The following is a 72,089-nucleotide window of genomic DNA, read 5'->3' as shown; positions in this document are numbered from 1 at the left end:
ATAACGTCGGGTGGCCGCCGACCACCCCCTTTGTGATACCCCGAGAAAATCCAATCCTTAAATAAAATTAATTATGAAATTAATTCTAAGCCTTTTCATGAATTCCCCTTCCAATTCTTCAATTAAAAGTCGAAGGACTTGAATTGACCAACCCCTTGGTCAATTGGTTTAGTCAATAAAAAGGACTTTGAGCTTTATGAGTTGTACATGGACTTTTTTGTCTTCTTAGCCTTTTAGTAAGGGTATGCTTGTCTTTTCACACTTGCTTGGCATTCAAGCCTTTCCCTAGCAAGATCACTTTTCATTCTTTCATTTGACAAAATACTCTAAACTCTCCACCCTCTCACTAGAATAGTAGTTTTCTTCCCAAGCCAAGGAAACACCACCTTCTTCCTTGCAAGGGATCTCTCCAAGATTTCACCTTTCCACCACTAAGGCACTAAGAAGTGTAAGATATTAGTTTAGTTGTTGTTTTTGAGTAGTTTTGCATGGTCTTTATCTAAGTTATGGTTCTTCTTGTGTGGTTTTGGTTTTGTTGAGAAGACTTGGTTGAGGAAGATCTTCAAGAAGAGGTCTAGGGGCTAGAAAGGAAGTGTATCTTGGTCTACAAAGGTAACACATGCTATACAAAACCTATTTTCTACTTGATATGATGATTCTTGACTTCTATGTGATGTTCTTGGTGTTATTGTGAGATTTGATGCATATTCTTGTGTTTATGCATGTTAGAGCTTGTATCTAGGGTTCATAAATGCTATTCTTTGAGTTATTCATGTGTTCTAAGTCATTTCCTTGTTGAAAGTGAGGTTTTGGGTGTTTTAGACTTGAACTTGGCATTGTTGATGTTTTTCCCCGAAAGGGAAATGTTGTTGCTTTAGGGGAGGCAGCGAGTGGGATGGCGGGTGGGGCCTCCACCCGTGGTTCCACCCGCTGCCATGGTGAGTCGTGCCCAGTGGCCAGGGCCACGGGTGGTTGTCCACCCGTGGTTCCACCCGCTGGAACCGGCGGGTAGGTGGTGGCGGGTAGTTGTCCACCTGTGGTTCCACCCGCTGGAACGTGTTGTTTTGGCCTCCGTTTCGTGAGATCGTTGTGTATTTGTGTGTCTCCTTTGATGTTTCGTACGTCTAGAGTGGTGTCCTAAGTATCCATGATAGGATTTGATGTCTTGAATCGTGCTTATGGTCCGACATTGCGATTCGTCGGATTAATGTGAAGTCATTGAGGTTCGGATGAACCGTTATGTTTCCCCGTTTGATATACATGCTAGTATTAATGTTGTTGATGCTAGTATGTGTTGTTTGTTTGTCCCTAAAGAGGATTGGCAACTTGTGTAGCCAATCAGGGTAGTCTTTGGATTAAAGTCTATCGTTGATTAATCGTTGTTTGATGGTCTATTTTTGTCTTTCATTGAAATCTATTGTTGTATCCTTTGATATGATCATGTACTATCCGTTTATTGATACTTGGTTGGGCTATTGGTGAGCCTCAATACTTCTTGATGATGACTATGTGTTACTATATGTTTGGTGGTATTGTTACTTGAGCGTTGCTCATGACTTCGGTGGTTGTTACTATGATATTTAACGGTACCCTCGTGTACTGAGCTGGGTGGCATTATGTTTGGTGGTATTATTTGGTGGGGGACGACGGTCCCAGGCGGAAAAAGGTTGGACTTGGTGTACAAGGTGGCATTAGGAGGTAAAGGTTGGAACTGAAATAAGGTTGGCCTGGAGAGAGAGGTTGGAACAGGGCATAAGGTTGGAACTAGTCATTTGTTATGTGATCTTTGAATGTGATTCTTGTCTCTCACGGTTCGTGAGGACGTGACTTATGTTGTCTCTTGATTGATTATCGTTTGATATACCTTGTTGTTGAGCATGTTGTCCTTGTTATCCTTATTGATTATTGAGTAATCATTTTATGTTGGTCTTTATTCGAGAGTGACTTGGCGTTGAGTCTTATGTTGTTCCCCTCTTGATTTTTAAAAGGATATATACTGTAATTCTCTGTCTCAAATGGTTTTGACTATATCTATATATTATGTTATTTAACGCGTATTGGTAGGTTACCAGCATCTTTCGTTGACGTGTGTTATCCCTAATGTTTTACAGGTTTTGAGTAGCTTTTGGAGAGCGCGCTAGCGGATCGTTAGATAGTGTAGCTCCTCATGACTTCTTTAATTAGACTTGTGGCCTGTGTGCTTTGAATATTAAGACTCTGTTAATGATATGTTGATTAGACGTAGCCTGTGCACTTATGTTTGATATAGGTGTGGCATAGCACCTCCGTACTTAGACTTTGCTTCCGCTGACTTAATGAATGTTTAGCTTGTTTTTCCCTTTAATTAAGCTTTTAAATTTTGGTAAAATCAGGGGTGTTACACCATTCCCCCTAGCTCCTCCTTCGTCTCCGGTTGGAGACGAAGAAAGATCTCTTCATCTCTGGTTGGAGACAAAGAGATCTGTCTTCGTCTCCAACCGGAGATGAATACAAGTCTTTTGTCTCCGATGGAGACGAAGGAGGTGGGGGAAGAGATGGTCGGTGGCCACCCCGTCAATTTTTTTTTTTTTGTATTTTTATTTTTAAAATTTATTATTAAAATTATTTAAAATGTCAACTCACCATCCACGTAAAGTAGAAAACCTGATTCAATGGATGGTAACCTGCTATCTGGTGAAATTACATACATTTAAAGTGTATAGTGGTCTAATTAAACTTATTTTTATTTATTGGTCTAATTGCATTTTCAGGTTACATTCGGTGGCCAATTTGAATCTTATTCCTAATTATATTTTTTAAATAGTTTAAATTGTATAAGATAGAAATTATCTCGAGCTCAATAGTGCCTAGAAAAGCTTGCCTCCGGGAGACTGAATATATATAGTATGAATAATAAATATGCATAAATGAATTTTCCTCTTAAATTACCTGAAAGCATGTTATTGCTGGTTGTAAAGTTCTGCAGTTTCCCGCTACGGCAGAGATTTTCTGGCAAGTGGCCGAAGAGGTGATTATGATCAATTTCCAGAACAACCAACCTCTCTAATTTCCCTAGCTCCTCGGGTATAGAACCCTCCAGACTGTTCAGCCGGAGAAACAGAACCTCCAATTTACTCAGATTCCCGATCGTCGCTGGAATTGGACCGCCAAGCCAATTCATGCTCAATTCCAGATCGTAAAGGCCCCTGAGATTCCCCACCTCTTGGGGAATGGAACCGGAGAGTCGATTCCCATAGAGATGTAGCAGCGTTAGTCCGGTTAAATTTCCGATCGACGGAGGAATGGAGCCGGAGAGATTGTTCGAGTGGAGGCTAAGCCTCTGGAGCGGTTTAATTTTCCCGATTTCCCGCGGGATGGCGCCACTTAACTGATTTTTGAAAAGGTACAGTACCCTGAGGTTAGTCAGGTTCCCAAAAGTCGCCGGAATTTCGCCGGAAAATCGGTTTGTATCCGCGTAAAGCTCCACGAGGTTAAGAAGATTCCCAAATTCTTGAGGGATAGAACCAGAGAGCCGATTCTCGTAAAGGAAGAGAGAAGTCAAGTTGGTCAAATTGGCTAAAGAAATGGGAATAGGGCCTTCAAGATTGTTGGAATATAAAGCAAGTTCAGTGAGTGAGACCAACTGGCCTATTTCCCCAGGGATTGAGCCATTCAACTTGTTATAAAAAATATGGAGTGTTTGAAGATTTGTCAAAAATCTCATATCCCTCGGAATTGGACCCGAGAATTGATTGATCGACAAATCAAGATAAACAAGTCGAGTGAGCTCACTTATCTTGTTCGGTATCGTTCCAGATAAATTATTCATACTAAGATCAAGAAACTCGAGATTCGAAAGAGAAGAAAAAGGGAAGTCATGGAGCGTGGCGCTGATACCTGAATTTGTAAGATTCAGACGGTTGATGCTACCTCGGCGACATGATATACCATACCAGAAGCAGGGGATAGAAGCACTGGAGTTGACATTAGGTTGAAAGGACCATGAAGCTAGAAGGACATTATTTTGGGTTATAAAAGTGCGCTTCCATTGCAGAAGGGCTGAAGCTTCTTCATTCGACACAAATGAACAAAGAGATCGACGTAAAAATGGCAGAATTAGGCAGTTGAAAACAACCACCTGAAATCTCATTTTAAATGCAGACTCCAGTGAAAGACGACTTGATATTTCTGTCATTTTGGCGCAAGATTACACTCAGTTATATATACATTTAGGATATGGACTTGGGACATCTCATTAGAAATTTTTTGTGTGATTTTTGAGGAAGGAAGACTGAATGGGAGGAGAGAGAGAAGAGAGAGAAGTTTGGCAAATTATTGTATGGACTATGGTTCACATAGTGCTATGTGAACTATAACAAAAAAATACATCTTCTTTTATATAATAAAGCTATATGGTTTGGAAAATATTTAATGTTACCATTAATGCAACAACATCCTTTATTAAAAAAAAAAAGCACAACATTTAAAAAATAAAATAGCTATATATTATATAATCATATAAAAAATATACTTTTGAAAAATAAAATAGTTATATATTATGTAATCATATAAAAAATGTGTTCAATTAGAGTTTAAATTTACACCTACAAAATTTGAAATTTATTTTCCAAATGTAATTATCTTAGTTATTATTCGTATTGTGAAAATTATAATATAGATGAAATACAATTAAGAATAAATCAATGTAATTATGTAAATTCTCTCTATAAATTTATTTGAATATGCACATAATTAGAGATTATATTATCCATAGAAAATTATAATTATAATTTTAATTGTAATTTTGTATTCCATAAAAATAATAAATACTTGACCAATGGAAGCTCAAAAATATTATTATATTAAATAGTTTAAAATATTTTAGTTTTTCTATTTTTTATTTATATTTATAATAACATAATTTTTTTCCTGTGCATCGCGCGGGGTGAATTACTAGTTTTTAACATATATACTAAATGTATATATTATTTTTGTACTGAATATACATTATTCAATATAATATATACTCATTACAAAAATAATGTACATCCTCTGAATACAATGTACATTATTTTTGTACTAAATGTATATTATTTTTGTACTGAATGTATATTATTTTACGATATACAGAATATGGTCCACACAATAATAATTGGAGAAGTTTTTGGGTCTTTGCCAAAGGAGATGTTTTTTTGGACTAAGCATATGTGGCCCCACGTGGAGAAATGATAGTGTTTGGACTAAGCATATGTGGCCCACGTGGAGAAATGATAGTGTTTGTTCATGCGTTCAGCACGGCAATTTATATTCTACACCACGGCGCGCGTTGCACTATGCGCCCAGATGCAAAACGACGTCGTTTTATTTATTTATTTTTTTTTTTGAAATTTTCCGCCCCAGTGAATGGCAGTAATTTTTTCTTTAAAAAAAAACCCCCGCTGTTCAAGAATGTACATAATGTTATACTAGAATACACATAATTGTATACATGAATGTACATAATTATATAACAAAATATACATACTCTTTTTAAAAGATAATACACATAATCTAACATAATACATAATAAACATAAACTTTTAACATAATACACATCAACTATTAACATAATACACACAAATTTTCTTATTCGGATGTACATAATTGTATAAAAAGAATGTACATAATTGTATAAAAAATGTACATAACTGTATGAACCAATACACATAACTGTATGAACAAATACACATAACTGTGTGAACAAATACACATAATCCCAGCAACTTCCTACCGCGCCTCCCAAAACGACGTCGATTTGGGAGGTGCGCGGCGCACAGTGCTATGTGCGCCGTGGTGTAGGGTATAACGATTGGTTCAGCACACTTTGCGCGCGCCCTAGACGCATAAAAGCTTCTATTTTATTTTATTTTATTTTGTCAGGCCTTTTTTCTTTTTCTTTTTCTCTTCCCTCCCATCTTCAGTTTTCTAGTCACACTTGTAAAAATTACAACTATTGAAGATTATACATGTACTCCCAAATCTTACCCCCTTAATTTTACTCCATGATGTGGCGTGCTCTTTTAAGCTATTTCTTTCATGCGGGTCCTAATACAAGTGTGGAATTTTGTATATGAGAATAAAATTTTAAGAATATAAAATGAGACTGCACGGTATTTTCTCAATTATTGGGATGCTCTTATTGACTTATGAAGTGTCTCTTTTGCAGAAAACTCCCTTCTCTTTGCAATTTCATTCTTTTACCCAAGATTAGGTTGCGAATTGCAAAAGTACCTACTTGTACTCCTTTTGGCAAATGAAATCTATCTATCTATCTATCTTTTTTAAAAACCAAACAAACCAATTTCATTAAATCAAATTCGAAATATAAGGAGGAGGGACAGTGTCCCAAACACCAAGAACAGACGAAGAACCAGTTACCCGTGCTAACACATTAGTTACATGATTCGCTGACCTTAAGATATGACAGACTTTGTCGTCCCGCGCTAGCCAGATCGTCCAAAAGATTGCAGCCATGGATACCGCAGCTTTATCATCGAGCTGTTCATATATAGATTCCACAAAACCAAGAAAAGATTTGTTCTCCAGTACATCATTACAATCTCATACCCCTTTCGCTATAGTGAACTCACACAACAGGTGAGACACCGTCTCTGTATCCGCCGGACAAAGAGGGCAACCCCCACCGACGAAGACCCTCCAACTTCTCAGATTATCTATCTATTGTATTAAAATACGGTTTTGTAAATCTATTTTGATGAATGGTTGAAATATTTTTTAATTATTTAAAATTTTAAAATTAATACTTTTCTCCATTATTCTTTTTTAACTTAGTAAGAGTTAATTCCATTTTTTATCCTAGATTTATATGTGATAATTTATTTTTAGTCTTTTTTTATCAGAACATCTTCATTTGGTCATAGTATTATTATAGTATGACCATTTCTAGTCCTCTGTCAACAAATTAAAATTGTTAAAATGTCGTTAAATACAAACACATTTCGCTCTTTTTTATACAAAGTAAATTGACACGTTATATTTTTTATATTTATTTTATTAAAAAATATTTAATTAAAGACCAAAATGCCCTTGTATTTAATGATATTTAAATTGATTTGTCGATAAAAGACCAAAAATAGTCATGCCACAATAATACTAACACCAAAAGTAGATGTTCTGATAAAAAAAGACTTAAAAGTAAACTGCTACTACCTATAAATCTAAGACCAAAAAATGAAATTAACTCTTAACAGGGCGTTTGGTTGGAGGGGGGAATTATGTGAGAAAGGAAATGTAATTCCATGGGAGTTGAATTACTGAGAATAAAGTGGGAATTTAAATTCTAGTGTTTGGTTGACAGGAATAGAATTACTGGGAATTTCAATTCCAATGTTTGGTATACATGAGAATTGAAAGGGAATAAGTAATATAAAATAAAAAATGTCCATTATTGTTGTTAGACAGTAATTTTAGGTTAAAAAGGAAGGGGTAATTTTGACTCATCACTATCTTTTTTTCTCAGGAATTTAAATCCCAGGGAGGGGACATGAGATTTTAATTCCATAAAAATGGGGGAATTGCAATTCCCTCCAACCAAACTACGGAATTTAATGGCCTTTGGAATTAGGTGGGAATCAACCAAACGCCCTGTAAATTTATTTCTCTCTTTCTCTTTTTGTACAAATAAATTTAACATATAAAAATATATCATTCAAAAATTCTAAATGATGAACCCCATGTTTTTTTTTTTTTTTTTTTTTTTTGTAATTAAAATCTCCAACTATTGATGAACATTGATGTGAGGTTATAATGAGTCATTATTTTTTTACCAGAGAACCGTGTTCTCATCCAAACCCCATCGTATATACATATATACCAATTAATTGAAGCGCGTTGCACAATTAAATCAATGTCTAATGATAAAATAAATTATAAAATTACATTATTAAAATAAATATAAAACTATTATAATTTGATTAGATTTTTTTTTTAATTTTATATTTATTGATCATATATGTTTATTTTAACAAAATATTTGTATAATATATTAAGTAATTGAAACAAGATAGATGAGTCGAGTAAAATCACTTATTTTGTTGAGTATTATCGTTTCGGATAAATTATTCATGCTAAGATCAAGAAACTCAAAATTTGAAAGAGAGCGAGAAAAAAAGAAAGCCATAGAGCATGCTGTTGATACCTAAATTTGTAAGATTCAGTCGATTGATGCTACCTCGGCGACATGATATACCATACCAGAAGCAGGGGATAGAAACATTGGTGTTGAGTGAATTAGGTTGAAAGGACCATGAAGCTAGAAGGACATTGGCAGGGGTCGTTCAAATAAAACTGGGGGTCCTGTGCAATATATTAATTGGGGCCCCTTTTTTCAAATAATTTCTATATATAAATATAAATAATAGTTGTTCAAAAAGTAGTGTCGGAAATTCAAAATATAAATAATGTATAAAAAAATACATCTAAAATTTCATTTAAAAGTGACATGCGCTGTGCACATTTAGACACAAAATCATCCACCAAATTTCTAGAAAATACTTGGTGTACTCCCATTTTAAACTCCCAACTTGTACTCCATCTCATATGTTTTTGATGTAGACACTTTTCAGTGGACTCACATGATGAAAATAACCAATCCTGGTTTGCCACCTCAGGGAGAATAAATGAGGGAGTAGAATTTTGGGAGTCTATGTAGTAGAACTCTTTTTATATCAACTTTTTCAAAGTCTCATTTTCAATAGAGATTAAAGCTAATTTAGTTTATCATTGTGACCAACATCATCTAAACAACTATCAACATTTTTATTCAACATTTTTATTATTTTCATTGTGCACACTATCATTTAAATTTTTCTCAATCTCACAATCATCTTGATCTTCTATATGAAGATTAGCATCTAACAATTTTTCTTTGGCATCATCTTTTTGCACATTTATTTGAGTTTTTTTGTAATGAATTTTTCAAGAGCTCCCTTTTGAGATTGAGTTAGTTCCTCAATTCTTCTTTTTCTTTTTAGGCTTCTCAAACCCATATGAATATTTTTTAGAAGACATAATTATAAAATCTTTTTAAAAAAAAACTCTATGAATAAATAATTAATTAAGAAACAAATTTTTGAATATATTATTCTTAAATCATAATTATTAAGTCAGGTAAATAAAACAATACAATAAATAAAAATCGTAAAATATTTAGTAATTTTAAATACATGTCGATTTCTAGCTGTTGTTTTTTGAGTTTGTGTGTGAATTATGAGATTTGCAGTTTGCGTAGGATTACTCAAGCTACCTATTAACCTATACTATTATATTTATATTAATAGAATAATATGGTTGCCGCGGGAGCGTTATGCTGTGCAACCGTGTGCACCATGCATGATGCACACGGTTGCAAAAACGACGTCGTTTTGACCTCCGACTTTAAAAAAAAATCAAAATTTTATAACTACACATCCATAACTTCATAACTATACATACAGAATTGCATAACTACGAATCCATAACTTCATAACTACAACCAGAATTGCATAACTACACATCCATTACTTCATTACTATACATCCAGAATTGCATAACTACACATCCATAACTTCATAACTATAAATTCAGAATTGCATAACTACACATCCATAACTTCATAACTATAAATTCAGAATTGCATAACTACACATCCATAACTTCATAACTATAAATTCAGAATTGCATAACTACACATCCATAACTTCATAACTATACATTCAAAATTGCATAACTACACATCCATAACTTCATAACTATAAATTCAGAATTGCATAACTACACATCCATAACTTCATAACTATACATTCAGAATGTGAAATTATAACTTCATAACTATACATTCAGAATTGCATGCATAATTACACATCCATAACTTCATAACTATAAATCCAGAATTGCATAACTACACATCCTTACTTTCATAACTATAAATCCAGAATGTGAAATTATAAAATTATGAACATATGTTTACGTAACTAACGGCAATCGAAAATAATTTTTTTAATTTAAGTAAAACGACGTCGTTTTTGCATCCGTGTGCACCAATGTACCATGCATAGTGCACACGGATGCACAACATAATTTGTCGTTGCCGCGTTGCACACTTGCGCCATCCGCCGAATGAAAATTAAAGCTTAAATCTTAATGGCTATTCTGCTTATGCCCATATTATATATAATTTTTATTTTTTTTTAAATGTGGGCCCCCAAAATTTGGGGGTCCTGTGCAAAGGCCCTGGGCAGACTTGCCTAGGGCCGGCACTGGACATTGGCCCAGTTTGGTAAATGGTTGTTAGCTAATAGCTGTTAGAGTGTTAGTTGATTGGGTTAATTAGAGGGTATAATTAGTTGATAACATTAGCTGATTGTATAAAGATGTTTGGTAAATTAACTGTTAGTTGATAGATGTTTGGTATAATTTCTTTTCTCAAAAAGCTAATTGAAAAAGTTGTTTTGAGTAACTTATTGAATTTTAGTATTTTGAAGTACAAAAAGCTAATTAACCAAATACTTATATTGATTTTTAAACCAAGTCAAACAATTAATAGTGATCAAATAAGCCAAAATTGACCTATAGATGAGAACTGTAATGAATTGTATTAACAGTAATGGATTACAAGAGTACATGACCTAGGTATATATACAAGAGGAGATAGAGGGAGACTAGGATTGGAAATCACAAGTAAACTCAAATACATAGATAGAGTCCTAATACTCCCCCTCAAGTACAGGGTACAGACGTGACCTGTAACTTGTCTCTAAGAAAAGAAAACCTAGCACCTGCTAGAGCTTTTGTAACTATATCTGCAAGTTGATCTTTGGTGGAGATACAGTTGACTTGAATCTCTCATTTGGCAACTCTGTCTCTCACAAAATGATAGTCAATCTCAACATGCTTAGTGCGAGCATGAAAAATAAGATTAACACACAGATATGTAGCACCAAGATTATCATACCATAGTTTTGGAACATATATCCCAGTGACGTCGATTTCACGCAATAGGGAGAGAACCCAAATTACTTCAGCACAAACATCAGCTAAACTCTTGTATTCAGCCTCCGTGGAGGATCTTGCCACAGTTCTTTGCTTTTTGCACACCCAAGATACAAGATTTGACCCAAGAAAGACAGCATACCCACTGGTTGACTTACGATCCTCAGGGTAGCCAGCCTAGTTTGAGTCAGAGAAGGCATGTAGTTCTCTGGATGCAGATTTTCGGATATGCAAACCATAAGATAGAGTCCATTTGACATACCCCAATACACGCTTTGCTTGTTCCCAATGGGTTACCGTAGGAGCATGCATGTGTTGACAAAGTTGATTGACTGCAAAAGATAAATCAGGTCTGGTGATGGTGAGATACTGAAGGCTCCAGCCAAACTTCGATATTGTGTAGGATCATCATATAAATTTGTAGAGTGAGCAAGAGATTTCGAAACAGGAATTGGAGTAGATAGAGGTTTACAATCAGACATACCAGCACGTTTCAAAATATCCAGCATATATCGTTGTTGAGATAAAAGGATTTCATCATTGCATTTAATGGTTTCAATACCAAGAAAGAAACCATGTTCACCAAGATCCCTAATCTTGAAAGTAGCAGATAATTTAGATAATAAATAACTTACAAGAGTCGGATCACTACCCATTACCAGAATGTCATCAACATAGACAAGAAGATAGACATAAGTGGAATTTTGGGAGTAATAAAATAGTGATACATCTGTTTTCGATGCTTGGAATCCAACAGATAATAAAAAGGCATGAAGACGGTTAAACCAGGTTCTTGGGGCCTGTTTCAACCCATACAATGATCTCTTTAGCAAGCAAACATGATCAGGAAATTGAGCATCAATATATCCAGGTGATTGTCGCATGTAAACAGTTTCAGTCAAATTCCCATTAAGAAAAGCATTATGAACATCTAGTTGTCTCACAGTCCAACCAGAAGATATAGCCAAAGAGAGAAGTAACTGACAGTGGTGGGTTTTACAACCGGACTGAACGTGTCAAAAAAATCTTGACCGGGAACCTGATTAAACCCCTTTGCGACCAACCTAGCTTTGTATCTCTCAATTGAACCATCTGATTTCCTTTTGGTTCGAAAAACTCATTTACATCCAATCACATTTTGATCATGTTTAGACGGAACCAGACACCATGTCTGATTCTGTAACCAAGCATTAAATTCCTCATCCATAGCCTGGCGCCATTCCAAGTGTTTGACAGCCTGTGTGTAACAAGTGGGATCAGTGGAGCAAACCTGAGCTGTCAAGACCGTAGGCGGTGCGCGGGACTGGCTTCATGTTTCCATGTCATGGGTACGGATATTTGGCCGAGTTGACCATCCCCGTGGGCGGCCCCGTGGACGAGTAGTCACCGCGGCAGCCTGCTGGGTTGTCTCGGCTTCACCGGGGTCTGTCGGCAATGTTGCGTCATTCAGCTCAGGCGCTGCTAGCAGCTGTGGTTCGGTCCGAACCGGTGCGGTTTGCTGTGCTGGTTCGGACTGAATATGAGTATCGGGATTGGTCACCACGGGGTGAAGGATAGATGCAACCCACGGTTTATCACGAGAATCTGAGATTTTTTGCATAGAAATTTTAGTTGCAAAAGGAAAAACAACTTCATCAAATATGGCATGCCTGCACACGAACACCTTATTAGTCTGTAAGTCCATACATCTATACCCCCTAAAAGACTCAGGATAACCAAGAAAAACACATGGGGAGGATCTATAAGACATTTTATGACGATTATAGGGACGAAGATGAGGATAACACAGACAACCAAAGACACGAAGAAACGTGTATGAAGGAGGGGATTTATGCAACAAAGAGTGAGGACTGGAGTTATTTAAGATAGCAGATGGCATTCTGTTACTTAAATAAACTACAGTTTCAAATGCAAAATCCCAAAATCTAGATGGAACAGACGCACAAGCCATGAGAGTGAGACCAGTTTCGACAATGTGTCGGTGTTTTCTCTCTACTCGGTCGTTTTGTTCATGAGTATAAGCACAAGCTAAGACTTTCTATGATAGATCCCTAATTTTGTGAGAGAATAATGCAACTTTTTATACTCGGCACCTAAATCAGATTGGATAGATTTGATCTTACGATTAAAGAGTCTTTCAACAAGAACACGAAATTTGTCAAATATATCATAGAGATCAGATTTCTGTTTCATGGGAAAATACCAAGTATACCGAGAAAAATCATCAACAAACATAATAAAGTATCTATAACCATCAGAAGATAAGAGAGGAGTTGGACCCCAAATATCAGTATAGATTAAATCAAGAATATTAGAACTAGAAGTATCAACACGTGGTAATGGAAAACGAGAAGATTTACCCATTTGGCACGCATTACATAAGCTAGAATTACAACGAATAGTACTACTAGAACCACTAACCGAACAAAAAGGAAGAATACGACTAAGAACACGATGGTGTGGATGTCCCAAACGATCATGCCAGACAGACGGAGACGCACGAGCTGAAAGAAACGCGGAAGGTGGCAAAGTAGGAACTGGTAGTTTGTATAACCCACCAGAACTATTGCCCCAAAGAAGAATCTCCTTGGTGTTGATATCCTTCATAACACAAAAGGATGGGTGAAACACAAAAAATACTTTATTATCAGCAGCAAATTTTTGAACCGATAATAAAGATGTAGATAAAGTGGGAACATGAAGTATTTTAGACAAATGAAAGGACCTAGAGGGGGTATGAATGGATGCATGACCAATATGACTAATAGGCAAACATGTACCATCACCGACACGGAGTGTGTCATTACCATTGTATTCATCCGAGATAGAGAGTGCTGCTATATCTGGAGTTGCATGATTCGTTGCACCTGTATCTGGGAACCAAGCATGAGAGTCCGGTGACGAATCTGAAGGAGCTCCCTGATAAATTATATTGGACTGTGGATCCTGTTCATACCGTTTGTAACACGTGGTCGTAGTGTGCCCTAGGATCCCACAAAGCTGACACTTAAGTTGACGATTGTCGTTTCTACCCCCACGGCTGTAACGATGAATGTGGAAAGAGATAATCAATTCAATAACTGAAACAGATTACAATTAATACTCTCTGGAGAGAGAACTAACTAATAGCCACTAGACTAGGACTAATCTAGACTACATCATAACATAACATTATTAATAATAATAATAAACTATAGTCTAACACTCCCCCTCAAGCGCAAGGTGGGTGATGCACCACATTGAGCTTGGAGCGAAGAACACCAAAGCGCGCAGCCGGTAGTGGTTTAGTAAAAATATCAGCAAGCTGGTCCTTGGTGGAGACGAAGTTGACCCGAAACTCGCCAGACGAAACTTTGTCCCGGACGAAGTGGTAGTCTACCTCGACATGCTTAGTGCGCGCATGAAAGACTGGATTGGCGCATAAGTATGTTGTCCAAGATTGTCGCACCAAAGAGTCGGAGGAGTGGTGGAGTCAAGACCCAACTCACGGAGTAAAGATAGGACCCATGTAACCTCTGCACAGACATCTGCTAAGCCCTTATATTCGGCCTCCGTTGATGAACGAGCCACTGTACGCTGTTTCCTAGAGACCCACGAGACAAGGTTAGTACCAATGAAGACAGCATAACCACTAGTGGACTTACGATCTACAGGACACCCGGCCCAGTCCGAATCCGAGTATGCATGTATTTCCGAGGTCCTGGATGCGCGCTAGGAACTGAGAGCGAATACAAGCCCCCCGAGCTTGGCCCTTTAAGCAACACCGCCTGAGTGATGCAGTCCTTCACAACAAAAAATGTGGGGTGAAACTCAAAATAGCAGTTATTATCTCTAGAAAACCGATTAACGGATAATAACGATGCAGACAATTCAGGCACATGTAAAATACTGGACACTTTTAAAGATTTATTAATAGACGGAATTGCTGCATGACCCACACGCGAGATGGCCAAACCTGTGCCATCGCCCACTCGCAACACGTCGTCACCGTGATACTCCTCGGATTGCGTGAGCATGCTGGAATCGGGGGTAGCATGCATTGAGGCCCCCGTGTCTGGAAGCCAGGTGGTCACCGAGGGCGAGGATGCCGGCGCTGTTCCGCCACCTGCAACAGCAACATGAGCAGTCGGCGGCGGTTCGGAGTACCGCCGGTAGCAAAATGCGGCGGAGTGCCCCTGCTTGCTGCATATTTGGCAGCGCACCCCACTTGACTGACCGTGGCCTCCTCTGCCGCCTCGTTGATTACCGCGTCCTCCGCCACCACGTGACTGCCGGCCGCCATCTCCATGCTGACGACGACCACCGCCACCACGCGATGCGTACATCGCCGACGGAGACCCAGCCACTGCTGCCGATGTGTGCGACGGGAAATCATCCTCATGGATGAATTGTTGGGCCTGGAGAAAATCCACCAACTGCGGAATGGAAACGGGCGTGCCGTTGATCGCCAATGCGGACGCCATTGACCGGAATTCCGGCCTTAAACCGCGAAAGACGTACAAATTCTGCTCCGACGGCGTGAGAGTCCTCCCGGCAAGTGCGAGATCCTGAACAAGATGCTGTGCCCTGCCCAGATATTCGGAGGTGGAGCTGTCTCCTTGGCGAAGGGATTGGATCTGCCCAAGCAAATTGAGACAACGAACCTGCGTGGATGATCCTAAAGCCGTCTCTGCCGCCGTCCAAACACCACGTGCGGTGGTTTGTCTAAGAGCTAGATACATCACCTCCTCAGATAGTGAGGAGATTAAAAGAGAGAGGATTGATGCGTCCTGCTGTACCCAGGCTGCATACGCCGGATTCTCCGTCGTGGAGATGTTGTCGCTGGAGTTGCTGCCGGCGGGGACCTCTAGGAATGGTGAAGGCTGCGACCGTGTACCATCTACGAAGCCTAGCAGACCTTGACCCCGGAGGAACGGGATCACCTGAGTCCGCTAGTCCCAATATTTTATTTTATAAATCCAATTTTAAGAAATTTCAAAATAGTCATTTTCACTCTATTAAAATTTTTTGCGATCAATTGGTGTTTGAATAAATTATTTTAGTCACATTTTAAATTAATTCGACACCAAAACTTATTTTATTCCAAAATCCTAAATTTTCGAGTACTTCGCGTACCAAGTTTTAAATCGAGAAATCAATCTGAGTGAAACCGGGAGAATTCAAAGAAGCTTTAAACAAGTGTTCATCTAGAAAACTTTTTGAGAAAATTTATTTTCAACCCCAAAATATTTAAAATAGCATTTCTAGTCTATGGTCCATGTTGCAAGGTGGACAAAAAAAAGGGCATTTCTCCTTGTCTGATCTTTGCTAGAACTACCACCAATTTACCACATTGCCCTCAACCAATCATTGAGTATCCTTCTAGGGTTTTGAACCCATATAAAAGCAATAGAAAGCCAACCTTTCCTCCTGATTCCATTCTTTGTCTTCCCACCCAAGAGCTCAGCAAGATAGAAAGAAGAAATACAGTAAGTTTTTGGTCCATTTCCATCCTTGTTCATCTAGCTTCCTCTCTTTAGGTTCAAATCTCTAAGGTTCTCCTCTTAAGTGTTGTTGTTTGGCTTGTTTGAGACATTTAGGTGGTGAAGGTGGTAGTGGTTGGGTTGGGAAGAAGAAGGAATCCATACAAGAAGAAGAAGCTTCAAGAGGTATAACCCCATAGACTCCCTCTTTGATTTTGGCTCTGTGAACCCTATTTTATTGAGTAGAAATTATGAGATTTTGTTGTGTTCATGCTTGGAAGTGATCTAGTATTTGTCTTTGAAGTGTTGAGAATGTATTGGATGTTTTGGACATGTTTGGAATAAATTTTTGTAGATGAAAATTTCCATCTGGTGCACAGACAGTGTGCACCAGATCATACCAGCGGCCCTAGCCGCGGCCCATCAAGAGGGACGCCGGCTAGAGCCGGGGCCAAACCGGGCCTAGGGCACGGCCCTAGGAGAGGGCCGTTGCCTAGGCCCGGCAATGTAACGGGACACATGGGGCAGCTCATGAGGAGTCCCGCCCTAGGTCCCTGAGTATTGATCTGGGAGATTTTGTGCAGTGGCCGGGCCCTTGTGGCTCAGTTACATGTTGTTTCGGGCCAGGTGTCACGGGCCCTTGTGGCTCGGTACCTCGGAATCGTCTCGACGCACGTCTTGGCTTTGACTTCGTTGAATTTGGATAGAAAAATGAGTATGTTATGAGGGATTTATTGAAGAAATTGTTACACAGTATATATATTGTTAAGTTCACTGTGTATGAGAAATGCTTGGCTCTGTGATATGATGTTATGTTTGTATAAAGTAGAGAAGCATGATCACTTGAGAATGTGATTTATTATGAAAGCATGACTAAAATGTGATATTTGATCAATGAGACTCGAAGCATATTTTGTTGTTAGAAATGTATAGAATTTGCTATGTTGCAAACTGAGTATGATATTGTATCCTCGAGTATTATATGGATTTTATACATGGTTTAGAAGCATGTTGTAGAGTATTTTGCATCTCACATATATCATATTTCAAAAATGCATAAGGGGCCAACGTGAGCCCAAGTATTACTTTCAAAAAGCCATAAGCATGTGGTATATCATTCTATAATGCATTGAGGAGTTGTAGATTTGTTACATGCATGAGATTGATGCATGAGAGATATATTTATGTATTATCTATATCGGTGAGGTTTTGTAGGATCCCGTTTGGACTATGTCCTCTCGGATGATTTTATGGACATTGCGGTCCCAGTATATGTAACGCGGCGTATTCCCACGTTACGAGGTTGGAAACTACCCGCCAGGTTTGAAATCCTGGTTAGGGAGTGTGCACACTAAAAGTTCGATACCTGATTCCATAGAGTTTGAGCATAGAACCAAGAGAGTGGTTCGGTGGACGAGCAGAGTATTAGGTCGGCTAGACGTCGTGCCCAGATAGGTTCATTCACACTATAATGAAGTTCCTACCTCGTCCATTTAAAGAGAAAGTATGAGTCTTGAGACTCTAAAAGAGAAAGAATGAGTCATTGCGACTCTAAGAAAGAAAGAAGTGAGTCATTGCGACTCTAAAGAAAGCAAGTCAGTTATGACTCAATGCGACCTCCACAGAAAGTACTCTATTTTTTTTACAATGAGTATATGAGTATATATTTATAGTATTGCACGAGATTGCATACGAGTATAGTATTGCACATGATTGCATATGAGTATATATTTATAGTATTGCACAAGATTGCATACGAGTATAGTATTGCACATGATTGCATATGAGTATATTTATAGTATTGCACGAGATTACATACGAGTATAGTATTGCACATGATTGCATATGAGTATATTTATAGTATTGCACGAGATTGCATACGAGTATAGTATTGCACATGATTGCATATGAATATATTTATAGTATTGCACGAGATTGCATATGAGTATAGTATTGCACGAGATTGCATATGAGTATAGTATTGCACGAGATTGCATACGAGTATATTTATAGTATTGCACAAGATTGCATTTGAGTATAGTATTGCTTGAGTTCGCATTTTGAGAATGTCGATTTAAGATTATACATCGAGCATGATTGCATAGTTATATTTGAAGCCTTGTATATCCAGTTTATGTGATGAGAACTTGAGAGCATGAGAATACATGTTGTATGGTTTATTAGTATGATACTATTTGTAAGCATGAGTTGCTTGTTAAGTTTGTTGTGAAGTTTACATGTTGAAGTACCTAAGTTGTTAAGTCTTATGTATCGAAGCATACCTGTTGATATTATAGGTTGCAAGCATTTAGAAAGTATGTGATATGACTACAGCTGTTTATGAGATGAGTTTATTGTATACGAATGTTATCAAATGTTTCCAAAGTATATTCTATAGTACCTTACAGGGTTGAGTGTGGTTATACTTAGTTTCGTGCTAACGGGTGTTTTCCTATTTGTCTATGTGTTGCTTGTAAAACCCCTTTCAGGTGGGCCCAGCAGTGAGAAGTGATCGAGTTAGACTAGTTTTTTAGATTGAGATGTCTAAACTCTTTATGACTTATTTATGTCGTTATCCATCGGATGTTAGACTTGTGATGTTTTGTTGACGTTTGATGATGTAGACTTTTGGGGTGACTTTTTCCCCCTTATGACTTTCAGTAATTAGTATGGATGTTAGATATTTATTTTATTTCTAGTTCTACCCCTTAGCATGTGCAATCACCACGGTGTGGTGGTTGTGGCGGTGACATTCCCACTAGTTATCTTTTTAGTTATTTATTCTGGTGCTTAGTTTATGTTAATTGTGCATTTTCCTAACACTATAGGTGCATTTTGTTAACACTAATGGTGCATTTTTTGTGATGCGTATCTAATTTGTGCATTTTTTATTGTGCATTTCCTAACATTGTTGGTGCATATTTGCATAACTATTGGTGCGGCCACACTGACCGCACGGGAAGGGGCGACCGCACCTGAACTCTACTATATATATATATATATATATATATATATATATATATATATATATATATATATATATATATATATATATGATCACGTTCAGGTGCAAACTGCCCGCCCGGGAGAGAAGTGAGAACCATTCAGCGACGTCCACGTGTCCAGGTCTAAGGGATGAGAAACACTTATTTAAAAAAAAAAAAAATACAGTGGCATTTTTGTAAATAATTGAACATCGAAGTGCAAGTAGCAGCTTCATATAGTGCACCTCAGTGCATGTAAAATGTATTACAAGTGCAGGTAAAATATATTACAGGTGCAAGTAAAATTTAGAGCATGAAAACTATGTGCACCTAACGTTATAACTAAGTGCACCTATAGTTATAAGTAGTTGCACCTAGAGGCATGAATATTAACAAGGTAAAATTACATGCACTTGTAAGAGATTTTACCTGCACTTTTTGCTTGCAAAGATGCACCAGCTACTTGCACTTATAACACCTTTACATGCACCAAAGTTCGAGTTATTTACGGAAATACCAGCACATCGTTTTTTTAAAATTACATCTAATTCATTCATCTGGACACGTGCACGGTGCTGAATGGTTCTTATTCCTCTCTTGGACGGCTGTTCGCATGAGAGCGTGCCCCTATATATATATATATATATATATATATATATATATATATATATATATATATATATATATATATATATATATATATATATATATATATATATATATATATATATATATATATATATAGTCAGGTTCCTGTGAGAACAGGTCTTCTCGTGCGGTCAGTGCGGCATACATCGTTAGGTATGCATAAATGCACCACATAGTGTACGAAAATACACCATTATGTGTGGTGTATTTTTTTTTTTTTTTGTGGTGCATTTTTTGGCATTTCATTCTAGTGTATTCTCGAACACTGTATGGTGCATTTATGCATACCTAATGGTGTATGTCGCACTGACCACACGGGAAGACCTGTTCTCACATGAACCAAATATATATATATATATATATATATATATATATATATATATATATATATATATATATATATATATGAGAACCTATATTAACATGTGAATCTGAGAGCCAATCTGGATCCTTAATCAATATTTGTGGATGGTGCAAGTCATCTATAACACAATGCACAGCAAGCACAATGCACACATGTTGTGCACCGCGTCCTGAGTTGACTTTTTTCGTGCACTATGTTCTGCGCCATTGGATGATGCAACATCAAGGGTGCATTAGTGCACGGAAAAAGCCAACTCAGGACGCGGTGCACAACATGTGTGCATTGTGCTTGCAGTGCACTAAATAAGTGCATTGTGTTATAGATGACTTACACCATCCACAAATATTGATTAAGGATCCAGATTGGTTCTCAGATTCACATGTTAATATAGGTTCTCATATATATATATATATATATATATATATATATATATATATATATATATATATATATATATATATATATATATATAGAGAGAGAGAGAGAGAGAGAGAGAGATAGAGAGAGAGGCGAGTTCAGGTGCGGCGGTGTCTTATGGTGCGGTGGTGCGGCATCACCAATAGTTCAACAGATATACACCATCAACGATAGGAAAATACACCACAAAAAACAGAGGAAAATTAGGTACGCATCACCAAACACACACCACTAGGTGTGAGTAAAAACACCATACGCTGTTCGAAAATACACCATTGGGGGTGATGAGTTATATGGTGTATTTTTTTTGGGTCTGTTGTGTATTTTTTGATATTTTATTGCATTTCATTGTGGTGTGTTTTCTTTACACTGTTGGTGCATATTGTTAACACTGTTGGTGTATTCTGAAATTCCGCCGCACGGGAAGACCCCACCGCATTTGAACTTTCTTCTATATATATATATATATATATATATATATATATATATATATATATATATATATATATATATATATGAGAGCACTGATGTACACATGTCTAGATCTAACAGATCAGAAACATTGGTTTTTAAAAACAATGCGATGACATTTTTGTAAATAATTGAACATTTAAGTGCAAGTAAATTATGTTAAAAGTGCAAGTAACAGTTTCATATAGTGCACATAAGTACAAATAAAATATATTAAAAGTGCAAACAAAATGTATTAAAAGTGTAACAAATAGCGTACACTGAACATTAGTATTAAGTGCACCTAACGATAACATTAGTTGTATCAAACGTTATCATTAAGTGCACCAATGTGGAAGACGTTATCATTAGGTGCAGCAATGTTAAAAGGGTAAATTACTTGCACTATTTAGTGATTAAATGGTTGCACTTGTAGGTGATTTTACTTGCATTTTTTTACTTGTAAACTTGCACTTTTAACAATATTACTTGCACCAAAATTAGAGTTATTTATAAAAATGTTACAACATCATTTTTTAAAATTTCATATGATTAATTAAATTTAGACACATAAATAACTGTGATTGGTTATTAGTTCTTTCCTGAATAATAGTTCTCACTTGGACATGCCCTATATATATACACATACCTTTTGAGTCAACGAATGATGCCAAAGACAAGTCATATATTACTAGTAATAATGCTGTATAACACAATGACGAGAGCTCATCTAGACTTTGATGATGTCAGGGCATTACAACACCCACAAATATATATATATATATATATATATATATATATATATCCCTATGAGGACCACCCTTGGGATTAATACACGAGAACTAATCTGATGTATTAAAAAAAAAAAAAAAAAAAACAAATCTATGGATGAGATTAATTTAAAAATTAAAAATATGTGTGTGCATATAGTTAGAGCACTAATTTGGGGTATTAAAAATATATCTATAGATGAGAATTAAAAACGTGCGTGTACATATGAAGCATTATACAATACTGACACGTGTTTAATATGCACACAACATAATGTTGTATATGTATAGTGTATTGTTAATTCTTCCAATTAATATCATTCATAGTGTTAACTAGAAGATGGAGACTAGGGGTGTAAATGAGCCGAGCGGTTTGCGAGCTGCTCGGTCAAAGCTCGGCTCGAGCTCGGTCAGAAGCGAGCTCAAGCCGAACTCGAGTGGCTCGTTTAGTAAACGAGCCGAGCTCGAGCTCAAATATTATAAGCTCGTGACTCGTCGAGCCGCTCGCGAGCCATAATTAAATAATATATATAATAATATATATATATATATATATATATATATATATATATATATATATTACTTAAAACTCGCAAAGTAGGAAAACCTTAAATCTTGAAGTTTGAATTTTTGAATTTTTTAAAGTTTTTATTATTTATGTATGGATAAAATAATATTTACTATTAATTAAAATATGAATTCAAATAGATCAAACTCGAGATTAAAATCGAACCTGAACTTGAGCTCAAATTGAGTTCGAACTCGAACTCGAGCTCAAGATCGAACTCGAACTCTTGAGCTCAAACAATCGAGCTGCTCAAGCCGAGCTCGAGCGGCTCGAAAAATTGTCGAGCCGAGCTCGAGCATCATTTTTTGAGCTCAATCGAGTTCGAGCCAACTCATGCTCGAGCTCGACTCGGCTCGGCTCGTTTACATCCCTAATGGAGACTCTTTATGCTTGAAAATTCCTCCTAAAACAAAAATAAGGAAATTTCTGTTTCCAAACAACAATGGGGATTGGGAATTTGGGACGAGATTATATTCATGAGAACGGAGAGTATACTCACCTGTTACACGCCCCGAGGTTGTCATATTCCATACTCACTTTTGGAGTCTTTGTTTACGAAGTCTTGGAGGGAAGCACCATTCATTTTCCGAAGTAATTGCCAGGAAATTTCATGATTGTGGAAAAACAGTACTTGTGATAATGTGGGGAGCACTTTTCCACATTGAAAAAGAAAAATAGACATGGCGCCAGCGAAATGGACTCAGCGGGGGCCTAATCTATTAAATTTTCTTTGGTCAAAGCACCGACGCAAATTATGCCGTAGAAACGTGTTCACCATGAGCATAGTGAACACAGGGGTAGATTCATAATTTCGATGTTTTAGATTCATAATTTTGTTTTTCATTTGTAGTTAACGATGTTTCTCTTTTCGCAATCGCATTATTTCGTCTTCGCAGTACAGATATTATTAATCTACAGTACAAAAATTATGAATCAACAGTATAGAAATTATGAATCTACAGTATAGAAATTATGAATCTACAGCTTACAAATTATGGATCTATCCTGTGTTCACCTTGCACATGGTGAACACGGTTCCACAGCATAACTATTGCCTTTTGGGTCATTATACTATATATTTTTGTGTAATTTTAAGCTCCGTTTAAAAATTTAGAAAATAATTTACAGAAAATAATTTATAGAAAATTACTCATTTTTAAAAAATAATTTTATTTTCTAATGTCTAGCTGAATGTGGATTTTTTTTTTTTTGGCTAAAAGTTAAGAAATTGTATTTTTTGTGTTTGGTTTATTTTCCTAAAAATAAACATATTATTTGTTATATAATAATAATAATAATAATAATATTATTATTATTATTAATATGTGGTGGTGGTAGTGGTATTAGCGTGGTTGAAAAAATCATTTGGTTATATATATATATATATATGAATTCCATTTTTGGTCCTACTGTTATAGGAGCATTTTCAATTTTAGTCCATCTTAATTTTTTTGCCACTTTATAACCACTATTATTGAATGTGTTTCACTTTTAGTCCCACCGTTAGTATTTCCATCAAGAGGCCGTGTAATCTAGGGATATTTTGACATGTCTTCTCATCCAAGACTATGTTTAACTAAAGAAATGAGAACATTAAACCTAAAATCTAAGAAACCTCGTCGGCCCATGTTGGAACGAACGAAACGATGTAGCTTTGGCTTCCCATTCTCGTTGTTCGAAGAGCCATCTTCGAATATCGGAGGAGGAGGACGAAGCGCCTGGATTAAAAGAGAAGAGGCAAACATAAAAAGACCAAAATACCCTTTGATTATACTGCCTCTTGACGGAAATATTAACGGTGGACTAAAAGTGGAACACATTCAATAACAGTGGTTGTAAAGTGGCAAAAAAATTAAAGTGGATTGAAATTGGAAACGCCCCTATAACAGTAGGACCAAAAATGAAATTCACTTTTATATATATATATATATATATATATATATATATATATATATATAGTTGAGTTCAAATGAGGATCACTATATTATAGAGGACCGTGAGGACTGATGTAGTCGTGTGCATTAGTCTGTATGTCGTGTGCATGGTCAAATGTAGTCGTGTGCCATAATTTGTATGTCGTGTGCATAGGTTTGTTAATTAATTGAGCCTGGGTTCGAAATTAAACATGATGTTTACATGTATTCTTGTGTGCCATTGTGTATTTAGTTGTGTGCTTGATACTAATTTATTGTGTGCCCATAATCAGTCCGCACAGTCCTCCATATATTGTGGTCCTCATGTGAACTCAACCCTATATATGTATAGGAAAAAGTTCAAATGCGCGATGTCCTTAAGTGCGGCAGTGCGACAGAATTTCAGAATACACCAACAGTGTCAACAATATGCACCAACAATGTAAGGGAAACACACCACAATGAAATGCAAAAAATACCAAAAAATACACAACAGATCCAAAAAAATACACCATATAACTCACCACACCCCAATGGTGTATTTCCGAACACTATATGATGTTTTTACTCACACCTATTGGTGTGTTTTTGGTGATGCGTACCTAATTTCTGTTTGTTTTTGTGGTGCATTTTCCTAACGTTGATGGTGTATATTTGTTGAACTATTGGTGACGTCGCACCGCCGCACCTAAGGACATCGCTGCACTTGAACCTTACTCTATATGTATATATATATATATATATATATATATATATATATATATATATATATATATATATATATATATAGTCGAGTTCAGGTGCGGTGAGACCCTCATGTGTGGTCGTGCGACGATTTTCAGAATACACCAATAGTTAAGCAAATATACACCATCAACGTTAGGAAATGCACTACAAATAGACAAACAAATTAGGTACGCATCACAAAAAACAAACCATTATGTATGACTAAAAGCACCACAAAGCGATTGGAAATACACAATTAGTGGTAAGGAGTTATATGGTGTAATTTTTTGGTGTATTGTGTAATTTTTTGATGTATTTTTGCATTTCATTGTTGTATGTTTCTCTTACACTATTGGTGTATATTGTTAACATTGTTAGTATATTCTGAAAACCACCGCACGGGAGGGTCTCGCCGCATTTGAAATATATATATATATATATATATATATATATATATATATATATATATATGCTTGTATTCACATGAGAACATGAGGACTAATCGTAGCGGTTGAATCTTAGATTTGGATGGATGAGATGATTTCAAAAATATAGATATTAATTAATTGTGAAAGAATTAATAAGGGCAAACACGGAATCTTAGATTTGGATGGATGAGATGATTTTAAAAATATAAATATTAATTCAGATTGTTTAATTCTTTGCAATAGTCTAGTTAGGGCTAGTAGTAATCTTCTTATACTGGTTTAGTTATGTATGATTTTATTCATCTTTTACATTCAATTGTTGACTGTGTGGTCCGATTTGTTCATAGAGGCGAGAACCAAGCTGCTCATTCCCTAGCAAAGGCGGATGGTGCATGGTTGGCTCACTCTTTATGGTCGGATCACCCTCCGAGCCTTTTGAGCTCTTTCTTCTCTTAATGTAATGATATATTTTAGTATTTTACTCTCAAAAAAATATAGATATTAATTAATTGCGAAAGGATAAATAAGAGCAAACACGGAATTTGAATAGCATGTAAATAGGAAATTATTTGATAAGGATGTTAGGCATGATTTTAGGGATGTATTTATGGTATGATAAGATTTCCTACTTTCATTTATTATGATTGAATTATTTATTTATTTAATTATTTATTTAGGCATTTTATTTATCAGTAATTATTTCAAAAGTTGAATTTGATTAGTTCCATATGTCGATGCAACGATGATAGTGTGTTTTGTGCACTTTTGTGCTCTATCTTGTGCACTTTGATATGCCTGAACGACTGCACACCATTACTTGTTTGCACTTGGGTTTTTAAATTTGTGACTATGAAAGGTTTAAAAATATTAATTATTATGTATCTGTGCATCTCTGGGTGCGAGCTTGTGCACTTTTATTATTCAGAATGTGCATATATGTTTTGCCCGAGATTTTTCTTTAGTTATATGTGTGCATTAATCCTTTTTTATTCTATGTCGTGAGCATTAATCGAATTGAATGTGTACACTTATGTAGACTGTTTTGTGCACTTTGTACAATACGAGTGCACATACCAACTATGCCTTATGCATATATGTAATATGTGGTGTGCAATGCATGACAACGACAAAAACTAATAGACCATAGACAAAAGTAAAAGTTTGATCACATGTTTATTATCATTATTTAAAAAACAAAACAAAACAAACCCCAAATCAAAAACAAACAAAAAAAAAACAAAAACAAAAAAACAAACAAACAAACAAACAAACAAAAAAAAAAACATAAACATAAACAAAAACAAAAAACATAAACAAAAAAAAAAAACAAAAATAAAACAAAACAAAACAAAACAAAAACACAACCTAAGCAGTATTAATAAGTAGTTTTCATCATAACCATGAAATTACGATCAGATAATCATATGCAAAGAAGCCAAATTTAGTTTAGATAATAAGCTTTGATCGAAGCGATCGACCGCCTCCGCCCTCATCTCCTCGCTCATGGATCGCCTCCACCGCACCCGACTCCACCGTCGCCCTCTAGTGCCTCCACACCATCCACCATGGCCCACAAGTAAAGGGTTGTTTTTTATTTTTGTTTTTTTTAATGGTCCCGTTCTTATAAATAAATGAGGTCTTACCAAAAATATAAGTGCAATGATATTTGTAGTGAGTGATACAGGTTTTAAGTTATTTTTGTAGTCTGCAAATTCAGGCTTGAGACATTATCCGTGCCGTTAGAAAATAGAGTGGTTTTGTCATACTCAATTAATTAGGGAGAAAATTGATTTGGGATAAAAGTGATGAGTTTTAGGATTAATTGTATATTATTTTTTAAAAATTTCTTAAGTAATTAGGTCAAAAGTAAATATTTAACCCTCTAAAAATTGAGACCCTATGATGTTGCTCATCTTGCACGACTTAAAATCCGGTCATGCCGGCCGGCCACAACTACCTCAAGCTATCCGCCTTCCGCGACGGCGCCTCCATCATCACGCTCATGCTCTCCTCCTGGGTCACATTCTACTCTTGCTACCTTGAAACCCTCCTCTTCACCTCTATAGTCCTTGGCTACTTCGTCTGCTCATCTTCAATCGCCTCCCAAAATCTCGACTGTGAAACGTGATTTACCTTAACTTCGTCCCTAAAAATATGCCTAACATACTAAAAATATAATATTTACAATTAAAAAAATCATATAAATTACCGAAACTACCCGTATTAAATAAAAGGAATTGAAGATCATTAAAAGGAAAAAAAAAAAAAAAACATATCAAGAAAAAAATAGTCCAGATTAGTCATCATGTTCTCATTTTAATGAATATATATATATATATATATATATATATATATATATATAACATGCGGTCAGTGTGGACACACCAATAGTTATGCAAACACGCACCAATAGTGTTAGGAAACGCACAACAAAAAAAAACATCATTAGGTACGCATCACAAAACAAATGCCACCAATAGGTATGCTAGAGAGTGGTAGGTCATTGGCAGGGGGAGAGGTAAATTAGGATCAGAGGTAGGTCCTAATTGTTGGATCGGATGATATAGACTGATACCAGATGAGTGAGTAAAGGTTTTATGATATTATTCAGAGAAGAAGTTTACAACGTTTATATACACAGAGATAACACAAAAGTAGAGAACTGACTCAAGAAAAATCTAACTAATACAAATACTCTAACTGCTCAATAGTGTGTGGGTGTACTCCTATGAAAAATTCTACCTAGGTGAGTATTATGAACCAATCAGAGTCATCTATTTAGAAAGATCTAATGAATTGGTAGCATTTTTGTAAATAACTCAAGTTTAAAATGTAAGTAACAACACTATAGAGTGCAACTTTCAAAATTATAAAGTGCAAGTAAGTAAAACTACAGAATACATGTGTTAATAAATCAAGAAAACTAAATTAGAAAATTAAATGCAAAGCTAAACCATAAAATTTAAACTCCTAAATAGTAAAAACTAAACACTTAAGCATGTGTATTTTGTACCTAAAATAAATTATGTACCTTAAAGAATATTAATTTTGTACCTGAACTAAAGTAAATATAAGACATGTGTATGTGTTTTGTGTTATGCGTTTCTATGTGTCAAGTTATGCAATTCTATACCTTAAGCATATGTAGTTTGTACCTGAAATAAATTAGTAGTTGTGTAACACACAACATGTTGTGTGTCTTATTTTACGAATTTATGTCTTGTATTATGAAATTATGTACCTATAAGACATATATTATCTACACAAATCAGATTTGAGAATAAGTAAATATATAACATGTGTATGTGTCTTGTGTTGTAAATTTGTGTGTCTCGTGTTATGAAATTCTATACCTTAAGAGTATTGATTATGTACCTAGAATAATTTAAAATGTGTGTTGAAACATGAAACACAAAAAATTACAGAATCTGTTAAAGCTCAAATATCAACACGATGTAGTTTTGATCCAAACTCCCTCTTAAATTACGTACCTGAAAGCATGTTGTTGCTTGTTGTGATCGAAGTTCTGCAGTTTCCCGCTATGGCAGAGATTTTGTGGTAAGGGGCCGATTAGCTGATTATGATCAATTTCCGATCCAGAACAACCAACCTCTCTAATTTCCCTAGCTCCTCGGGGATGGAACCCTCGAGACTGTTCAGCCGGAGAAACAGAACCTCCAATTTACTCAGATTCCCGATCGTCGCCGGAATTGGACCGCCAAGCCAATTCGTGCTCAATTCCAGATCTTAAAGGCCCCTGAGATTCCCCACCTCTTGGGGAATGGAACCGGAGAGTCGATTCCGTTTTGGGTTATAAAAGTGTATTTCCATTGCAGGAGGAGGGCTGAAGCTTCTTCAATGGACGCAAATGAATCTGAGATCGACGTAAAAGTGGCAGAATTAGGCAGTTGAAAACAAATAGGTGAAATCTCATTGTAAATAATACAGACTTCAGTGGAAGACGACTTGATATTTCTGCTATTTTGGCGCAAGATTATACTCATATCCTTTATATAATAAAGATATATGGTTTGGGAAATAATTAATGTTACAATTAATGCCACAACATCCTTTATTATAAACCAAAAAAAAAAAAGCACAACATTTAAAAAATAAAATAGCTATATATTATATAATCATATAAAAAATATACTTTTGAAAAAAAAATATAGCTATATATTATATAATCATATACAAAATGTGTTCAATTAGAGTTTAAATTTACACATACAAAATTTGAAATTTGCTTTCCAAATGTAATTATCTTAGTTATTATTCGTATTGTGAAAATTATAATATAGATAAAATACAATTAAGAATAAATCAATGTAATTATGTAAATTCTCTCTATAAGTTTATTTGAATATGAAACATAATTAGAGATTATATTAACCATACAAAATTATAATTTTAATTATAATTTTATATTCTATAAAAATAATAAATACTTGACCAATGGAAGCTCAAAAATATTATTATATTAAATAATTTAAAATATTTTAGTTTTCTATTTTTTATTTATATTTATAATAACATAATTTTTTTCCGTACATCGCGCGGGTGAATTACTAGTATATAATATAACTATATACATTACATGCTGACGTAGGATATGGGCTTATGGAGTGTCTCTTTGCAATTTCATTCTTTTACCCAAGAATAGGTTGTGATAGTACCCACCGGTTGTTATACGGTGTAACATGATCCGAAAACCGCATCATTTTGAAGTAAAAAAACAGCAGCCGTTTAATTTTAACAAATTAAATTTCGTATTTTTAGTGTGTTTTGAATAAAATGAAATTATAGTATAGCTAAAATGAAACTAAAGAATTTGTCTCGCATATTGTATTTATATTATTAAATAAACTGTAATTGAATTAAAATGATACTTTAGTTGTGTTGAAATTAAACTGCAGTATATATAAAATGAAACTGAATAACATGTCTCACATATTGCGTGTATCTTGTCAAACTAAAACTATGTTGAATTGAAATGATAATTTAGTTTTGCTGAAATGAAACTACAGTATGTTGTATGTATAAAAAAAAACTGAATAACACGTCTCACATATTGAGTGTATATTGTCAATTAAAATTGTAGTTATATATAAATGATACTTTAGTACAGTTGTGTTGTAATGAAATTTCAATGTATATAAAATGAAATTGAATAACAGTTTCAAATATTTGAGTGTATATTGTCCAATGAAACCGTAGTTGAATTAGAATTATAATTTAGTAGTGTTGTAATAAGACTACAGTGTGTATAAAATCAAATTCAATAACGGGTCTCACTGTAATAAGACTATTGTATGTATAATGTAAAATGAAATTGTAGTTGAAATAAAATGAAACTACAATGTATATTGACGGATATATTATACACACGACCCGACCCGGAGCACCACGTTGGAGCCCAAAATCACTCCGGCCCACGGCACCTTGGAGGTGCCCCGACCCGAGCCGAATGACGTGAGGCTCGTGTCGGGTAGCACGACCCTACCCGAGCTCGAGACCCGACCCGACCCGGTCCGCCCGAGTCCCCGGTCAATGGGCGATCTAACCGCCCCCCTCTTTAGGGGAAGCGGTTGGGGGGTTTGTTGCATATAAAAACCCCCCATCTTACCTTGTTAGGACATCTACTTACTACTCTACACACTTTGTCTTTCCAAATCGTTGTAATAGCCAATTCTACGTCATTTAATATAATATACGGTCTCACGGGGCCTTTACGACATCGTTCCACATTATTTATTTATTATTCATACTATATTCTTATCCGAGTTTATTGATTCGGGTCCACCCCTGGTTAATTAAATCCATCATTGGTGCTCTTGTTGAGAGCTGCTGTACTAGCTCAAGCGTGTTCTACATTCAATGGTCTACCGTGACCAGCCACCATGGCAAGATCGAGATCCAACTCTCGCCACACCAACGGATCCCGCGGCACCCAGCTCGTCGCAACCAGGAACGGCCCCAATGGGGTCCCAAGCCACCAACTGACCACCTCTGTCAAGTCGGGGGGAGACATGAGGGATCGTCTCACCAACCACCGCAGTTGCTACTTGAAGGCGTGCCGCCAAATTGGGAGGGCCCGTACATTGTGACAGCTGTGGTCCGCCCAGGCAGCTACAAGCTCAAGACCCCCAAAGGGAAGATGATAGCTCGAGTCTAGAACTCAGAGCATTTGCTGAAATACTACCAGTAACCCCGCCACGTGAAAAGTGGACCTTGGCATTACTATCCTAGGAGGAGGACCATTCTCCTCCCCCAATAATGTCTTAGTGGACCGCAATAAGTGGAACAATTTTCCTTGTTACAAAACTTGTTATGAGGAGGACCTTTGTTACGAAGCTTGGGTTTTATTTATTTTTCCCTAAAAAAAAACACGTAAAATGAGGGGGAACGAGTGCTCACCCGATTTCCCCGCGGACCCTAAGGGAGCACGAGGTCCAACCTCGCGTACCAATCTCGACGGAGGACGCACCCTAAGGGGGCACGAGGCCCGACCTCGCGTACCAACCCGACGGAAGAGTCCGGTGGCATAGTCCGGAAGGACTCAGCCCGAGCGGCTAGAGCGCACCCTAAGGGGACACGAGGTCCAACCCCGCGTACCAACCCCGACGGAGGAGCCCGGTGGCTGGGTCCGACAGGACTTGGCTTGAGTGGTTAAGCGCACCCTAAGGGGGCACGAGGCCCAACCTCGCGTACCAACCCCGACGGAAGAGTCCGGAAGCGCAGTCCTTAAGGGCTTAGCTAGAGCGGCTGACGTACCCTAAGGGGGCACGAGGTCCGATCTCGCGTACTAACCCCGACGGGAGAGCCCGATGGCGAAGTATCATGGGACTATGTTAAGGAGGCTAACACAAGGCCAAAAAAAAAAAGGGCCTAGCGCACCTCGGCACAACACCGGGGTGCACCATGGCAGCGCTTCGGCACGTTGCCGAGGTGCACCACGGCACCACCTCGGCAGCATGCCGAGGTGCATCGAGGCGGACCTCGGCACGTTGCCGATGTCCACCCGTTGCGCACCTCGGCGCGCTGCTGAGTGGCACCTCGGCAGCGCGCCGAGGCGTGGAACCTCGGTCGGTGCCGAGGCCTCGCACCTCAGTACTAGCCGAGGGCTCATAAAAAAAATTTAAAAAAAAAAAAAAACATACAACTAAGCAATGTGAGATAATAGTAGGTAAATGCTGGCAACCATCACATCAACGAAGTAAAGGAGGCTGATGGTCCATTTTCAAAATAACAAGTCTAGTACATCACCAAGGGAGAACAAGGTCAGTTACTTTGAGCTCGGGCCACGTGCGTGAGGAAGGTCGGGGTAGTGCATTGTCTTACTCTCGTTCGTTGTTGACTCCTCACAATGAAGATAGTGGGGGACTCATGATGGATATATTAGGCGCGAGGCAAACCGACCCGGGGGGAGCGGAGCAAGGAGGTGGAGTGACCCAAGACGTCTCACCTCAGCCCAAGACGTCTCACCTCGACCCAAGGCATCTCGGCTCAGGACACCTCGGCCCAAGACGCCTCGGCATAAGACACCTCGGCTCGAGACGCCTCTACACAAGGCACCTCGGCTATGGTGAGCTCGGCTACATTCGCGCATGGAGGTCGGGTCGAGATATCTACTCTCTTTCGTCGTCGACTTTCACTCGCAACGAAAAGAGTGGGGGACTCATGACGGATATATTATACACACGACTCGACCCGGGGTAGCAACGCGGACCCGGAGCACCACGTTGGAGCTCAAAATCACCCCGGCCCACGGCACCTTGGAGGTGCCCCGACCTGAGCCGAGTGACGTGGGGCTCAGGTCGGGTAGCACGACCCTACCCGGGGTAGCAACGCGGACCCGGAGCACCACTTTGGAGCCCAAAAGCACCCCGGCCCACGACACCTTGGAGGTGCCCCGACCCGAGCCGAATGACGTGGGGCTCGGGTAGGGGAGCTCGGCACCACCCGAGCTCGGGACCCGACCGACCCGGTCCGCCCGGGTCCCCGGTCAATGGGCGATCTAACTGCTCCCCTCTTTAAGGGGAGCGGTTGGGGGGTTTGTTGCATATAAAAACCCCCCACCTTACCTTGTTAGGACATCTACTTACTACTCTACACACTTTGTCTTACCAAATCGTTGTAATAGCCAATTCTATGGCATTTAATATAATATACGGTCTCACGACCTTTACGACATCGTTCCACATTATTTATTTATTATTCATACTATATTCTTATCTGGGTTTATTGATTCGGGTCCACCCCGGATTAATTAAATCCATCATATGTAAAATAAAACTAAATATGTTATACAAACACAACTAATTATAAAAAACGGGTGTCATTTCTTCAATGTTGCAAAACACGCTAGGCGCCCCCTAGGCGCCAAGGGGGCGCCTAGGCGCCGATTTTTTTTTTTAATTTTTAATTTTTTTTAATTTTTTTATTTTTTTAATTAAAAATTAAAAATTTTTAAAATTTAGTAATAAAACATAAGGTTTCCATAGTTATTTCTTAGAAACTATTTATGAAAGTGGTTGTAAAAGTGTTCAAAATATTGTTTAAACCATCTAAATACATAAAAAAACTAAAATTAAGAGCTAAAGAAGCATTTTTTTGAGAAATTATTGGACCAATACGCGATTTGAAAAAAAAAATTGTCCAAATCAGACAACCGAGTCAAAAGTTATGCCTTCCGAAAGTTTTCCGACATTTTCAAAAAAAAAAAAAAAAAAATTTAAAAGCGCCGGTTCAGCCGGCTAGGCGGCCGGCCGCAAAGATGGCCGATTTCGGCCTTCTTCGCGGCGGCGCAATGGCACCTAGCGCCTAGGCGCCGATTAATCGGCGCCTAGGCGCGATTTTTGCAACATTGCATTTCTTTTCATTAAAAGAAAAAAAAAAAATCAATACCATTTTACACCATACTCCATAGTAAAATTTGCCTACTACGTACTTGTCATCCCACTGTAAAAACGGGCATACCTACTTGTCCTCCTTTGGGCAACTGAAATCTATTGTATTAATAATAAAATACGGTTTTGTAAATCTATTTTGATGAATGGTTGAAATATTTTTTTAATTATTTAAAATTTTAAAATTAATACTTTTCTCCGTTATTATTTTTAATAACTTAGAAAGAGTTAATTTCATTTTTTATCTTACATTTATAGGTAACAGTTTATTTTTAGTCATTTTTTATCAACACATTCTCATTTGGTTATAATATTATTGTGTCATGATCATTTTTAGTCGTCGCTAATAAAATCGTTGAAATGTCATTAAATGCCACCGCGTTTTTTTTAATCTATTAAATCTGGACACGTGTTGCGCACGAATTCGTTCACATATTTTCTCCCGGATACTTATTCGCACCTGAGTGCATCCCTATATATATATATATATATATATATATATATATATATATATATATATATATATATATATATATATATGTATGTATGTATGTATGTATGTATGTATGTATGTATGTATGTATGTATGTATGTATACATACATACATACATACATACATATATGTATGTATGTATGTATGTATGTATGTATACATACATACATACATACATACATATATGTATGTATGTATGTATACATACATACATACATACATACATACATACATACATACATACATATATATATATATATATATATATATATATATGTATGTATGTATGTATGAATTAAGAGCTAAAAGATGCGAAACTGAAAATTGAAGTGTCGTTAAAATTACCTTTTTGATAACCTAATAAATGTAAAAAGATTAAAAATGACATTTTCATAAAATTTAAATGATGTAATTATTATATATTTTTATTACACAAAAAGCCAATAATCTGGCTTCACTAAGGTTCGAACTCACAACCTCCCATATAAAAGAGCAACTTTGTACTAGTGGACCACAAGGTCCTTAGTTAAATATATGAGATATATTTATTTTTTTTAAAAAATTGTTTTTGTAATATACATGAGATCTATATATTAAATTAAAATAAAAGAAATAAAGTTTTTAATTGGTGAGGGTAAAGGATGTCATTTATTTATGAACTGATGATTGAAGTTAAAACTTTAAAAGAGTTGTTAAGCGGTGAAGAGTTGCGGAAGAGAATGAATAAAAATATAGGAGAAGAGAAAATGCCAAAAGGATTTTAATTGAGAAGGATAAAATATGTCATTTATTATTTTCAAAAAAAAATGACATTTATTTAAAATAATAAGGATAAAAATGTAAAAAAAAATTAGGAAGCTCCTAGCTTATTTTTGAAACGCTACCTAAGGTAGTTTTTCAGAATAAGCTCTTATTTTAAACTATTGGTTTAAGTTATAATAAGCTCCTAAATAAAACCTGCCAAACAGAGTCATAATCATGCATCTATCACCTAAATTAAGGATATTATTAGCATAATATAATAGTGAGTTAATTACCGAAATGGTCCCTTGACTATAGCAAAATTACTAATTTTGTCCTTTAGTATTTTTTTTAACCAATTAAGTCCCTCAACTTTAAAAATATTAACCAATTTAGTCCTCTGTTAGTTTTGTCGTTAGACATCCGTTAACTCAAGACCAAATTAGTAATTTTGCTATAGTCAAGGGACCATTTCGGTGCACAACTTTAGAAATTTTCAATTTTGGTCCTTAACTTTGTTATTTTTATCAGTTTTGGTCATTTCGACCAAATTGACAGCAAAATATTGCCGGATTTTATATTTTTAGGGGTAAAATCGTGATCTCAAGGAAACGGCTTCAATATCTAAACAAAACCACTGTAAAATCATATCAATATGTGTTTGATCGATGAGAATAATGGAGAAGACGGGCAGAAGCTAGCCTTAAATCTATGGGATTTATAACATCGACAATTGGCAAACTCTTCTTTTTCTCTTAATATGATTTTTCTTTTGTTTAGATATTGAAGATATTATCTTGAGATGACGATTTTGTCCTTACAATATAAAATTTGGTAACATTTCGTCATCAATTTAGTTGAACGGACCAAAACTGATAAAAATAAAAAAGTTAGGCACCAAAATTGAAAAAATTTAATGTTGTGCACCAAAAGTGATAAGACCTTAAAAATTGTGGGACCAAAAGTGAAATTAGTTCAAAAATTAATTACCAAAATGGTCCCTTGACTATAGTGAAATTACCAATTTGGTCCCGAGTTAACAGAACCCTAACAGCAAAACAAACGGAGGACCAAATTGGTTAAGACGAGTTTTAAAGTTAAGGGACTTAATTGGTCAAAAAAAATTAGTCAAGAACCAAATTGGTAATTTCACTATAGTCAAGGAACTATTTCGATAATTAACTCTATAATAGTAATTATATGGCCAAAACCAAATTAGTTCACCTAGAAACATCTAACCGCGACAAAAATGCAAACATTCCTTCCACACTATGCTTTTCAATCATGTTTCTTCTTTAACAATATAGATGAAAACAAACAATTATTTTTAAATCACTAATATTAAACCCATGCCCAAAAGAAGAAAAAAAATAGAAAACAAAATTCCACGACAAAGAAACCTTAACAAAAATATAATGCACCACAACTAACAATATAATGCACATAAACTGCAACAACGATGCACTAACACTATAACATCGATACACAAAGACTACATCTATAAGCTGTTGGCACCACCACAACTCACAACCACTTCCACGCCACCTACATACTTCACAACATCTGCCACCACAATGCACCATTACACCAACGCAATTGTCCCACCGTATCAACATCTAAACCCTAACCCCTAACCACTACATGAAAAACCACACACCATAACCCCTAAAACCCTCAAATTGACCCCTAATTACTGAACACTAAACCCTAACCCTAACCACAATCACCCTTAGCAGTAACTCGTAACCACTAAAGCATAAACCCGAAACCCTGAACCATTAACCGCAAACTCTACTCTATAAACATACAAACCCACGCCCGTACAAAACCCTCCATTCAAAAACAACTCTCCCAGGACCCACCAGAATGCACAACCACCAACAAAGTAATGTACCACTAGTTCCACATAATTGCACAACTTTTACTACTAGTAATGCGCAACTTTTACTCAAAAGTGCACAAAGGTGTATATAATTTTGTAAGTACACACCTTAGACCGCTAAACCAATAAACCCTAAGCCTAAGCCCCACAAAATTAACCACCGTACTGCTAAACTAACACAAAATGCACAACACTACGCTACAAAATGCACACATTTACTACTAGCAATGCATAATTTTTACTCTGGGAGTGCACAAAATATGTCATACAATGCACCACACCTAACGCCTCAATGCAGACATTAGGTTTTCTTTCTTCTACTTTCACAAATACTTTCTAATTTTTTGTTTTTTTTTTTTCTTTTAAGTTTTACCCACAACGTTTTCAATATAAGGATTTTTTATTTTTTTTTTCATTCAATGGATTATGTTGAAATTTATTTTCTAATTATTTGGTATACTTTAGTTGCATAATTTTTATATTGGTTATATATATATAAACTTTTAGCTCAAATCTTCTCATTTGTTAAAAAAATAATAATTTTTCTCTTTTGTTTCTTTGCATTTCAACAAAATGAAGTAATTTAGTATTCAACGACATAAAATTATATAATTAATAGCATAAGTTGTTGAATGTTGAATATGATTGATGAGGATTTCGATTAATTACTCAATATATTACACAAATATTTCGTTAGAATAAAATATGATAAATAAATATAAAATTCTATACAAATTAATAATTTAATAAATCTATATATAATAGTTGTATATTTATATTGATAATGTAATTTGCCAAGGTGCTTAGATTGCACCTTTGTGGCTCCCCTTGAGGGAAGGTCACAAGATCAAATTCTGGTGGTGCCGTGGTGGGTTTTCGACTCTTTGGTCTTGATTACTTAGTCAATAGTATTCAAAAAAATATTGATAATGTAATTTTACAATTTATTTTATCATGTAGGCATTGATTAAATTGTGCAATGTACTTCAATTAATTGGTATATATGTATACAGATAGGGTTTGAATGAGAAATGGTTCTCTTGTAAAAAGTAAGTACTCATAATAACCTCCCATCAAAGTTTATCAATAGTTGAAGATTTTAATAAAAAAATAACACGGAATTCGTCATTTGAGTTTTTAAATAATATATTTTTATATGTTAAATTTATTTGTAAAAAAAAAAAGAGAAATAAATTTAAGTTTAAAAAGAATAATGCAGAAAAGTATTAATTTTAAAATTTTAAATAATTAAAAAAATATTCCAACCATTCATCAAGGCAAATTATATTGTGCATTAGGGTGCATAATGCATTATGCGCCATAAGTGTTTATATGTATTATGTTAAAGAGTTTATGTGTATTATGTTAAAAGTTTACGTGTATTATGATAAGAGTTCATGTGTATTATGTTAATAGTTTATACGTATTCTAATATACAATTATGTAGATACGAAAAAATAGATTTTTAGAGCGCGCAATGCATTGTACGCTCTGGCGCATGATATAACAATTAATTCATCAAAATGGATTTACAAAACGGTATTTTATTATTATTAATATATACAATAGATTTCAGTTGCCAAAAGGAGGACAAATATCAAGTCGCAATCCGCAATATCAAGTCGTCTTTCACTGAAGTCTGCATTTAAAATGAGATTTCACCTATTTGTTTTCAACTGCCTAATTCTGCCACTTCTACGTCGATCTCTTTATTCATTTGTGTCGAATGAAGAAAGCTTCGACCCTCCTGCAATGGAAACGCACTTTTTATAACCCAAAACAATGTCCTTCTAGTTTCATGGTCCTTTCAACCTAATGTCAAAGCCAATGCTTCTATCCCTGCTTCTGGTATGGTATATCATGTCGCCGAGGTAGCATCAACCGTCTGAATCTTACAAATTCAGGTATCAGCACCACGCTCCATGACTTCCCTTTTTCTTCTCTTCCACATCTTGAATTTCTTGATCTTAGCATGAACAATTTATCTGGAACTATACCCAACCAGATAAGTGATCTTACTCGACTCATCTATCTTGATTTGTCGATCAATACAAATCAATTCTCGGGTGCAATCCCGAGGGATATGAGATTTTTGACAAACTTTCGAACACTCCATTTGTTTGATAACAAGTTGAATGGCTCTATCCCTGGGGAAATAGGCCAGTTACTTGCTTTGTATTCCAACAATCTTGAAGGCCCTATTCCCATTTCTTTAGCCAATTTCACCAACTTGACTTCTCTCTTCCTTTACGAAATCGGCTCTCTGGTTCTATCCCTCCAGAAATCGGGAATCTTCTCAACCTCGTGGAGCTTTACGCAGATACAAACCGATTTGCCGGCCACATTTGGGAACCGGCTCTCCGGTTCCATTCCCCAAGAGGTGGGGAATCTCAGGGGCCTTTATGATCTGGAATTGAGCATGAATTGGCTTGGCGGTCCAATTCCGGCGGCGATCGGGAATCTGAGTAAATTGGCGGTTCTGTTTCTCCGGCCGAGGAGATAGGGAAATTAGAGAGGTTGGTTGTTCTGGATCGGAAATTGATCATAATCACCTCTTCGGCCCCTTACCACAAAATCTCTGCCGTAGCGGGGAAAACTTCAGTACTTCACAACAACATGCTTTCAGCTACGTAATTTTAGAGGGAAATCCCTGGATTAGGTCCACGCAGCATTGTGGACTCTGAATCAAAACGATGTCGTTCTGATCCAGAGTCCACATAACATATCCAAGATTTACTCTACCTTCCTCCCATGTTGTTGCTCGTTGTGAAGTACTGAAGTTTTCCCCCTACGGCAGAGATTTTGTGGCAAGGAGCCGAAGAGCTGATTATGGAACCTCTCTAACTTCCCTATCTCCTCGGGGATGGAACCCTCCAGAATGTTCTGCCGGAGAAACAGATCGAACCTCTAATATACTCAGATTCGAGATCGTAAAGGTTCCTGGGGTTCCCCACCTCTTTGGGAATGGAACCGGAGAGTTGATTCACATAGAGATGTAGGAGGGTTAAATTTCCGATTGACGGAGGACCGGAGCCACAGAGATTGTCTTTGTGGAGGTTAAGCTTCTGAAGCGGTTTAATTTTCCCGATTTCCGGCGGAATGGCGCCACCTAACTGATTTTTGAAAAGGTACAGTATCCTGAGATTAGTCAGGTTCCAAAATGTGGCCGGAATTTCGCCGGTAAATCGGGTTGTATCTGTGTAAAGCTCCATGAGGTTGAGAAGATTCCCAATTTCTGGAGGGATAGAACCAGAGAGCCGATTTTCGTAAAGGAAGAGAGAAGTCAAGTTGGTCAAATTGGCTAAAGAAATGGGAATAGGGAACTTCAAGATTGTTGGAATACAAATTGGCCTATTTCCCCAGGGATTGAGCCATTCAACTTGTTATCAAACAAATGGAGTGTCTGAAGGTTTGTCAAAAATCTCACATCCCTCGGGATTGGACCTGAGAATTGATTGATCGACAAATCAAGATAAACAAGTCCAGTAAGCTCACTTATCTTGTTGGGTATCGTTCCAGATAAACTATTCATGCTAAGATCAAGAAACTCAAAATTTGAAAGAGAAGAAAAAGGAAAGTCATGGAGCTTGGCGCTGATACCTGAATTTGTAAGATTCAGACGGTTTATGCTACCTCGGTGACATGATATATTGATATACCATACCAGAAGCAGGGGATAGAAGCATTGGTGTTGACATTAGGTTGAAAGGACCATGAAGCTAGAAGGACATTATTGTTTTGGGTTATAAAAGTGCATTTCAATTGCAGGAGGAGGGCTGAAGCTTCTTCAATCGACGCAAAAGAACAAAGAGAACATAACAGCGAAGAAGATGAAAGAGAGAACACATGAAATTTTTAGAAGGTGAGGCCCGGTAAGAAGAGTCAAGCCGGCCAAATTTTTATCGTTGTTCACCTTCCTCTGTTATAATTTTTCTATCATTCTTCAGCGTTGTTATTCAAGTTTGATCCATCTGTTTTTCTCATTCAATTCTTAGGTTCATCGTTCAATTCAGTCGATTATGGATCACATTATTGATTCGAACAACTGGATGTCTGTTTAGATGCGATTTCAATTCTGTTTTTAGATTGTCTTATGAGTTATAAACTTATAGTGTGTATTTTCTGTATTTGCATGTGATGTGAATGTGTTTGACTGAAGTTGAATCGAATTTTCCAATTGATGTTGATCATACTTATGTAACTCCTGCTGCAGGTTGGTGCTTGGTGTTTTTTTTGGGGGGGGGGGGGGCGGGGGGGGGGGGGGGGTTTAACTTTTCATTGTTAAATTGCAGTACATTTATTGTTTGTAGTGTTTGATTATTTGCATGCACAAGGTTCCATATTTACATGCATAATGTACATTATTTGTATGTATAAAGTTCATTATTTTTGAACAAGTGTTGGATATATAAGGTTAATTTTTTTTTTTTATATGCATAAGGTACGTTATTCGCATGCATATTTACATTATTTGTATGTGTAATGTTCATTATTTTGAACATGTTTTAAACATATAAGGTACATTATATGCATGCATAAGGTACATTATATGCATGCATAATGTACATTAATTGAACATGTATGAAATAACATTTGTACAACAATGAATCATTTAGATGGTTCGTATTTGGTGATTGTATTAGTTGATTTGTTCCTTACCTTGCTACCTTTTTTATTGCAGTTGATGGCACTTCTACGTTTGTAGTTGATGTGAGCTCACTAATTGCAGTTAATGTGAGTTCTTCAAATGTTATTCATGAGAGTTCTTCGATTCGAGGTTTTTTATTTTATAATTACTATGTTGTTGATTTTATTTAATTATTTTTAGTTGTGTATTACATGATCTTGTTGCACTCTGTGTGTTTATTTGATCTTCTACTGAAGTACTACTTATTTGTACTTTGTAGTATTTCAGATAATGAACTTAGGTCAAACAGTTTAAGTTTTGGTCTAACCTTGAAATAATATACCTTATGTATACAAATAATATACTTTATGTATGCAAATAATGAATCTTACAAATGACGAATGTTTAGTGTTTTTATATTGTATCTATCATTTTATTATCGTTGTATTGTTGTAGTGTTTTTTTTTTATTATTATAAATTTACAGTTAATCAAGAGTTGTTGGGACTTTCAATTAGTTCACTTGAAGAAGTGTACGATTTGTATAATGATTATGCTTTTAGATTGAGGCTTAGTGTTAGAAATGGTAAACAATATTATGTTGCTGGTAGTCGCATTGTGAAAATGAAGAAGTTTTGTGTTGTGCAAAGTATGGTTTCAAAGAAAAATCAGATAAATCTTCTAGGTTGTATGCAAGGGTTGGCACATAGACAGGATAGATGTACTCCGTTTTATCAATTTGATGTAGGGTCTAATGGGTAGTGGGTTGTAACAAAATATTTAAAAGAGCACAATCATGAGTTGTGTCTACTTTCTAGAAGCTATATCCTTCGGTCATACCGAAACGTTTTTGGTAATTAATTGTCTTATTTAAAAGACTAGAAGAAGAATGTGGTTACATTGTCAGATGTCATTCACTTTTTGAAAATAAGTCTTTAAGGGTCACCATTTGTTGGTTTACAGCTAGGGATGCATATAATAGCATGTTTATACTTTCAATGAAGAATTTAGACGATACAGATTCTAATTCACTTATTGAGATCTTTAGGGGGAGGCAATTGAACGAAATTGACTTATCGTGATGCAAGAATGTATAGGATTTTTTTTTTATTTTTTATTTTTTGGAGGGATGCAAGAATGAAGGTGTTTAATTTGAAATCCTAGATAAAACTATAAAAGGTGGACTTCCCAGTTTTGTAAACCATTGCATGCAACTGCGTACTACTTGAATCCAGATTACTTTCGGTATAGTGGTGAGACACCAGATTCCCCTACTGTTAAATCACCAGAAGTTATTGTTGGCTTTTATGAGTGTTTGGAGAGGTTGGTTCCAGATCAAGATGTGTATGATAAAATTGGCGAGGAAGTGTCCACTTGAGAAGTTGGGCGTGGTTTATTTGGCTTGCCAATTGCCAATAAATAACATGGTTTTAAACCTCCAGGTTCTTACTTCTTAGACAATCTAACTTACAATTTTCATTTATAATCAAAATATTGCAAACTTTGAATAATTTTCAAATTTTATAGTTGATTGGTGGAATTCTTTTGGGAGCTCAACTCCACATTTGAAAGAGTTTGCAATTAAGATTCTTAGCCTCACCACTAGTGCGTCGGGATGTGAAAGAAATTGGAGTGTTTTTGAGCATGTAAGTTAGTCAACTTATCATTTTAAGTTATTAATTAGCAATTATAACATATTTAAACACTAATTAATTTTAAATATTTCAGTTGCATTCGAAAATGAGAAGTCACCTTGAGAACATGCGCCTTAATGATTTGGCTTTCATTAAGTATAATAGAGCATTGAGGCGACAATGGAAAATGCGGGATACCATTGATCCAATTAGTTTGGATCAAATTGATTTTACTAATGTCTAATGAATGGTTGACAGGTATTTCGGATGATGCTAATGAAGAGTTGGTGTTTGATGATAGAGATGAATGTAGTTGGGGAGAAATTGCTAAGTCTTCAGGTCCAAATGAAACTCTTTATTCTCTTAAGCATGCTTCTAAAGGAAAAGAGAAGGTAGGGAGTTCAAAGTCTAAGGGAAAGGGAAAGGGAAAGGGAAAGGAAAAGGTTCCCGAATGTAGACTCGTGAATGACGATGACGTTGATGAAGAAGCGTTTGAAGATTATGGAGTTATTAATTTTGACAATTTGAATTTGTGTGATGAAGAAGATGATTTTGAGATGGTGGATTGAATGATTGATTATGAATATTGAATATGTGATATTTTAATGACAATTTGGCTTGAATGACTTTATTTGATAACTAAAGTTATATATATATATATATATATATATATATATATATATATATATATATATCATGGTTGCAGTAGGCGCTAGTCGGGCGGCCGGGCAGCGCCTAGCGCCTAGGCGGTCTAGGCAACGCCTAGGCAGAATCTAGGCGGCGCTAGGCGGGCACCAAAAATTTTTTTAAAAAATAGTGACAAGCTTGTAGTTTGACAATTTTAATGATGTTGTTTTCAAATAACACATCTAAATAAATGAAATAATGATAATTTATAAGTCATAATGTCATAATAATATTAAAATCAATAATTAATGAAAGACGACATCGGTCAAAATCGGACGAAATCGGTCGACTCGGCCGAGTTTGGCCGCCCAGGCCGCCCAGGCGGCCGGCCGAGTTTTGGCCGCCTTTAGGCCAAAACTCTAAGGCTAGGTGCCGCCTAGCGCCTAGGCGGCCGAGTTTTACAACCTTGATATATATGGCGAATGGCCCTATGGTATGCCCGTATGATCCCCTAATGGCAGAGGCGATGGCGGTGACTGAGGCACTTTCTTGGCTTAAGAATAACGGTTACACGGCAGTCAGGCTATTCACTGACAGCGTGGTTCTGGTTTCAAGTCTTAGTAATGCACGTTCTTTTCGTTCTTATTTTGGTTTTATTTTAGACTCATGTATTCGTTTAATTTCTTCTATGCCTGGTACTGTAGTTTCGTATGTTAGAAGAGACGCTAATAAAGCGGCTCATATGTTAGCTAAGCATGAAAATGCGCATGCTGTTAGTTCTGTATGGAGGGATGGTCCTCCGTCTTTTTTGGAGCCGATTTTGGCTAATGCAATCTGAGTTTACCTGGTTTTCAATATATATATATATATATATATATATATATATATATATATATATATATATAGTTGACAAAGTTGCTAACACCACCTTTTATCTACGATTCCAAACACCTTATCGTACTTGCTTGAATTATTGTTGAAAGCTTTTGCAATTGCTGACTTGGTGATGTCCATGGATAAATATAACTCATTGATGGCTTACCATCCCCATCAACTAATCGAAGGACACTAATCAATGAACCGCCTATTTTAAGCGCCTCTAGAATTGTATTTCAAAAGTTTGGCATTTTAACAATTTTAGAACACTATTTTCCTGTTTTTTCTTTGAAGTAAGAGCTAGTGAGGAATTCTTCTGAATTGAACAATTTCTTCAAATTGTTCTTCTGCTCGTGAAACCTCTTGAATGTCAAGAATGCTGTAGCAAACCGAGTCTTAGCAAACGTGACCAAATCACGCTTCCCGGTATACTTCCTCAACCAATTCAAAAGCTTTATCTTTGAATGGATGTACACCGACAATTTCAAAGTCTGCTTGTACGCCAATGCAAAATGACGAATTTCAAAGATGCCCTTAAACATCAAATTGATGCAATGGCGCTAATAAAGCGGCTCATATGTTAGCTAAGCATGAAAATGCGCATGCTGTTAGTTCTGTATGGAGGGATGGTCCTCCGTCTTTTTTGGAGCCGATTTTGGCTAATGCAATCTGAGTTTACCTGGTTTTCAATATATATATATATATATATATATATATATATATAGTTGACAAAGTTGCTAACACCACCTTTTATCTACGATTCCAAACACCTTATCGTACTTGCTTGAATTATTGTTGAAAGCTTTTGCAATTGCTGACTTGGTGATGTCCATGGATAAATATAACTCATTGATGGCTTACCATCCCCATCAACTAATCGAAGGACACTAATCAATGAACCGCCTATTTTAAGCGCCTCTAGAATTGTATTTCAAAAGTTTGGCATTTTAACAATTTTAGAACACTATTTTCCTGTTTTTTCTTTGAAGTAAGAGCTAGTGAGGAATTCTTCTGAATTGAACAATTTCTTCAAATTGTTCTTCTGCTCGTGAAACCTCTTGAATGTCAAGAATGCTGTAGCAAACCGAGTCTTAGCAAACGTGACCAAATCACGCTTCCCGGTATACTTCCTCAACCAATTCAAAAGCTTTATCTTTGAATGGATGTACACCGACAATTTCAAAGTCTGCTTGTACGCCAATGCAAAATGACGAATTTCAAAGATGCCCTTAAACATCAAATTGATGCAATGGGTAGCGCATGACGTCCAATACAAAGTCGGCTACAAGTCCATTAAATCCTTGCCTAATGCAATTGAGCCATCCAACTCAAAAAAAAAAAAAAGAAAAAAAAAGTGCATTTAAGTCCACGAATTGTTGAATTTTTTGCCTATTGTTTATTTTAATTTTATTAAGCGTGATAGTAACACGATAGCTTATACTGTGACTAAAAAGTCTTTATGTAACATGGCGGGGGGGAGGGGTGGAGATGGTTGAATTTGTTGATTCTATTCCTCATTTCCTTTCTAATGTAATTGGCGAATACGTTTTTTAAATGAAATATATTCGCTAGTTTTCAAAAAAAAAAAAAAAGTCCACGAACTGTTCACAATTTTGCAAATCGATCAAATTTAACATGTTTCTCAGATCATCACTGACGTGACAGATATCTTATTAAAAAAATATTATTTTTAAATTTATTTTACTAGTTTTTAAAAAATAAAAAGGGAAAACCCCACCTACTCCCCATGTCTTCAACTCCTGTCGGAGATAAATAAAACTATTTGTCTTTAACATGGGCACAAAGAAAACTCTTCCGGCATGTAAGCATTTTCTTCGTCTCTAGGTCAGAGATGAAGAATATTCTTTGTGACCAGCCAGAGACAAATACGGGGAGGGAGTACCTTTTTTTGTTTTGTTTTTTTTTTTTTATTTAAAATTATTAAAATAAATAAAAACAATAATTTTAATAGGGTAAATGCCACATCAGCAATGACCTTAGGAACATGTCAAGTTTGGTGAAATTACATAATTTTGAATAGTTCAGGAACCTAATTGTACTTTTTTTTTTAGTTGGATGACTCAATTGCACTTTTATGTGTAGTTCGCTGACTAATTTAAATCTTTTCTTATTTATTGAAAAAATGAATAAAAATGGTGAGTTGTTATAAATATTATTATTGTGGACATTATTATATATATGGTAGTAGTTGTAACTGATAAAGTTACTACCTTTTATATGTATTCATTATTACCTTATATTTGGTGATACCTTTGTATAAGTATTCTGATTGATGAATGAGAATATTGGCCTTCCATCTCCATTCTCTGTATTCCTTCTTCCCGTTTTAATATTTTCTTTAACACCAACAAGGTTTTCCTCTCGCTCCTTTCGCGAGTTTTGACGACTAGGGTTTTGCCAATTAGGGTTTCTACCATAGCTTCGAGCACTGTTTACCTACCATGGCAACGCACGATATCTCGGCGTTGTGCAGGAATTTGACGCTGGCTGATGTAGATGATGATGACGGCTTGGTACAGCTGCCAGTGGATCGCAGCAATCAAGATGAGGAGGAGGAGGTTTTCTACGGCGTAGGTCGGTTAGTCACGGATAAGCTAGTGCGTTTGCTTTTCTTTCACGACACAATGGCGGCGGTTTGGCGTCCGGTGGTGGGAGTCAATGTTAAGGAGCTGTGCCAACGGAGATATTTGTTCCGTTTCTATCTGGAGAGGGATGTCGATCGCATTATCGCGGAGGGGCCCTATTCATATGAGCAGTGCTTGCTCATTCTCAGGAAGGTCCCGCCTGGGCAGGACCCGGAGGCGATCGCTCTCACGCACGCAGAGTTCTGGGTGCAAATTCATGCCCTGCCACAAGGGTTTCAGTATGAGGCCGTTGTTAAGGCGATTGGGTCGTTCATGGGCACCTTTATGAAAGCTGATGATTGCAATTTTGATGGTGCGATGAGGACCTTCTACCTCATCCGGATAGCATTAGATATCGCTAAGCCGCTGAAGAGGCAGATGAGGTTGAAGATGGATAATGGGGGCTGGGCGATTATTGACTTCAAATATGAGCGCATGTCGACGTTTTGTTTCCTTTGTGGCGTAATTGGCCATGGGGAAAGGTTCTGCCATAAATATGAGAAGCCGGGGGAGGAGAGGGCTCCAAGGCCATATGGGGCCTGGCTTCGTGCTGGTAATCAAAGAGGTGTGCCGTCCAATGGTCAACGGTGGATTTCGCCAGAGACTACGGCTGAGCGGCATAAGTGGAAGGCGGCGGTGGTGGAGTCACTAACTGAGACGGAGAAGGTGGTAACGGATGGGCTTTGTGTTCCGGAGGTGGGGGTGACTAATCCGAAGCGGAGGAGGACTGATGCGGCTGTTGCGATGGGGACGGATGGTGGGATCATGGGTTCAAAAAACTCGACGGAGGCGGGTCTTGCGGAGCAAGCCCGCCCAGGGCCATGAATATTTTAGCCTGGAATTGCCGGGGGCTTGGCAACCCGACGGCAGTTCAAGTGTTGGCGGACTTGGTCCGCGAGAAGAGGCCAAAGATAATGTTCTTAATGGAAACTTTCTTAGTGTCACAAAGAATGGAAGCAATAAGGCTGCGGTTGGGGTTTAATAATCTATTCGTAGTGGATGTGCAGGGGCATAGTGGCAGGTTGGCAATGTTCTGGAATGAGGTGGTCCAGGTTCAGATAACGAGGTATTCGGCAAATCATATTGACACTACTGTGGTTTTGGATGAGGGCACTCCTCAGTTCAGGCTCACGGGGTTCTATGGTATGTCAGGAACACATCGGAGGCGGGAGTCAGGGAACTTGCTCCGTCATTTGGCGGGGATGAGTAATCTGCCGTGGGTAACCATGGGGGATTTTAATGACCTGTTGCATCAGTATGAGAAGAGGGGGAGACACCCACATCCACAATGGTTGCTAAATGGGTTCCGGGAGGCCACTCAGGACTGTGGACTTACAGATTTGGTTTTAGAAGGCTATCAATATACTTGGCATCGGTCAAGAAGCACCCCAAACATGGTGGAAGAAAAGTTAGACAGGATTATGGCTACTGAGTCGTGGTTCAAGGGGCACGTGGCACATCTTTGGCGTGCCCTTATAGTGATCACATGCCTATTTTGCTAACTCCGATTGTGGTTTCACATCCGCTCCCGTCGGAGGAGATTTTGCTTCGACAACATGTGGCTCTGGGAGGAGGTGTTTAGGGAGGTCGTCGAGCATAGCTGGAGTAGGACTTCTGGTCTTGATGTGTTCCATAGGATCGAGGCGTGTGGAAGAGACATTGACCGGTGGGGGCGTGCTTATAATAAACATTTCCAAATGAGGATTGATAGATACCGACAACAACTTGAGGTGTTAAGGCCTCGAACAGACCCTGTGGGCAGTGCATCGTATGACAGGGTTGAGCGGGAATGGTTAACTTTGTTAGATCAGCAGCATGTCTATTGGCGGCAGAGGGCAAAGGGGCACTGGTGTAAGGGAGGGGATTTAAATACTAAGTTTTTCCACAATTCTGTGAAGGCAAGACGGAGGCGGAACAGGGTAGTGAAGTTAAGGAGGGAAGACCATACCTTAGCAGAAGGGGTGGATGAGGTGGGGGGTTGTGATGCTTGATTATTATTGGGATTTGTTTGCGTCACAGCCGGGAGATGTTGCTGATGTAATTGCTTGTCTTGGCTCCCATATTACGGACCGCGATAATGCAATGCTTACCATACCGGTAAGCTGTGAGGAGGTTAGGAAGGCAGTGTTTTCCATGCACCCCAACAAGTCACTGGGCCCTGGGTTTTTCCAACACTTCTGGATTACGGTAGGAGGGGAAGTCACTGGGTTCTGTAGGGAGTTTATTGAGACAGCAAAGTTGCCGGGCAAAGTCAATGACACGTTTATTGTGTTGATTCCCAAAAAACCAGTGCCTGAAACGATTAAGGACCTTCGGCCTATTCCACTATGCAATGTTTCATATAAGATCGCGGCGAAGGTATGTGCGAATAGGCTCAATCCTTTGTTGGATAAGGTTATATCGAAAGCCCAGAGTGTTTTTGTGCCTGGGCGCCTTATAACGGATAATGTGATGCTAGCTTTCGAGACACACCATTTTCTAAAAAGGAAAACGCAAGGCATGGATGGGGTGGCGGCCATGAAGATTGATATGAGCAAGGCGTATGACAGGGTTGAGTGGCGGTTTCTACGAGTTGTCATGTTGAAGCTTGGTTTTAACGAGAAATGGGTGAACATCCTGATGGAGACGGTAACCGGTGTCAAGTACCACATTCTTCATGAGCAGAGGCTGTTAGGGCCTGTTGTGCTATCACGAGGCCTAAGGCAAGGGGACCCGCTGTCACCATATCTATTCTTGCTGGTGGTGGAGGGTCTTTCCGCGCTAATTGAGAACTAGACGGCCCAGGGTATGTTACATTGTGTTAGGGTTGCAAGAGGAGCACCGGCAATCACCCATCTGCTTTTTGCGGGTGACTATTTTCTTTTTATGAGAGCTAACATGCAGGAAAGCAACAATATGAAGGGTATTCTCGACTAATATGCAGGGGCATCGGGGCAGCTTGTGAATTATGACAAATCACTCATTTGTTTCAGCAGTAACACTGACAATGAGAGAAGAAATACAGTGGTGGATTCGCTCGGTATCAGGCAAGGGGATACGGCGGGGAAGTATTTGGGGCTGCCATCCTTGGTAGGAAAGAATAAGAAGGCTGTTCTAGGGTTCGTGAAGGATCGCATTCTCTCACGGGTTCGTAGTTGGAATACTCGTTTCTTATCAAGGGCAGGCCTGAAGGTGTTATTAAAGAATGTTTTACAGGCGCTACCTTGTTATGCTATGATGGTATTTTCTTTGCCTGTAACTCTGTGCAGGGAAATTGAGGTCATTCTAAACCAATATTGGTGGACGGGGAAGGTAGCGGGGAGTGCAGGGATAAGGTGGCGGGCATGGGGAGCAATGTGTGCTCCGAAAGCAAAAGGCGAGTTGGGGTACAGAACCATGCTTGAAACAAATTTGGCACTACTGGGGAAACAGACTTGGCGGCTTTTAACTAGGCCGGATTCTCTCGTTGCACGGGTGTTTAAGAGCAGGTATTATCCAAATACTGATCTTTTGAATGCAAAACTTCGTTATAACCCCTCCTATATTTGGCATAGTATTGTTGAGGCTAGAAATGCAACTAAACAGTGGTATAGGCGGAGCATATATAGGGGACAGCAGAACAACTACAATAGGGAGGGATCCATGGCTGGTTAAGGCGGAGGACCCGTATGTGAATACTAAGTTACATGACACAGTTAGTAGCGCGCCGGTAAGCTCTTTGTTCAATATGGCCGGGACTAGTTGGGATCGGGACTGTGTGCTTGATGTATTTAATGCCAGGGATGCTAATTATATTCTTAATACACCGGTAAGTTTCCGGCGTCCTAGAGATGCTTGGGTATGGAAGGGGGAGTCTAAGGGGGTGTACACGGTGCGGTCTTCTTACAGACTACTGAGTGGGGAGGTCAGTTCTAATTACCCTTGGCATTTCATTTGGCAGCTTCAGGTTCCTCCCAAGGTGAAGATGTTTGCATGGCAGCTAGCTACATCGGTGCTTCCAACTCGTGAAGCTCTGGCCAGTAGGCGGGTTGCGTGTGTGGTGAACTGCCATATGTGCGGTAGAGTGGAGGAGACAGCCACGCATCTGTTCCGGATTGCATGCATGTAAGGTATCTATGGGCTACGATACAACTCCCTGTAGGTGCTCATGACAATGGAAACATTACAAACTGGTTTTTTGGCATATTGGGGTGCCTAAATGATGACACTAAGAACAAGTTTGTGATGTTGTGTTGGGCAGTTTGGACGAGTAGAAATGCGAACGTGTGGCGGGGGGACCAGTTTGTGAGGGAATCAGTGCTACATGACACTATGAGGTATTGTCAGAACTGGATGGCGATGCACGTGGATTGCCGGGGTGCGAATGGCGTCCAGGCGGAGGAGGCATGGCGTCCTCTAGAGGTCGGCAGGCTTAAGCTAAATTGTGATGCAGCGTTCGACTTCATCCATAATACCATGGGTTTGGGGTGGGTGTTGCGGGATGATGGCGGACGGTACCTGGCAGCAAGGGGTGTTCATGTCCATGGCCAATACACGGTGGAGGAGGCAGAGGGGTTTTGCTTGCGTGAAGCTCTATCGTGGCTACGCGATACGGGTATGGGGAGGTGGATGTGGAGACAGACTCTCAATTGTATATTCATGCTTTACCGTCTGAGTTTTTTTTTTTTTTTCTGCGTTTGGTCTGTTAGTTGATGATGTAAAACATATAGCCTCGTTACTACATGGGGTTAGTTTTGCTTATGTTAGGCGATCTGTGAACTGCACGGCCTATGCTGTTGCACGGGAAGCCGTTTCTATGACAGGTCCAGGCGAGTGGTTAGATGAACCACCGACTTTTTTGGTCCCGTTTTTAGATTATGATTTAATGAATTGAGTTCTCTTTTACAAAAAAAATAAAAAAATAAAAAAAAATAAAAAAAATAAAAATTCTTTAACACCACTTTTTTAAAAATCAATTAAAGTATACTATCTTAATTTTTTAAAAAAAAATGTAAAAATACATGTAACGTTACTTGAAAAAACAAAAAAATAAAAATAAAAAAATCCCACTATGGTAGCTCCTAAACGTGGTTCCCCACAAAATCGCCCCGTCCACGGCCTTTAGCCCTTTACCTTCCATTTCAACACGTCTTCATAAATTCCAAACAGCATCTTAAGTTACGGAGTAATGGAGTATTAACCCCAAAAAGATTTCTCTTATGCTATAGCTGCTGCTGTTGATCCTCCGCCATAGCTCTTTTACTCTCGTCCTCATCAGCCACCGCCGCCGCTGCCCTAAATGGGGGTCGATTACTACAACATTCTCAAGGTTCACCGGAACGCCAGCGAAGATGATTTGCGCAAAGCTTACCGTCGCCTCGCCATGATCTGGCACCCCGACAAGAATCCGGGCGCCAAAAAGCACGAGGCCGAGGCCAAGTTCAAGCAGATTTCCGAGGCCTACGATGTCCTCAGTGATCCCCAGAAGCGCCAAATTTACGATCTCTACGGCGAGGAGGCGCTCAAGTCCGGCCAGGTCCCGCCGCCGCCCCGGAGTGGGCCCCACCACTTCCGGACTCAGCCGCATCCCAATCCCTCCTTTCGGTTTAACCCCAGGGATGCGGATGATATTTACGCCGATGTGTTTGGGGGTTCCTCTTCGGAGAGTAATGGACGGGCCAGGGGGACTAGGGATGGGTTCTTCAGGAGCACAACCAATGTCGGCGGTGACTTCTCCGGAACTACCACTGGAACGCGCCCAGGGAGTACATCGAGGAAGGCGCCGCCGGTGGAGAATGAGTTGCAATGTAGTTTGGAGGACTTGTACAAGGGGGCGAAGAAGAAAATGAAGATCTCGAGGACGGTTCTCGATGCTTCTGGGTAAGGTTTAAAGCCATTTTGTTTTTACCATTTGGATTTTTTTCTAGTAACAGAGAAATTTTGGATTCTGTTATATATTTAGGGCTAGGGTTTGTCATATTTAGATGCAAAGATCTGATTTTTCTTGATATGCTGTTTACTTTTTGCTCATTGCTCTTGCATTCTTGGCTTCATTACTGTTTAGTATAATTGGATGCAGAGCTATTGGTTTCTGTTTAGTGTATTGTGAAAGGTCTGGCTTCTCTTTCTGTGCCTGTTTCTTCTATGCTGTCTCAGTGGAGCAGTTTTTGTGTTTTCTTCTAAAGGATTTTGGGATATCACCTTATTCTTTTGGATGTTACAAATTTGAAAAGCTTCTCTTAGGTGTGGAGAACGTAGTGTGAATGGATTATAAAGAATTTAGATAGCATGTTAACAGTTGTTATATTTCATAAATTCAAACTGTGTTTATCAAATCATACTTGCAGCGCAGTATATCAGAACGAAATAACTATAGATCCTGGTTTTATATAAATGCACCTATCAAGAAATGAAAACAAAACAAAACAAAAAAAAAACTTGGATATGAAGCTCCCATGATAAGATCCAAGTGCCAACTTCTTCTCTAGTGATACACATTCAATAATAATCTAGTTTGGAGGACTTGTCCAAGAGGGCTAGGAAGAAAATGAAGATCTCCAGGAAGATTCTCGATGTTTCTGGGTAATGTTTAAAGCCATTTTGTTTTTACCATTTGGATTTTCCCATTTTTTTCTAGTAGCAGAGAAAGTTTGGATTTTGTTATATATTTAGGGCTAGGGTTTGTCATATTTAGATGCAAAGATCTGATTTTTCTTGATGTGCTGTTTACTTTTGCACATTCTTGGCTTCATTACTGCTTAGTATAATTGGATGCAGAGCTATTGGGTTATGTTTAGTGTATTGTGAAAGGTCTAGCTTCTCTTTCTGTGTCTGTTTCTTCTATGCTGTCTTAGTGGAGCAGTTTTTGTGCTTTCTTCTAAATGATTTTGGAATATCACCTTATTCTTTTGGATGCTACCAATTTGAAAAGCTTCTCTTAGGTGTAGAGAAAGCTGTTTAGTGCTTTCTCTTCTTTGGCTTCCTCTGAAATTGCTGGCAGTATAAGGTTGATCTAATGCTTTCAATATGTAGTTTTTTTTTTTTTTTTTTTTTTTTTTTTTTTTTTTTTTTTTTTTTTTTAAATGACATGTAGCCTAACCTCGTTGCAATGGAAGCTATAGGCCCCACCATAGTTGGTATCTTCATGTTTGTGTTGCCTCTAGGATGGTAGAATTGCAGGGAGAGTTAGATGTTTTGGCCCCTACTTAACTTGGAACTTTAGATGGAGTATATTTTTGTTAACAAGAAAAATATACATGGTACATTGCATCAATATAGGCATGCATTCGATAAAGCAAAAAACATCTAGTCATTTAGTTTGATTAAACTATTAATTAGCCTAGTCAAACTTGGAAACTTAATTAATGCCTTAAATATAATACATATTTAATACGGGAAAATCTTTGCTATTGGACCTTTGCTTAGATGCTCTTTACTGTGCGATCTAAAGAAAGGGAGCACATTTAGAATTTTTCATGTACTTATTTTCGAAGTACTTTTATGTTGAAAATCACCAAATCAGACCATAGTTTCTTTTAAATGTGATGTTATCATTATTCTATTAAGAGTAATCAATATTTACTTTTTAAAGGTATATCTAGGATTTTCTATCTGCAATAGTCTAACTTTGTTGTCTTTGCATTGTACTTTATGCCATGCTTTAGGTTAAATGTGTAACTAGGTCTTGATAACTATAGTTGAGTAAGTTATTCGCCACCTCTTAAAGTATTCTTTCCATGAAAACCTAGTTTTATGTTGTTTCAGTTCATTATGAAAATCATAATTGAAGATAAACCAAATGAGTTTGAGAATTGTGTACTTCTTCCATTTTAGTTGGGTATTCAATATTTATAGAAACATAAGCTTTTGGCCAGTAGTTGTAAGACATTTTAGTTTACGTTAATTGACTTTCTTCTTCTTCCAAGTTTCAAGCAATCTCGCACTTCTATTTTGTCTTGCTCTTTTAAACTTCTACATAAATTAAGATAGCACACACTGAGATTTTCTGTATGCATTTAAGCTTTTTAGTGTGCCATTGAGGAATTTATATCAGAAACATTGTTTAATTCTAAGGTTTATAAAGCAAATTAAATCAGTTTGGGCTGATTTGCCCGGCATTTCAGTCACAGCTGACAGCTCTTATTCTTTCCAAATTTTCTTCTTTCACGTTTATTATTTAGGATATAAGAAATATTATTGTGTCAAGAAAATCTTTCCTTTTGCCAGTTATTGTCACATGATCCTATAATCAGAATAGAGCTTATGAGCTATTCCTGTTATTGTGTGTTTCTATAGAAATTGCTTAAATTTATGTTATTTGCAGTTTTGCTAGGTGCACAAAGTAAAAATGCTCTTTCAATCTTCGTAGTTATGCATGCTATTCTGTATGGTATAATTCTAATTTCTAAGATGTATCCTTTGAACAAGGTTGGGTATTTAGTATAAATATGCATTCATATTTTGTATTTACAACCACAAATTTTGCTCTTTATATTGATACATCAGTACTGTCTTATTGCAGCACACTCCGAAGCGTGGAGGAGATTCTGACAATTGAGATAAAACCTGGTTGGAAGAAAGGCACAAAGATAACCTTTGTCGAGAAGGGCAATCAAGAACCTGGTGTCATTCCAGCAGATCTTATTTTTGTGGTTGACGAGAAACCTCATGCTGTTTTTGTTAGGGATGGTAATGATTTGGTTATCAGTCGGGAAATATCGCTTCTTGAAGCTCTAGCCGGGAAAACTCTGGAAGTAACAACACTGGACGGCAGAAATCTTAGCATCCCATTGACTGAAGTTGTCAAACCTGGGTACGAGGTAGTTGTCCCAAACGAAGGAATGCCAATTTCTAAAGAACCTCGCAGGAAGGGAAATCTACGGATAAAGATTGATGTTAGGTACCCGGCAAGGCTGAGTGAGGCTCAGAAATCAGAACTGAGGAGGGTGTTGGCAGGAACCTAAGGATTTTAATTTTTTTTGGGGTGACCATATCAACAACACAAGTTGACTGTGCAGTTTGTTAGATGTACATGTAGCCATATATGTGAATGAAGTAGAGTTTCATTTGTTTTTTTTGGTTTCCATTCTCCTCTTCAATGAAGTGGTGGAATGGAAAATGGAATTGTTCCTTGCCTTTGAACTCCTAGTCTAAGATTATTATTATTATTATTTGATGGGTTAATTTACAGGTTTATTTGTGTACATTTGATGAGGGATGCATGGATAGATGGTGGATCAGAGTTCATCTTGTATTGTGGATTCTGATCTAAAAATTAGGTGTCTGCAGTTGACCTATTTTGTATCTGTTGATACAGACGAGTAACATAATAACTTTAGACACATAATATGTTGTTCTTTTAGATCAGGTTTATAATGCAAGGTAGACTCTGGTTCATAGTATAATTTGCCAATTCTAAGATGAGATTAGCTATTTATTGGATTTGGATCACCTCTGGGCTTCTTTAGCTGGGTTGGGAGAAGGGCCTATTAGTCCCAACACTATGGATGATTGTGCATTTGAGGATTGTTCATTGTGCCAGTGAATATTTGACTGTTACATGCTGAACTTGTAAGTGCTAGTTTATCAAAACTGAATGGTCTATTTAGAAACTTGATGGGTATGTATTACTCCAACAAGATATGTGGGTGGCCTCCAAGTCATTGGTTTAATCAGTAAATGAGAAGTTTAACTTAAGACTTGTTTTCAGCAGTTGGGTGAGTGTTCCATTCTTGTCACAAACATTAACGGTAACAGTTAAAGTTTGGGTTGGGTTTTTTGTGTGTAGAAGTATACAGTTTGATGTTGAGTTTCCATGGATCTGGGAGCAGGTTTATGTGGTCCAACAAAGTTGGGAAACCTGAGTTATGAATTGCAAATTATTTGTGAATTGGGCTCCACCTTGCAATTGAACCTGTGTCTAAATGCTCACAATTTACATACTAAATGTTTACAATTTAACTTTTAAAAATTTATAATTTGTATACTACGATTACACAGTGTTAATATATATGTAATTGATTACCTTGTTTTGTATTCACAAGTTCCTTTCAAATATTGCAGTCACACAATATTAATAGATTAGGATTTGATGATCCTGCCTATACAATTTATACGTCGTTTATGACCATAGTTGATAGTCCACCTTGCAATGTGGACCATGGTCCATGGTATAACAACTCGTCATGAATAAAACAAAAATATGTGAGTGGCCTAATTTTCGTACGTGAAGAGTGTTACGTTATTAGTCAGCATAAAGCATTTTTTAATAGTATAAGATAAATTGGCCCTAAAAAGTTGGTCGATATGAGCATAAAGTGACCCTTCAAAGTTCAAACTTTAAAAATTTTCTAAAGCAACGACACAAATCAGACATGGAAAGCTGATGGCAATTATATATCTATGTTCTTCTTCATACAATCCGATCCATCAATGTCTCAACTTATGAGTGGTATGTTGCGCCTTTGATTCAGCCTACTTGCTAGCATTTGATTGCTTATTTGGTTATGGAAACCATTTTCTAAATTCCATATTCAATTCAACTCTATTGTATTCAATCAAAAATCTTCAAAATCCTATTCTTATTCGTTTCATAAGATTTGAAATTATTTATAATAGGCTGCAAAAATTAGTTTTTCTCTCTCAAAATTCTGTTTCTCATCTTTTCTTAGCTTCATGTGTTCATCACGTGCTTTAGTTCATCGAATTCCATTGTTTGAATGCTCAAACTTAGAATCGCAGTACGTTTTATCCTGAAAAACCTACGCTGGAACGCTTCTAGCTAGCACCTTTGGGAGGCGGCAAATAAAATTTTAAGGAGAGAGTGATTCGCTCGACTCGTGCTAACCACCTACCCAGATAATCCATTCGTTCTTGTGCTTGTTATATTTTTCCAAAAATATTATTTTTATAGTAATATTTCATAGCAGTATATACCTTCAGATAGTTGTCGTGATTTCCCTTTGAAAAATGATAGCTAAAGATTTAGGACCACTAGCTACATGGTGAGATAAGTAGGTAGTGGGAAAAGAAGGATTAGGAAAGTATGGAGGTGGATATCCATCACCTTCCACTAGATGCATGATGCTAATACCTTTTGCTTTTATAGGTCTTTAACACATCACCCTATCATGAATTCTAAAACCAAAATTGCTCGTGTGAGCATGTATCCGATCCATATAGTTGGGCAATCATATAATGATTTTTGGAGTTCTTCAAATCTCTCCATCACCTCTTAAAGAAATCACAAATAAGTAACTAATAATTTTTTTTTCTGATTAGTATTACATTTTTCAAAATAAGTATTATATTTTCATTATGAATTGACCTGTTTCATAAATAAAGAAAATGAAACACACAAAAAACCAATAACGCCTCCATTGAGGCTTGAACTCACAACCTCTCAAATAGAAGTCCAACCCGGATATCATTAGACCACAAGGTCTTGGTAAAAAAGGTCTACATTAGTTCAACTAATTTTTTAATAGAAAAATTCAAACCTAATCATGTATACTAAATTACTTCTGGGACTAATAGTATATGCTAATTCAAATTAGTTGGACCTACTTCTTTCCAGTCAATCTTTAGTTTTCTTTCATTAAACACTTAATTATAACCATAAGACTTTTATGTTTGTTTGTTTTTGTTTTTGTTTTTATTTTTAATCAAGAGAAGCTTCACTTTCTTTAGCTTAGAGTATGCCGTGTATGTTTCTATTACTTACACACAAAGCAATATGTTTTGGTTAATATCGAGTAAGTAATCTGGGCAATTTGCCCTCACATATATCCGATCAAATTAATTGTTGACTTTATATTATGGGTTAAATTTTAAAAATTAAGTGTTAACTTTTTTATAAATTAAGTAATCTGAGTAAGTAAGACATGTTGAAAGTATGACAATAACCAGTTATATAAATTTAACTTATTCAAAATTAATTTTTTATTTAAAAATATCATACATTATGTAAGTGTACAAATAAGTACACATTAGATTGGCTAATTTATTAATTTATTTTATGTAAATGTTAGTTAGCATGAATTGTAATTAATAGTTTGGACCAAGCTAAAATGTGTGGTGGAGGTTTATTGGAAATGATTTAGACAAAGAGCAAGTCTGAAGATCAAGTTAAAAGAAGATGTGGTTGAGAAGATTTCAAGCCACATAAAGAAGCTACATTCAAGGCTTGGTGGAATGGGGATTTCATACACTATAAAAGGAAGGGAAATCAAAAGAGGATGTTGCCAATTCTGAATTTCTATATCCATACGCAAGCTTCCTTCAATACTGCTTTAATATTGATTATATTAATTGTGATTTAAATCTGTACTACGAGTTAGTACCTGTGACAGCTGAAGTGCTACACCAAAGATGTTTATGGCATGCACGGTTCAGTCCTGAGTAGGTGTTTTAGAAGAGTTATAGTGGTAAAGGCTGTGAGCCGTTTGTAGTTACCTCTTGTAATACTCTGTGGTGAACATCTAGTGGATTGGGCAGACGTGGGTTGCCCCGCAGACGTAGGAGAAGGAGCTCCGAACTGCGTAACAATTCTACTGTGTCTTTACTTTATTAACGCTTTCAATTTCGTTATTTATATGTTGATTGAATTGATTTAATTAAACAGCGAAATTGTCTAGTAATTTAAAATCAAGTAGAATCCTTAGTGTTAAATTGATTTCAAGATACACGGGCTTTTTCAATTGGTATCAGAGCCTCCAGACTTAAGTTATTAGTCTGACGATCTGGCTACTCCGTGCCCCTTGATCTCAATCCTTCAGCGGTTAGTATTATTATTTCTGATTTTGTTAAATTGTTCAATCTCACGGGTTATTGAGTGTTACAGAATGGAGCGTACTAAAGCTCTTCCCCAGCTAGTCGGTGACAACTATGCATACTGGAAGGTGCGCACACGCACTCATCTCAAAGCACAAGGTGAAGCAGTATGGTGTATCATTGTAACAGGTTGGGAACATCCGACAAAAGCCAGTACCAGTGGGGATGCAACTCGAGTGACAAAACCTGAAAATGAATGGACCCAAGCTGAGAAAACAAGTGCTGGACACAACGATAAGGCACTAGATATTATTTATGGGCTAATTCATGAAGGTCAATTTCCTATTGTTGCAGGCCATGATTCAGCTAAAGGCGCGTGGGAAGCACTAGAGGCTACCTACGAAGGCACATCGTCGGTAAAACAATCGAAACTGCAACTGGTACAGTCAGACTTTGAGGAGCTCCGGATGAACGAAGATGAAAACATCGTGACTTTCCACACTCGTGTGCAAGAGCTAGCAAATCGGGCTATGGTCCTCGGAGAACCATTCACTCAAGAAAATTTGGTGAAAAAAATTCTACGATCACTGCCACCTCGGTTCAGGATGAAAGTCACAGCAATCCAGGAACATGACAACTGGGAGAAAAAGACTGTAACACAACTAATGGGGAATCTAAGAACTTATGAGATGGAAATATTAACAGATCACACAAAGAAACAAAAAACAGTAGCATTTACCGCTGAAGAAAATAATTGTGCACCTGATTTAGATGAAGTAGGTGATGATCCCGTGGTATTTCTTACTAAACAATTTTCTAAACTTTTGAAACAGGTGTCAAAAGGTTCACGAAACAAGAATATGCAAAAGGGGGCGTCATCATCTAAAGCGAGTTCTAAATCCGGTTCATCCACGTTCAAGTCTTCTGGCTCACGTCCAGGACAGTCCAAAGAGAAATCCACCAGTAAAGGGATCAGATGCTATGAATGTGAGGGCTTCGGACATGTACAAGCAGAGTGCCCCACCTATCTTCGACGCAAGAAATCCATGTCAGCAATCACTTGGAGTGATAATGACTCGGACGGTGAAACGGGAGGATCTGACTCAGACGAAATTTCTGGGAATTTTGTTGCCTTTACTGCACATGTGGCTACTAAACCGTGTCATGAAGATATTGCTGACTCAGAAGGAGGCGAGTATAATTCTGCAGAAGATTTAGAGTCAAGTGAATCATCTTTTGAAATTGATTTTAATAAATTGTATCCCAAATGGGCAGCACTAAGGAAAGAAAATCGTAGATTAACTAGTGAAATAGGAATTGTAACAACTGCAAAGAAAGTGTATCAAACTCAAATAGCCGATAGGGATCTGCTCCTTAAAGAGGCATTGGCCCGAGAAGAAAAACTGAAACAAGAGGTACAGACTCTGAAACAGGAGCTGAACACCTACAAACGCCAAATCCAAATGATGGATACCACGTCTACACTTGACGAAATCCTTGAGTCTGGAAGAAAGACTTCGGCAAAATTTGGGATAGGTTTCACAGGAAACAGCTCAAAAGACAAAACGGTGTTTGTCAAAGCGTCAGGCCTTGGTCGAGGAGATATTCCAGAGTCTAGCACAGCGACACGTCGCGATGGTACAGTAAGATCACTCAAGCCATATTACAAATCTTATAACCCGGTATGTCATTATTGCAGGTTACGGGGTCATACCAGACCAGAATGCTACTACTTCTACAAGGATCAAAGAATCGAGAAGTTCAAAAACAAGAACATTCAACCCTTTACTAGACAAATCTGGGTGAAAAAGACAGATTATATCTCATTCGTATCCTTTCACTCCAAAAGTACAGGCCGAGAAGAAAAATGGTACTTTGATAGCGGGTGTTCACGTCATATGACGGGAAATGCTAAATTTCTGAGTAACGTAAACACAAGCAAAGGTGAAGTTACCTTTGGCGACGGTATAAAAGGACAAGTCACTGGTATAGGCACGCTAAATGTAGTTGGTCTGCCAAAACTGGAGAAAGTTCTACTAGTCAAAGGACTACATGCAAATCTTATAAGTATAAGTCAACTATGTGACCAGAACTGGAACGTGAGCTTCAACAAAAATAGTTGCAGTGTCCTAGACAAAGCAAATCAATGTGTTATGGAAGGTACAAGGTCAACTGATAATTGCTATATTCTTACTAACAATGTTTTGTGTTGCAGGATCAATGTAGATGAAACTGAGCTTTGGCACCAAAAGCTAGGACATCTAAGTTACAGACTTCTCGACAAACTTGTGAAAATCGAAGGTGTCCGTGGATTACCCAAGCTGAAAATCAAACCAACCATATGTGGTGCATGTCAAGCAGGAAAGCAAACCAAAACCTCTCATCCAGTGCAGCACACTATAAACACAAGTCACTGCTTGGAACTGATCCACATGGATCTCATTGGTCCAACTCAAACAGAAAGTGTTGGAGGTAAGAAATACATACTAGTTTGCGTAGATGATTATTCTCGTTTTTCTTGGGTTACCTTTCTCAGGGACAAGTCCGAAACTCTCGAAGCCTTTAAAACTTTGGCTTTAAAGCTCCAAAAAGAAAGAAATGAGCCCATCATTCGAATCCGAAGTGATCACGGACGAGAATTCGACAACAACCTGTTCGATACCTTCTGCAACCAAACAGGAATCACACATGAATACTCAGCTCCGAAAACACCTCAACAAAACGGAGTCGTTGAACGAAAGAACCGCACAATTCAGGAAATGGGACGAGTTCTGCTTAATGCCAAAGGACTACCTCAAAAATTTTGGGCAGAAGCTGTGAATACAGCATGTCACATCATCAATCGGGTCTATCTACGTCCAGGCACGAATCAGACTCCGTATACATTATGGAAAGGCAAGAAACCAAACATTAAATATTTTCATGTTTTCGGATCACGTTGTTTTATCTTGAAGGATCGAAACCCTGTCGCAAAGTTTGAAACAAAAAGCGATGAAGGCGTCTTCCTCGGCTATTCAACGAACAGCAGGGCATATCGTGTATACAACAAAGTTACCAAAACCATTATGGAGTCCACAAACGTTGTAATCGATGATCAACCGAGTGATATTATCCCAACGTCTCGTCCTGAACCAGTGACAGAACCTGACTCAAGTTGTCCTGAACCTAATCCAGAGTCTCCTATGCCATCTCCCATCTCAACTCAACCAGAGCAAGAAACTGAGTCTGAGTCTGAATCTGACACTGATCATGGTAACGTTGATATCCCTACTCGTATCCAGAAAGCTCATCCAATACAAAACGTAATTGGAGATCCTAGTTCCGGCGTAAAAACCAGAGGTAAACCGAAACGTGATTATCTTCAATTAGCGGGATATTCTTGTTATACTTCCCAGATTGAACCAAAGAATGTCAAAGAAGCTCTAACAGACGAACACTGGATCAAGGCCATGCAAGAAGAACTGGGGCAGTTCGAACGAAATAAGGTATGGACTCTAATTCCTAAACCTGACAATGTTAATGTTGTAGGTACCAAATGGATCTTCCGCAACAAAACCGACGCAGCTGGCAACATAGCTAGAAATAAAGCGCGACTTGTGGCCCAAGGCTACTCCCAAATCGAAGGAATCGACTACGACGAAACATTTGCCCCTGTTGCACGGCTAGAGTCAATACGACTCCTTCTGTCGATTGCCTGTGCCTTAAAATTCAAGTTGTTTCAGATGGACGTTAAAACAGCCTTCTTAAACGGATATCTCTCGGAAGATATATACGTTGCTCAGCCTAAAGGGTTTGAAGATCCACATCATCCAGATTATGTCTACAAATTACAAAAAGCACTCTATGGCTTAAAACAGGCCCCAAGAGCCTGGTATGAGAGACTCACTCAATATCTTCTTCAGAATAGATACAAAAGAGGAGGATCAGACAAAACATTATTTATAAAAGAATCAGGTAAACACATAACAATTGCTCAAGTGTATGTAGATGATATCGTTTTTGGATCCACACAACCAAGAGAGACAGATCTGCTAGTCAAGGTAATGCAACAGGAGTTTGAAATGAGCATGATAGGCGAACTCACCTATTTCCTTGGATTACAAGTAAGTCAAACTAAAGAAGGGATTTTTATTTCACAAGAAAAATACGCGAAAAATCTTCTATCAAAATTTGGGCTTGAATCTGCAAAGGATGCTCGTACGCCTATCTCCACGACTACTAAATTGTTCAAAGATGAAAAAGGAACGTCTGTAGACTCTACTATGTACAGGAGTATGATAGGCAGTCTATTATACTTAACCGCTAGTCGTCCTGATATTATGGTAAGCGTTGGTATGTGTGCACGCTATCAAGCCAATCCGAAAGAGTCACACCTAAAGGCGGTAAAACGTATTATAAAATACGTTAAAGGTACAATAAATTATGGTATTTGGTACTCGAACGATACTAATCTGAATCTTGCAGGGTACAGTGATGCTGACTGGGCAGGAAATGCTGACGACAGAAAAAGTACATCAGGCGGATGTTTCTTTATCGGAAAAAATTTAGTCGCCTGGCTAAGTAAAAAGCAGAACTCGATTTCTCTTAGCACAGCTGAAGCTGAGTATATAGCGGCGGGTAGTTGCTGTACACAATTACTTTGGATGCGCCAGATGTTAACTGACTATGGTATAGAACAACAAAGTATGACATTGTTCTGTGACAACACCAGCGCAATCAGCATCTCAAAAAAATCCAGTTCAGCACTCCAGGACGAAACACATAGATATCCGACACCACTTTATTCGTGAACTAGTCGAGGAAAAAGAAATTATCTTGGAGTATACCTCAACAGATAAAAATCTTGCAGACCTATTCACCAAGCCGTTAGACAAATCGAGATTTGAACTGCTCAGAGCTGCCCTTGGAGTCTGCAATCCCACGGCCTAATTTTTTTTTCACATCAGGTATCACAAATAATGTCGAATTAAATTTTTTTCTAACGTGGTTGTTGACTTTGTGTTACAGGGAAAATAAATTTCTAAAGCTCTCCTATTTCCGTTCTAATTTCCTCACCTTTTATCTCTCTATTTTAGCTAAAACGCAATTGAGGATCCTATATATCCATGTTTCCTTACCCGGCTCTATCTACAAAATTAACATGTGGACTGAAATATCAATTTGAAACAACTTCCATCTCTCTCTCCTATTATAACTCTACTTTCTAGCCTTACCACCTAGTCAAATCCTTTCCCTCCTTCACGGCTTTTGAGACCCATCACCTCACCATCATATATCAACAAATTAATGCTTTGTCTCTTTAGCTCCCTTACTCATCACCACCGTCACTCTCATCTTCTTCCTTAGATCTTCTTTCACAAATTTCTCCAACAATGGAAGATGACAACCCTTTCGCCATATTCACCACCAAATCCGAAAGATTGGAGCTTTTTCGCCATATCATCAACGCTGAATCTCCCCTTACCTCTGATGATACGGATCGAGTTCTAGCCACAATCAAGCACCATGCAAGCCTTCTTGAAGGTCTCTCAGATAGGGAAATCAGACAAATTCAAGCTCTTGCTCGGTTCATATCAGTGGAGCCGTGGACTTTTCCGACCGAATCAACTAAGCCCCCACAGCCACAATCCGAGTTTGTTCATGCCTCATCTCCTGAAACCATGGTAGTATCCTCACCTTTAGATGAGTTTGTTTCTGCTTCTAGAAAATTGAATTTCAACATTAATTTGCCAAATCAGTGTGTGTCTACCTCCAGTGATATGTGTGCCCCTCTCTTTCCCGATGATCCATATAATGCTTCGTCTAATTTGCCTGATAATCTTGTTTCATTGTCTGATTTTGTGCGTAATGTGACCACACCCTTCTCAATTCGAAATATTACCCAGTTTGTGTCTCCCATGACTTGTGCTGCTTTTTCTATTCCCATTACCATTCCTGTTCCGTCTCCAAAACCAGTAGAGGCCCCCATTCCAGTATCCACAGCCCATGACACTGTTCCAATCATATCTGTGCCCGTGAGCAAATCTTCCCGAAAAGGGAAAGAAAAACTTACTGTTTCAGGTACAGCCGGGAAAAGAAAAATTGGAGCATTGGAGGATGTTACCTGCCTGTCTGATTCCAAGCAATCAAAGAGAGAGCCCACATTGCCACCCAGAATGACAAGATCTCGATCAGTTTCAGTCCCAGTACCAGGTCCTGCTCCTACACCAGCTACTGCTTCTGGTCTTTCTGGCTCAAAAAAGAAACAACCCAAGAAGACATATCATCCTGTTTTACTGTCACAAGAGTTGATGCACGACTGGAGAGTTCATGCTACGCGAGAGTTTATTTTGGAAAAATCCATCAATGTGGAGGAGTTGACAGAAAAATGCAACATTGTTCCTATTTTGCGTGATCAGTTTCTGCTTGCATCACTTGTACATATTGGCCCATATTCCAGATGGCTCACTGCCGAGTTCTACACCAACTTAACCTTGGATACTTTCTCGGAGGGATCACCGCGATTTCAACAAGTCTTCATTCGGGACAAATGGTATCCCCTAAGTCCGGCCGTGATTAATTCCTATTTGGGTACTCCAAATCATCAAGCTGCTCCTGATCCAAGTCCAAATCTGCTAGCCGCTGCTTTAACTCACAACAAAATTGTCACGTGGCCTAACACCGGACTTGAAAGCCTAAAGCTCACCACGGTCTACTCAGTTCTTCTCCGAATTGCCTCAGCTAATTGGATGCCTGCTGTTCGTCATCATCTTGTGTCTGACCAGCTTGCTGCCCTTCTCTACAAGATCAGGAATCGCCTTCCTATCAATCTAGGAGAAACCATCTTTGGCCACCTTGCGCTTTTTGTGCGTCATAGGGAACCCAAGGTACATCTACCGTTTCCTAGTCTCATTTTTGGACTTCTACAGGAACACGGGTTCAAGCCCTACACAGATGAAGTAGTGATTGCTAATGACTCAATCTACAAGTATGATGACCGTTTGACGAACAAGGATCACTATGATGATAGAGCTACACTCGTGATCATTCCAAATGTACCGTCTGCCACACCTCCGGTGTCTGCCCCTGCCTCATCTGCTGACACTGGTTCTGCGCCTGTTCCACGTCCATCTGCAGTGATCAAGGAACCTCAGACGCTCATGGATCGACGTCAAATTGTCCTCACTCTTCAAGCATCAATAGCTCAGATTCGCACATCGGTTGCATCTCAACAAATTACCATTGATGGCTTAGAAAAATTGTTGGGTGCTGAGTTGGAAGAAATTGCCCGAATGGAGGCCATATATGCTCGTCTTCGATCTACTACATCCACTGCTGGCGCTGACACTGGGTCTGTTTCTGAGAGTGATGAATCTGAATCGGGTACCCCGTCTGCAAGTTAATCCAATCCACTAGTATGATGTTCACCAGGTTGTTTGTCATTTATTTGGCATAAACAAAGGGGGAGTATTGGAGAAAGGGGGAGTATGTCTAAGTTTGGATGTTGGATGTTTGGTAAGTTTTTGGATGGTATTTAGTATGGATTATGTTATTAATAATTTGGTATGACTATAACTATTTTTGGTATGACTATGAATGACTTAAGAATGAATGACTTGGTATATTTGGTATGTTGACTACATGGTATAAATTGGTCTTAATTGGAATGGTTGTGAAGAAAGGAAAGCTTCAAGTTAGGGGGAGTAATTTTCTATTACAGTATGGAAAGCGTGACACATATGGAAAGCGTGACACATTACATATTGGTTTTCCATTACAGTATGGAAAGCGTGACACATATGGTATGTTTGATACAACACTAATTCGAGCATAATTTTCTATTCATTAATTAAGTGAAGCATGTGAGTCAACATCAACCAAGGTCCAAAGTAAAAGTCCACACACATATAAGCTTTTGAAGTGTTAAATCTGCATATTTAATTTTCTTTATATGTTAAGTACGTATACTATGGGATTTTAATAAAAAATTGTTCGTTCCTTTTTCCCTAAGTATAATGATACTATTGTTTTACCAAATAAATTGCCAAAGGGGGAGATTGTAAGTGTACAAATAAGTACACATTAGATTGGCTAATTTATTAATTTATTTTATGTAAATGTTAGTTAGCATGAATTGTAATTAATAGTTTGGACCAAGCTAAAATGTGTGGTGGAGGTTTATTGGAAATGATTTAGACAAAGAGCAAGTCTGAAGATCAAGTTAAAAGAAGATGTGGTTGAGAAGATTTCAAGCCACATAAAGAAGCTACATTCAAGGCTTGGTGGAATGGGGATTTCGTACACTATAAAAGGAAGGGAAATCAAAAGAGGATGTTGCCAATTCTGAATTTCTATATCCATACGCAAGCTTCCTTCAATACTGCTTTAATATTGATTATATTAATTGTGATTTAAATCTGTACTACGAGTTAGTACCTGTGATAGCTGAAGTGCTACACCAAAGATGTTTATGGCATGCACGGTTCAGTCCTGAGTAGGTGTTTTAGAAGAGTTATAGTGGTAAAGGCTGTGAGCCGTTTGTAGTTACCTCTTGTAATACTCTGTGGTGAACATCTAGTGGATTGGGCAGACGTGGGTTGCCCCGCAGACGTAGGAGAAGGAGCTCCGAACTGCGTAACAATTCTACTGTGTCTTTACTTTATTAACGCTTTCAATTTCGTTATTTATATGTTGATTGAATTGATTTAATTAAACAGCGAAATTGTCTAGTAATTTAAAATCAAGTAGAATCCTTAGTGTTAAATTGATTTCAAGATACACGGGCTTTTTCACATTATTTATGATATTAGTTTGAATATAACAAAAGGTTTATGCTATTGACCAACTTTGTTTTTAGGTTTGGATCTCCATCCAACTACATCAATTGGAAGGAAATACCCACCATGTTATCGACCTGGCCTTCTCTTTATATTGTCAAAAAAGTTTTGATTTTCCTTATCAACTGACCAATTTGATTGTTGAACATAAATGTTGGACAATAAACACAAGTTTTTTAACAGTGTCTCATTTTCGTACAACATAAACCAACTAACCCTAAAGATTTAGCATGTGCATTTTGATGTCTCATTTAAGTAAGAAACTTATGAAGGGCCAATACATGACTTTGTTTTATCTACATGTTTAACTTTTCTTTTTTTTTTTAAGCCAGGCTTAATCTGGATTTGTGCTGTTAAATAATAAATAGAATGATTGTTAGATTAGTAAATTTGGGATAAATTATACAACAGCCCTCCCCCACTTTAGTTTATACCATTTGCTAGCACGGGCTTAGCTCACTAATTCATCGGTAAGCAGTATTTGAGAAAAGAGTTTACCGTGTAAGGATTATGCCCAAATTAAAGTAGACAGATCTCTTATGCACACCGGCATTTGGCCATGTTTAATGAGTCATTGAGTCACTGTGATTTGTATCCTCTCAAATGCTTTGTCAGATCGGAGTGTGGGGGTCATTAGGGTTGAAGATTCAACCTTTTGGAAGGAGTTTATCCCATCTATTGAGAAGGACTGACCGGAAGCCTAATTACATGATCTCAGATCTTTAAAAGAAACAAAATATAAGATTTTGGGAGATCATCAACCCACTCTTTCCTAATCTTAAGTTGTGCTCTCAATTTAATAACTATTTTAAAATAAATGATCCATTATTTTATTCCAAGTTTTCCTCTTTTTGGGGAATATAAAGATAATAGAAAGGTAAAAAGACAAGCCGGGGTAGCACTTCTTGTACTTGGTCGCCTAGTATTCACCTAATAATTAGGTATACATAACGTGTTACCCACTAAATCAAAGTTTCAATGATGAAACATACATTTATAGTCCAATATTTAAATTATACCTAGAAAATGATATTAATCAATTAGAAAACTAAAAGCTTTTTGATAATTAATATATGAGTTAATGAACAATTTGGTCCCTTAATTATTAGCGAACTATCAATGTAGTCCCTCAATTGCTTATTCATTGATTTGGTCCCCGAAAATAATTATTTTTAGTCGATTTAGTCCCTCAGGCCGTCTTCCGTCGACGGCCGGACGGACTAAATCGACTAAAAATAATTGTTTTCGGGGACCAAATCGACGGCCGGAGGGACTAAATCGATTAAAAATAATTATTTTCGGGGGCCAAATCGATGAATAAGCAATTGAGGAACTACATTGACCGTTTGCTAATACTTAAGGGACCAAATCGTTGATTAACTCTTAATACATTTTGAAATTGGCTTATTGGCTTTAAAAATACTTAACATTTTATAGTTATATTCAAATTTTAACAATTTAATACAAAATATTTGCACCGTGTCTTGTAACAATTATATCTAATTATGCATATTAGTGCATACTTTACTCAAATTAATATCAATTATTTATATTTTGTAGAAATTATAATTTTTAATCTAATAAAATATCCAACATAATCTGATTCTTTTGAGTTGGCACACAAATCATTTAAAATATTACAACATAACATATTTTTTTTAAAATAATGTATCAAAATGTCTACTTCATACTACTAAATTAAATTCAAAATTAAACTCTCTAAAAAAAAACTTTCTACATAAATAAAAGCAAGTTAAAACATTAATTATAGCCACCGATTAAATAACTAAATTGCAAGAATTGAACTATTTTACAAATTAAAAACTATATATAATTGGAATTGTCACATAATACAAACGTTGGATATTAAATTACTACATTTTAAAGATTTGAATAAAATTTTCACAAAATATAAAGATTCAAATTTTCTCTACCAAAGTTACTGTGATAAAATTAAAAATTAATGTGCAGATTGCCTGCTCACTTGCGTCAAACTAGAGAAGAAAGTAGAATGGTCCTCACGGCATAACTTAATTTGGTAATTAATTCAAAATAAATTGATAACTTAACTTTACTAATCACAACATAATTTAGGGTTTGATTTCTATTTTCTACCAGTGACTAACAAATATTTGGACAGGACAATGGCGGTTGGGACAAATGAAGTAAAATTATATATCTTAGCTTATACGGAGTATCAGTTACTACAGAATATTTCTAAATAGTTAATGTTGGACTCTTCTCGAGCATAGATTTGCAAAGAGAGCTTTTAATATTATTATTATTAACTTCTAGCTTCTCCCAGAAGGTTGAATCCTCAATTCTAAAGGTCTCTCACACTCTGTTCCGACAAAACATTTAGGAGAATGTAAA

General features: G+C 37.4%; 5 protein-coding genes and 1 long non-coding RNA gene across 7 annotated transcripts in view; 5 read left to right on the top strand and 1 right to left on the bottom strand.

The window, feature by feature from the left end:
• LOC109191061 (MDIS1-interacting receptor like kinase 2-like) overlaps window positions 1-4,238 on the bottom strand; it is an 11,404-nt gene extending 7,166 nt beyond the window's left edge. The window contains exon 1 of one of the 2 annotated variants that reach the window (XM_019341639.1): window positions 2,929-4,238. In XM_019341639.1, the coding sequence (XP_019197184.1) occupies window positions 2,929-4,174 (1,246 nt within the window). In that variant the 5' untranslated portion in view covers window positions 4,175-4,238. The remainder of the gene's footprint in view (window positions 1-2,928) is intronic. The other variant, XM_019341637.1, reaches the window with a different exon arrangement.
• A 35,497-nt stretch (window positions 4,239-39,735) lies between these two features.
• LOC109191103 (MDIS1-interacting receptor like kinase 2-like) lies at window positions 39,736-40,266 on the top strand. Its single transcript, XM_019341672.1, has one exon. The coding sequence runs from the start codon at window positions 39,736-39,738 to the stop codon at window positions 40,264-40,266; it is 531 nt and encodes a 176-aa protein (XP_019197217.1).
• Window positions 40,267-40,537: 271 nt separating this feature from the next.
• Window positions 40,538-44,646, top strand: LOC109191062. Its single transcript, XR_002055859.1, has 3 exons — window positions 40,538-41,625; window positions 42,445-42,497; window positions 44,282-44,646. It is a non-coding gene; the product is annotated as an uncharacterized LOC109191062 (long non-coding RNA).
• A 5,081-nt stretch (window positions 44,647-49,727) lies between these two features.
• Window positions 49,728-53,383, top strand: LOC109191100. Its single transcript, XM_019341671.1, has 9 exons — window positions 49,728-50,090; window positions 50,191-50,920; window positions 51,095-51,269; window positions 51,420-51,638; window positions 51,736-51,958; window positions 52,091-52,169; window positions 52,292-52,744; window positions 52,860-52,958; window positions 53,358-53,383. Exons 1-9 carry the CDS (start codon window positions 49,728-49,730, stop codon window positions 53,381-53,383), a joined length of 2,367 nt encoding a protein of 788 aa, XP_019197216.1.
• LOC109191194 (dnaJ homolog subfamily B member 1) lies at window positions 53,262-57,322 on the top strand. The gene is made up of 2 exons (XM_019341781.1): window positions 53,262-54,009; window positions 56,651-57,322. The coding sequence occupies exons 1-2, from the start codon at window positions 53,429-53,431 to the stop codon at window positions 57,090-57,092; spliced, it is 1,023 nt and encodes a 340-aa protein (XP_019197326.1). The 5' UTR covers window positions 53,262-53,428; the 3' UTR covers window positions 57,093-57,322.
• Window positions 57,323-66,272: 8,950 nt separating this feature from the next.
• Window positions 66,273-68,282, top strand: LOC109191099. The gene has a single exon (XM_019341670.1). It carries the CDS (start codon window positions 66,273-66,275, stop codon window positions 68,280-68,282), a length of 2,010 nt encoding a protein of 669 aa, XP_019197215.1.
• The last annotated feature ends 3,807 nt before the right edge of the window (window positions 68,283-72,089 follow it).

This window comes from Ipomoea nil, unplaced genomic scaffold (assembly GCF_001879475.1).
Source record: "Ipomoea nil cultivar Tokyo-kokei standard unplaced genomic scaffold, Asagao_1.1 scaffold1617, whole genome shotgun sequence".
Lineage (NCBI taxonomy): Eukaryota > Viridiplantae > Streptophyta > Magnoliopsida > Solanales > Convolvulaceae > Ipomoea > Ipomoea nil.
Note: the sequence above shows the minus strand (reverse complement) of the source record. Positions and strands in the feature narration are given on the sequence as shown.

Bases quoted from the DNA above. Each gene is read 5' to 3' on its own strand.
- LOC109191103 (XM_019341672.1), top strand. From the start codon at position 39,736: ATGAACAATTTATCTGGAACTATACCCAACCAGATAAGTGATCTTACT.
- LOC109191100 (XM_019341671.1), top strand. From the start codon at position 49,728: ATGTGGCTCTGGGAGGAGGTGTTTAGGGAGGTCGTCGAGCATAGCTGG. The intron at 51,639-51,735 runs GTATTATCCAAA...GCAACTAAACAG, and splicing joins GCACGGGTGTTTAAGAGCAG to TGGTATAGGCGGAGCATATA. The intron at 52,959-53,357 runs GCGAGTGGTTAG...CTTATGCTATAG, and splicing joins CGTTTCTATGACAGGTCCAG to CTGCTGCTGTTGATCCTCCG.
- LOC109191194 (XM_019341781.1), top strand. From the start codon at position 53,429: ATGGGGGTCGATTACTACAACATTCTCAAGGTTCACCGGAACGCCAGC. The intron at 54,010-56,650 runs GTAAGGTTTAAA...GTCTTATTGCAG, and splicing joins ACGGTTCTCGATGCTTCTGG to CACACTCCGAAGCGTGGAGG.
- LOC109191099 (XM_019341670.1), top strand. From the start codon at position 66,273: ATGGAAGATGACAACCCTTTCGCCATATTCACCACCAAATCCGAAAGA.